At 31.2% G+C, this 64,030-nt stretch overlaps 3 protein-coding genes across 20 annotated transcripts; 1 reads left to right on the top strand and 2 right to left on the bottom strand.

Annotated features, from left to right (window-relative positions):
• Window positions 1–20,375: 20,375 nt before the first annotated feature.
• Window positions 20,376–42,380, top strand: LOC145319551 (troponin T-like). Of its 13 annotated transcripts, none has more exons than XM_080161751.1 (19): window positions 20,376–20,533; window positions 21,511–21,591; window positions 23,604–23,669; window positions 25,412–25,441; window positions 25,777–25,915; window positions 26,491–26,595; window positions 27,045–27,107; window positions 27,589–27,648; window positions 27,949–28,057; window positions 28,527–28,639; window positions 30,429–30,499; window positions 35,190–35,211; window positions 35,737–35,817; window positions 36,566–36,644; window positions 38,901–38,999; window positions 39,328–39,363; window positions 40,239–40,277; window positions 41,320–41,414; window positions 41,783–42,380. In XM_080161751.1, exons 2-18 carry the CDS (start codon window positions 21,557–21,559, stop codon window positions 41,370–41,372), a joined length of 1,200 nt encoding a protein of 399 aa, XP_080017877.1. In that variant the 5' UTR covers window positions 20,376–20,533; window positions 21,511–21,556; the 3' UTR covers window positions 41,373–41,414; window positions 41,783–42,380. The 13 variants fall into 13 exon arrangements, with proteins under 13 accessions (XP_080017877.1, XP_080017874.1, XP_080017876.1 ...); XM_080161748.1 differs by lacking the exon at window positions 30,429–30,499 and adding an exon at window positions 30,773–30,843 and having other exon boundaries at window positions 27,045–27,108; window positions 27,584–27,648; XM_080161750.1 differs by lacking the exons at window positions 30,429–30,499; window positions 36,566–36,644 and adding exons at window positions 30,773–30,843; window positions 36,120–36,198 and having other exon boundaries at window positions 27,045–27,108; window positions 27,584–27,648.
• A 783-nt stretch (window positions 42,381–43,163) lies between these two features.
• On the bottom strand, window positions 43,164–58,537 carry LOC145319546 (F-box only protein 4-like). Of its 6 annotated transcripts, none has more exons than XM_080161740.1 (17): window positions 58,414–58,537; window positions 58,175–58,295; window positions 57,868–57,941; window positions 57,479–57,592; window positions 57,088–57,164; window positions 56,785–56,849; window positions 56,151–56,229; window positions 55,805–55,883; window positions 55,272–55,374; window positions 54,292–54,361; window positions 54,000–54,069; window positions 53,455–53,514; window positions 51,446–51,537; window positions 50,868–50,939; window positions 50,109–50,161; window positions 47,650–47,758; window positions 43,164–44,386 (listed from the first exon to the last, which is right to left on the bottom strand). In XM_080161740.1, the coding sequence occupies exons 1-16, from the start codon at window positions 58,522–58,524 to the stop codon at window positions 47,682–47,684; spliced, it is 1,317 nt and encodes a 438-aa protein (XP_080017866.1). In that variant the 5' UTR covers window positions 58,525–58,537; the 3' UTR covers window positions 43,164–44,386; window positions 47,650–47,681. The 6 variants fall into 6 exon arrangements, 5 of the variants coding, with proteins under 5 accessions (XP_080017866.1, XP_080017865.1, XP_080017864.1 ...); XR_013879935.1 differs by lacking the exon at window positions 43,164–44,386 and adding an exon at window positions 47,307–47,462 and having other exon boundaries at window positions 47,624–47,758; XM_080161739.1 differs by lacking the exon at window positions 43,164–44,386 and adding an exon at window positions 47,307–47,462 and having other exon boundaries at window positions 47,646–47,758.
• Window positions 58,493–59,144, bottom strand: Rpp25 (ribonuclease P protein subunit Rpp25). The gene has a single exon (XM_080161767.1). The coding sequence runs from the start codon at window positions 59,142–59,144 to the stop codon at window positions 58,590–58,592; it is 555 nt and encodes a 184-aa protein (XP_080017893.1). The 3' UTR covers window positions 58,493–58,589.
• Between the last annotated feature and the right edge of the window lie 4,886 nt (window positions 59,145–64,030).

Raw genomic sequence — 64,030 nt, 5'->3', positions numbered from 1 at the left:
ATCGTTTTGATGGTGCGCTGAATCGGGGCGATTCAGAGGTGAACCGGAGGTGCGCCGATGGTGCGCCACTTCCACTGCTATAAAACATGGATATTTAAAAGATTTTTGGCCCGGTGTTGCTAGATCGCTTGCGCACTCAATTAAATAGCTATCTTTAAATACTTTATTTTGGTCTCCACCAAAAAGCCAAAATCTCAAAATAATGATAAATAAAAAATATCATGTAGGTATAATTTTTTGATTTAATTAATTTTAAAAGAAATCCCCAAAAATAAGTCTCAAAAATAACACATCTTAATGATATTTATAGCTTTAATGTTTAAATTTCCTAAAATTGCCACCTATGTTTTGCCGGAAACATATCCATACGAGCAGGGACAACTTTATTACTTAAGCCGGGTCAGTACGGTATTTTATATAAAACAAAATATAATTTATTTTAAAAATAACTATAAAAATAAAATATAAAGCTAATTGAAAAAAAAATATTTATTTATTAAATACAGTTCACCCTGGTTTAACACGGCAATGGTACTCGAAGAGTACCATTGCCACGCAGATACCGCGCAACTGGCCGCGCTGATTCGCCTATGCCATTTAGATTTAAAGATTGTCATTAATAATTTGATGGTGCGCTGAACTGAATCGCCCCAATTCAGCGCACCTCTAAACGATTTAAAGATCCAGCTCTGCTCTTAACTATGGTTTTCTAAACAATGTCGACCTGTCAGTGAAGATGTCAAGGTTTACAATTTTAGTTAAAAGTTATAAAGTAAAAAAAAGTCTTTTGTCTGCGTGTATGATTTTTCTTATGCTCACTGTGGAAGGAAGATTTACCTCTTTTCCTTTTCCCTCATGTAATAATTGGATAGAAATATAAATATGAGCATCCTCTTATCATCTTTTCTCATACTATACTAGCATACAGAAATAAACATAATCAAGTATATCTGGTAATGATTATCTATATTCACAACTATTAATATTATTAGAAGATATTCACTCATTTTAATCTAGTAAAATCAGGTAAGGTTTGTGTCAAATGTTGATCTGCATCACTAATGATGATACACAAAATTACCTATTCTGTAGGTTGCAATTAGTGGTTAAAACGTTTTGACACTAAACTTAATGAAATAAATTTCAATGAAAGTCTCAAAATTTGTTCAGCATACGTTTTATTTAAAAGTTTTGGGACTAGTGTAATAATCAGCTCAATGTCCTCTCTCTCCCTTGTCCTAGCCTTTAGTTATTTAGTATGAGAAACTCGTGACTGTGGCATAACCGTCCGCTAGTTGTCAAAATGGTGATAGGTTTAGATAAATAAATCTAAAATTGCATCACAACTTATGAAAATTAAAATATTTCCGTCTGATAATGGGTGACTTAGAGTAAGGGAATGTATTGTCTCTAAACAGGCACAACTCATAACAATACACAGACAAAGGTAGTGCAATCAAAGGTTTTGTTGTATGTTTACCGTTTACCCTTATACGTATTCAAACAAAAATATAAGTAAATTTTTTTTTCAGCTAAAATATTACTCGTATGCAATGATTATAATATTATTGAATATGAATAAATCGTTTGGCTAGTTTTTTCTACTGCTATTGCTGTTTTTTATTCCTATAAATAAATTTTGTATTCATTAATTTGTCAAAAAAATATATATATTTAATTTGATTCTTTAATGTAAAAACATAAGTCACGGTTAAGGATAAAAACTAAACTACAAAACTTTTGTGTCACTTTTGATGAAGACGATTCCCTTTTCTCCCATCTCTTTTGAAGAGATTTTCTTCCCCCTTCCCTTTTTCTTTTCCCTTTATATGACGTCATATGAATCGTCTTCCTCAAAAGTGACACAAAAGTTATGTAATTTAGTCTTTCTCACGGTTAAGGCATTAAGATAGAAATTAGAAATACATCAAATGCTTTGCTAATGTTAAACTGAATAAAATGATATAATAATGGTATAAGCATCTTCCAAATTGGTTACAAACCTTCTTAGAAGCTTCAATGTAAAAGGAGAACCATATCGGTCCAGCGGTTAGCGAGATCTTACACAATACAGAAACATCATGTCACTTTTATTTATACTAGCGGCTATTTTTTTTGGGGGGGGGGGTATTTTTCATTTTTTGGGGGGGTTGGGGGTGTGTCTCACCCCCCAAGAAAATAGTTATAAACCTTTCCGGGACCTATGAAAAGCTAACCTGTTAAGAAGAACCCGATCGGTTCAGCGGTTAGCAAGATCTTTCGGTACAAACAAACACATAAACACACAGACACACAAACACACAGACACACAAACAGAAAAACAGACATCGTTCTACCTTGTATTATAGATAAAGATACAGTTTTAGTCAAGTGTGAAGTGAATTATAATAATTTCTTTAATAAGAAAAAAAATTTCAAGAATCTATATTTTCACAAGCATTAAAGCACAACGGAAAATTATCATACAAATAAATTATATACATACATTAGTTAAAAGCAATCAGAAAAACTTCTCTATAAATAAGTTTACTTGGTTAAGACACACCGAGAATGTCTAAAGGACATTTCAGTTATGAAAAAATACTATTTCATTTCTGATTAGACATAATATGGAAGAATTTTTCTCGTATTCATTCGAATCCGGTGGATAAGAACCGATTTTCATCCATACGAAAAAACTATGTCTAGCATCGTATTATGTCCAGCTTTCTACGAATATAAAAATGTACAATCATATGATAATTGTACATTCTATATCCGCGGAAAGCCGTTTGTAATACGATGCGAGAAATAACTATTATTATACATGTGGTTAAACTGTAACTACTTTATAACTTTTTAACAAATTATAATATGATCATGTTTAATTAATCTAATTTGGACATTAAAGGTTAAAATTTATTATCATATTTTTTTCTTAATATTAAGTCATGTACTATTATCTTCATAATTTAAAGTAGGAAGGTTTTTGTTTGTTCGTTAAGATCACATAGCTTCCAGGATGGTTTTAGACTATTTTTCTTACCCCAACACCCTGCCCACGTATCCCTTTATTTCATAGCTCCAGATGCTATGGCGAAGCCAATAGTAAAAATGAGAGCGTCTCCTTGGATGTCATCACCCTTGTTATTGTGACCATGGCTTTTATTTAGAGGATTAATTATCAAAAGTACAATTAGAAAATTTGAGAGAAAAAAAAATATTTTTATTTTTCTTGATAATTCAAAACTACACACTTAACCTAACTAAAAATCTGAAAGATAATATGTTTACGATGTTTGCTATAAAATTTTTATTAAAAATTATTATTTTGTTTTAAATTTTTACCAAAGCACTCATAGAGAGCTTGTTTTGGACCATGCTTTTAAAATTAGTTTCCCAACGAGATTTTTCAATTCATAACTAGATATATTATAAAGTTTTTTCACTATTTTTCATATAATATTTTTAACTATAACTATAGGATAATTATAACCAACAGTAGATTAAGTCACTTAATAAATACTTAATCAATTATAAATCAATAGGAGATGATAATGAGAGTAAATTAAATTCCATAAAGTTTGTGTGTATGAGTGTGTGTGTGTGTATGAGCGTGTGTTTTGGTGTCACTGGTTGAGGTAGAGGCCGCGTAATATCTTGGCATGCGAGCATCTCCACCAGCGCCTCATATCTCACCCTCCCCCTCTGTCCCATCCACAGTGATTTTATTGCGGATTTTTTTTAATGTAATTGTATTTTTGGCAAAATGTGGAAACTTGTATCTTTTTACATAAAAAGTCAAGCGTATATTTGACAAAAAAAACTGTGTTTATGACCAGCCAACAATAAAAAATAATATTTGAGGAGCAGATAAAAAAGGTTGGTGATCCCAAAAATCACAAAAAAATTAGCTGAAATTAACAACAACAAAAAATGAGTTAATCTAGTTCTTGGTTATAGTTGTTTTATAACAGTAGATAGGTATAATTTTGTCAAATTCACAGTTTTAGAAACATATTGCCAAAAACACGGTGACTATACTTTTGTTTGTTGTAAAAAAGCCATGTTTCTTTTGGCAAGTTGCCATTATTGACATATACGTCACGCCGGGCTACAATTGAATCAAGATAAAAGTAAGTGCCGAGCTCTTGTACCTAATTATGGTAAAATTAGACATAAAACCATGATGATTCCAGGTAAAACCAAAATATTTCAGCGTGATCTTTTTGAGAAAATTAGATCTGAAAATTTCAAGTTCAATTTTCATCCCCTAGGAGTTACCGCATAATTATGACAAGAAAAGCAAAGATTATTTATTTAAAATTTTAAACAAGTTTGCTTTTATAAAGTTCTTTATAAAACCACTCTTGAAGGGAGTTAATAAATGGCCATTCCCATATAAACAACCCCTTAAATAGTGGATGTAAATATTCATTTATTTCCCTGGTATCTCATTTATATCCCTAGTATGATTTTAGAAGATTTTTAATTTTTTTTGGAAGATTTTAGAATTTTTATTAATTACTAAAAGAAAGAAAAATTATACCAGGGAAATAAATGAAATTTAAAAACCAAAATTAAACCACATTTTACTAGCATAAAAATGAGTTTTTGTTTAAATGAGAATGATATTCCTGTCCAGTTTTTTGTTTAGGAATGAATATTTCTTACCCGAGGGAATAAATGATGGACCGATAGGTCATCATTTATTCATGAATACCCCATTCTTATCAGTTGCTTAGCTAAGGTCACAGAAATTTAGCCCTAAATAAATCATGTATAGAGAGGTTTTATGAAAGACTTCAAAAAAGCAAAGTTGTTCAAAATTTTAAATAAATAATATTTGCTTTTCATGTAATGATTATGCGGTAACTCCTAAGGTCCCACTGAAATATTTTGGTTTTACCTGGAATAATTCTGAAAATGACCACTACATATATGTTGTAAAAGAAAATCTTGAAAATCTATAACATAGTTACTCAATAACTAGTTTTAATATGTTCTTTGGCCCATAAGTCATTCTGTCATAATGGAAATATACTTATACTTACAAGGCTTCTTGATGTTTCAGTATTTTGATTTACACTTTATCTAATTTTTATTATTTTTTTTTATCATGATTTACACTTTATCTAATTTTTATTATTTTTTTTATCATGATTTACACCTAATCTAATTTTATTATTTTTTTTATCATAATTTACACTTTATCTGATTTTTATTATTTTTTTATCATGATTTACACTTTATCTAATTTTTATTATTTTTTTTTATCATGATATACACTTAATCTAATTTTTATTATTTTTTTTATCATGATTTACACCTAATCTAATTTTATTATTTTTTTTTATCATAATTTACACTTTATCTGATTTTTATTATTTTTTTATCATGATTTACACTTTATCTAATTTTTATTATTTTTTTTATCATGATTTACACTTTATCTAATTTTTATTATTTTTTTTATCATGATTTACACCTAATCTAATTTTATTATTTTTTTTTATCATAATTTACACTTTATCTGATTTTTATTATTTTTTTATCATGATTTACACTTTATCTAATTTTTATTATTTTTTTTTATCATGATTTACACTTTATCTAATTTTTATTATTTTTTTTTATCATGATTTACACTTTATCTAATTTTTATTATTTTTTTTTATCATGATTTACACTTTATCTAATTTTTATTATTTTTTTATCATGATTTACACTTTATCTAATTTTTATTATTTTTTTTTATCATGATTTACACTTTATCTGATTTTTATTATTTTTTTATCATGATTTACACTTTATCTAATTTTTATTATTTTTTTTTATCATGATTTACACTTTATCTAATTTTTATTATTTTTTTTTATCATGATTTACACTTTATCTGATTTTTAATTATTTTTTTATCATGATTTACACTTTATCTAATTTTTATTATTTTTTTATCATGATTTACACTTTATCTAATTTTTATTATTTTTTTATCATGATTTACACTTAATCTAATTTTTATTATTTTTTTTATCATGATTTACACTTGTATACAATAAACATAGAAAAGTACTTAAATTTAGTTTTATTATTAAATTCTTATTGCATATATTTTGAACCTTGTTGAATAATAAAAGTTTCCCCAATATTCCACTGTGTTTCCTCCCCCCAAACCATAAGATCCTCGCCCTACCCGCTACAGCCTCTGTCAAACCATTTCTCTCTCTCTCTTTCTCTCTCTCTCTCTCTCTCTCTCTCTCTCTCTCTCTCTCTCTCTCTCTCTCTCTCTCTCTGTATCCATACTTGTTGTTTTCATTTCCTCTCTTGTATTGTATGTCTGATCTCTGTTTATCTCTCTCTCTCTTTCTCCCCCTTTTTTTTCATATTCTATAACTCTTTTATAATAAAATATCTATTTTTCTCCTTCCATTTCCCAATTTTACCTATATGAAAGGCATCATTTATTTGCATAAAATGATTACAAAAAAAAATATTTTTTTCATAATTTTTTATTAATTTTTGCAGTCTGTCCTTTTTTCTCTGTCTGTTTTTCTCCTCCTTAATTCAATTTTTGAGCCTAATTCTAATGAGACCTATGGCTAAAAAATGTCCCCCACCCTCCCTTCCCTCCTTGCTATGTGTGTCTCCGTGTGGGTATTATAGTATCAACAACCAACCCAACAGATATAATGTTTCAGACGGGCGGACTCAACAACCAACCCAACAGATATAATGTTTCAGACGGGCGGACTCAACAACCAACCCAAAAGATCTAATGTTTCAGACGGGCGGACTCAACAACCAACCCAACAGATCTAATGTTTCAGACGGGCGGACTCAACAACCAACCCAACAGATCTAAAGTTTCAGACGGGCGGACTCAACAACCAACCCAAAAGATCTCATGTTTCAGACGGGCGGACTCAACAACCAACCCAACAGATCTAATGTTTCAGACGGGCGGACTCAACAACCAACCCAACAGATCTAAAGTTTCAGACGGGCGGACTCAACAACCAACCCAAAAGATCTCATGTTTCAGACGGGCGGACTCAACAACCAACCCAACAGATCTAATGTTTCAGACAGGCGGACTCAACAACCAACCCAACAGATATAATGATACAGATGGGCGGACTCAACAACCAACCCAACAGATCTAATGTTTCAGACGATCGGACTCAACAACCAACCCAACAGATCTAATGTTTCAGACGGGCGGACTCAATAACCAACCCACATGATATAATGTTTCAGACGGGCGGACTCAACAACCAACCCAACAGATATAATGATACAGATGGGCGGACTCAACAACCAACCCAACAGATCTAATGTTTCAGACGTGCGGACTCAACAACCAACCCACATGATATAATGTTTCAGACGGGCGGACTCAACAACCAACCCAACAGATATAATTATACAGACGGGCGGACTCAACAACCAACCCAACAGATCTAATGTTTCAGACGGGCGGACTCAACAACCAACCCAAAAGATCTAATGTTTCAGACGGGCGGACTCAACAACCAACCCAACAGATATAATTATACAGACGGGCGGACTCAACAACCAACCCAACAGATCTAATGTTTCAGACGGGCGGACTCAACAACCAACCCAAAAGATCTAATGTTTCAGACGGGCGGACTCAACAACCAACCCACATGATCTAATGTTTCAGACGGGCGGACTCAACAACCAACCCAAAAGATCTAATGTTTCAGATGGGCGGACGCGCAAGGCTTTAGATAGCCTAATTAAAGTGAACCTGTAAACAGAGAATGAGTCTATCTGAGTCCGCCCAAATTAATCTGTGTTCTCTCTGAGTTACTTACTCACATGTACACACTCACACCAAGTCCGCCCATCTAAATTATTCTCTGTTCTCTCTGAGTTACTTACTTAAATGTATATACTCACACCAAGTCCACCCATCTAAATTATTCTCTGTTCTCTCTGAGTTACTTACTCACATGTACACACTCACACCAAGTCCGCCCAAATTAATCTGTGTTCTCTCTGAGTTACTTACTCACATGTACACACTCACACCAAGTCCGCCCATTTAAATTATTCTCTGTTCTCTCTGAGTTAATTATTCACATGTGCACACTCATAATAAGTCCGCCTATCTAAATTATTCTCTGTTCTCCCTGAGTTACTTACTCACATGTACACACTCACACCAAGTCCGCCCATCTAAATTATTCTCTGTTAATTCTGAGTTACTCACATGTACACACTCGTCACTCACACCAAGTCCACCCATCTAAATTATTCTCTGTTCTCTCTGAGTTAATTACTCACATGTACACACTCACACCAAGTCCGCCCAAATTAATCTGTGTTCTCTCTGAGTTACTTACTCACATGTACACACTCACACCAAGTCCGCCCATTTAAATTATTCTCTGTTCTCTCTGAGTTAATTACTCACATGTATATACTAACACCAAGTCTACCAATCTAAATTATTCTCTGTTCTCTCTGAGTTACTTACTCACAAGTACACACTCACACCAAGTCCGCCCATCTAAATTATTTTCTGTTCTCTCTGAGTTACTTACTCACATGTACACACTCACACCAAGCCCGCCCATCTAAATTATTCTCTGTTCTCTCTGAGTTGCTCACTCACACCAAGTTACCTTCCCATTATTATGAAACAAATATAAATCTATAAAACACTCCTTTTTAATCAGGGATTTTAAGGGATAAGACAATGGATGACAAATTAATGCCATTCCTTTCTGTAGATTATTTTTAATCGTTGAAAAGTTTGGGCACAGCTAGTTTGAATCAGATAATAAAAATCTCCAAAGTATCAAGCCAACGAATAAGAGATCATGCTTTCATAATTTAGGTACAAGTATGAATTAAAGTCTAACGTCTCCTCCTTCCCTGAAAACACTCCTTTTCTATACAATTATACTTTGCCCCTCGACTACCCCTTACAACATCTCTCCTCATTTAATTTATCAAATAAACTGCAACCTAAAAGATTAATTCAAATTGAAAATAAAAGACTTAAAGTCTGAAAAGGGTTAATATGATAAAATAGCATATATGTACAAATAAGGTTCTGTCATTTCTACAACTAGCAAAACGCAAAAGTTTATAAAATAACACATTTTATCAAAATGTATGCAGTATAATTGACAGCAAAACTGTATATACGACAGTTCAATAAATGATTTTTTGGTCTTAAAAATTCAGGTCTTTATTTGAAAACAAAACTGTCTTTAGGCATTAAACTTTTAAAAATCATGATTTACATGATTAAATTACCCCCCCCCCCCCAAAGCAATTTTTACCCCCGGGGTAAAAATTTGGAGTTTGTGAAATTTCGGCCATTTTACTCCCCTAAATAGAAATTACCCCCCTCCCCAAATAAAATAGCTAGGACGTCCTCAGATGAAAAGGCGAACATTTTTAAGTATAGATTAGCTACTGATAAATAGATAGATAGATAAATGTTGATAATACTGTATTACATACATTGTACATTTACTTTCTAGTTTTTTCGCATCCGGACATTTCAGAGATAATAAGATAAGTTAACGAGTTAATTCTGTATAGTAACGAAAGTTCAAGCAACCATAGATAACTAAAAGTAGCAATGTCCCCCAAATATTTAAAAGACAATGGGCTGTTTATTACACTACTCCCCAAAGTTTTATATTAACATTTTCTTATTCTTTGGCCTAAGAACTTTTTTGATTGGTTTGTTTATTAATTTAAATGTTCGAACGTTTCCACCACTAATTTTAATCCTCAGAAGGGGTAATTTAGTGTGTCATCATTGGGGATGTACATCAATTTATCCCTTTATACCCTTGAATGCCCGTCCTACTCCTACTATTGATGTCAAAATATAATTTCTAACTCCTCTATTATCCGACATCTTAGCAGTTGTTCTCTATCAAAAGTTACCAAAGGAATAAAGTAAATTTACTTGGTTCTTTATCTCAAACCTATTTTTGAACTACAAAACCCTCACTTTACCCCTTTTATTTTTACTTTTGATAGCAACCTAAATCTAGCAACTGCATGGGCACTGACCCCGCTAAGCACTATCTCTTACGGGGCTCTTTAAATCTTTACTCAACTTTTTTGGGGAAAAGGGTTTAGAAGATTTAAATATTAAATTTTACAGTTAAAAATTTGAATATATATCAAAACCTTTAACCCTGTATCTGTAAGTAATAAAACTTTATGAAGCTCACTTCCCCTTTCGTATTCTTCAGTTCTCACAATAGATGTATGATACTAGATATACACTTTTCCCTTCTTTAATAATTCTTCAGTTCTCACAATAGATGTATAATACTAGATATGCACTTTTCCATTCTTTAATATTTCTTTAGTTCTCATAATATATGTATAAGATTAGATGTACACTTCCCCTTTCTTTAATATTTCTTCAGTTCTCACAATAGATGTATACTATTTGAAATTTTTTGTAAAGGTTTTCTTGATTTTTCTCAATTATTAAGTTTACATAAAGTTTTTTAAAATCATATTTTTAATATGTAATTATATTTCAATTTTGATTTTGTCCCTCTTTTCTGTAGTTCTTTATTTTATCATAAAACTTTTTTATACCAGAAATATTTTACAAAAGATAATAAAAAGCTTTGTAAAACTAGACGCTTTTTGTGTGTGGCAGTCTAGCGGCTGCGGATTGTTGAATGCCAGCTGTACAAAGAGCGAACGGCTAAATTGGTTTGTTGAGACTAAAAATGACTGGCCTTAAAGTGGTTACTAGCTTGTAGCGAATAGTTATTCATGGCATCTGTTAACCCCGAGATGCCAAAGGCACGGTTTAACAAAACTGTTTTTAATATCATTATCGTATATTTTCTGTAGAAAACTGAGGTGAATTCTTGAAAAACTTTTTGGTTCACTACGTTACTAAAATAGTGAGGCAAAATATTCCCCTTTAAATTTTTAGCGAACCTCGCTAATTTTAGTGAGGCAGTGAGCCTAAACGTTTTTTTAAGAATTCACCTTTGGATAAGATACGATACGATGTATGATTTTTCAGTATGGCTTAGAACCAGTTCTAATCCAGCGTATATTAATCGTTTTCAAAGACATACTGAAAAAATAATTCTGAATGTTATACTAAAATGGCTTGGCTTTCAGCAACAATTTGAAAACGGCTGCAAATTTTCCAGAACATAGTTTATCAGCTTACAATTCATTAAGAATATTGGATCATGGAGAAAAAAACGAAGTAGCGGGTTTCGTCGTATTTTCACAGTAGCTTTTCTCCTATTACTAGCCACTGCTACTTTGTTTTCTTTTCATGATCCAGAAGATTTTATAAAAAAAACATCCTGAATCTTAATACTATAAATAAGATGCTATGTAGCCGAGCCATTAGTGCCAGATAAATTTAGATTTAGGCATCTATACCAATCATAGAAAAAGGATAGTACAATAAAAGATAAATCAATCTTCTCCTTGATTCATAGTTATAGTAATAATCTGTCATTTTTAGGTTGAATCATAAGATAGAAATTTGGAATTTATTGGTTTTATATCTGCCATTGCTCTTTCCTCCCTGATATGATAGCAATGCACTTTCCTCGTTTCTTACTTTCATTTAGATACACTTTATTACTGTCCAGTCAAAGAAAATTACTATAGATAGGCAGCATTGCATGTAGCGCAGCTACTTTATAACTAGAATAGCTAATACTCCTCCTCAGAGGGGTTGTGAGAAGTTTTTTAAAAATCAAGATGCAATTTTTGCATGAAGATTGGATGTAATCACCCCTAAAATGATCAAAGACAATCCCGTGGCCTTTATAAGTTTAGCCATAAGGGTTCAGTGCTTAGCAAGATCTAATGGTAAAAACACACATACAGAACACTACACACATTCTGTTGATTTTTAAAGGCGAAGCTTTTCTATAATTAGAGTCTGTCCGTACGTTCTTATGTAACGAATAGCTGTTTTCTTTAATTTAGGCATGGTAAAATTGTCCTATCGATTTCAAACTTTGCATGTTAATTCCTATAGGGGCTAGGTACGAGTTGGAAAGCGAAGCAACTCTATAATCATTACCAGAAAGTCCGTACGTCCATTTTAAACATGTTGCTTTTTAACTTTTTTAACATCAAATTTTTATGTGATAAATTATCTGATTGGTCTGATTTTTTTAATACTGATTCCTAGGACAACAAAGTACATTGTTATAAGCGAAGCATCTCTCTAATCAAGTCCTAAAAATGTAAGTATGTCCTTAAACAATATCCTGTATTTAAGCAGTTTCTTAGCAGATCTACTGACAATTTTGCTTGGACTCTTATACAGTTCTGACAATATACAAGTTTTTAATGTTCGTTTGTCTACCGTTTCAGAGCTTCGCTTTTATGGATGTTGTCATCCTTGTCTTTGAGGATTTAGCTTGTATTTAAGCAGTTTCTTAGCAGATCTACTGACAATTTTGCTTGGACTCTTATACAGTTCTGACAATATACAAGTTTTAATGTTCGTTTGTCTACCGTTTCAGAGCTTCGCTTTTATGGATGTTGTCATCCTTGTCTTTGAGGATTTAACCTTCATTTTTTGCACATTAAGCGAAGAGTAAAAGATACTAAGCTTTCATACAATAATTGGCTTTTTCTCCAAATTGACTTTATTGACTTTGCTACAGTTACTTTAGTACAATATACCCAAAAGATTTTCTATCATTTATTTTCCATGTTGAAGCTATATTTTCTTTTTTACTGTTGTTGATCTAGCATTACATATGTAATTTACAGGGAGGGAAGGGACAGTAGCCTGCAAATTATACTAGTCCCCATAGTTTTCTAAAGAAAAAAAAAACATTTTTTTATTGGATGGCTTGCATTTTTTTGATATTTATCAAATCTTAATTGACTGGTATTAACTAGAAGTGTCCAAACTTTTCCACCAATAATACTGATTTACAGAGGGATAATTATGTTTATCATAAATGAGGTCTAACATCAATTTATCATCCATTGTCTTATCCATTAGCACATAAACCTTTACCAAAAATACAACCAAAAGATTTTTATTGCAAAAAAGTTAATAACTAGCGCGGTGGTGCAAACAAACAAGTTAACTATAGATAAAGTAATTTAGTCCACATTTAGGAAATCTAATGCTTAATTAACAAATAACAAACTTCCAAGAATCTCTGTAGGAGCTTTTGTGTGTTTGCTTGAGTCAGTTTGCACTGTATTCTATTGAATAAGGATACACTGAGGTTTTAATAACGGATAAGACAATGGCCGTTAAATTGACGTGCTGTCCCAATGATGATACACAAAATTACTTCATCTGTAGCTTAATATTATAGGTTGAAACTTTCGAACACTCAACTTTATTAACCAAACAAGATTTACCGAAGTCTCCAAAGTTGTTAAGCTAACGAATAAGAAAACGTAATCATAAAACTTAGGGGACTGGTGTAATAAACAGCCCATTGTCCCCTCTCTCTCTTAATACATGCAAAACCTACAAAGTCATTGTATTTGAAATCCTGCATTTTAATTTAAATTTTGTTTGTGTATTAAGCACTATATTCAAAACTAGTGGTTTCACCTCTAGCCTCTAGGGGCTTTTTATTATTGAATTATGCTTGAATTAAGGGATGAAATGTTTTTTAATTGCGATCTTCTCGACAGGAAAAAAAATATCTCAAGTGCCCACTATGAAGCCTCACTGAAAAGGAGAGAAATATCGGTCCAGTGGTTAGCAAAATCTTTGATTACAAGCACACATACACACATACCGTTACTTTTATATATGGAAGATTATACCCGTTGTATAATATTGTGATAACTCCCTTCTGTTAAAAGTGCATTACCAGATTCTACCAAGGATGGAAAAGACAATGGCGAATAAATTATCTTTTATATCTTTTTCTGTTTACAATATTTAATAGATGCCAATTGCAGATTTTTACACATGAGGTTGGTGGTTTCCCTCAAAGTGTCTAGTCGAGCACAGAAAATTCTCCAATTCAAACAAAATTTAAAAGAAAGGGATTGTTTTACTTTTTGTGCATTTGGGTTAGCTTAGATTAGAATGGGTACTGAATAGCCCCGCAGTGTTAGGGCACCGAGGGTATACCCCCACAAGCAGCGTTTTGGAGCCGGAGCCAGGAGCAGCAATATTTTTGGTTGAGCCGGAGCCGTATTTTTCGTTAAAAACGGCTCCGGCTCCAGATTAGCTAAATATGATTTTTTAAGTAATATTATAATTTGGCAACGGTCTATTTCCATAAAATAAACTGAAAAACTATTGTTACTTAACAAATAGACATCCTTTTACTTTTATATAGCTTTAATCAAATAAAAGCAAAATATTTTATATTATTTATTTTATTTTATCAAATTCAATAATGAAAAAAAATTTATATATTAATTTTAAGGTAGAAGCCGGAGCCGGAGCCACATCAAAATTAAACGGCTCCGAAACGCTGCCCACAAGGGTTAGGGCCACCACTAGTCAAAACTTCCTTATTGATTTTTTGTTTATTTGAAAATAAGATAGGCGGGTTTTCTGTGCTCCCTTGCCCTTTATGGGAAAGCACCCAAAATCGACTAGATTATCATCCTATCCCTATATCCATGGAATTTTGCGCAAGATAACATTCAGTAAATGAAAACCAAATATTTCTCCAGTTTAACCAATTTAGATTCTAAGTACCACATCAAGACGTCCAAGATTTTGAAGTCTGAATTTTTACCCCCCCCCCCCCCCACCTCCCCCAGAAAAAAAGGCTTGGACGTCTTTGCCTATATGATATTAAAGATTACCCCCCCCCCCAAATGAAAAAGCTTTTACGCCCTTTAACCATGTTCCTATAAAGGGAGAGAGGACATTGGACTGGTACCCAAAGATTTATTAATACAATATCTTATTCGTTGGCTTAAAAACATTGGTGAATTTATTAAACCTTGATTGGTTTGTACAATTCTTAAGTGTAAAAATATTATTTTAATGATTTTTTTCTAAAAAAGAGAACATTTTTAATTGTCCATTACTTCTTCTCTTAAGTTTTTGCTCAAAAATATTATGAATTACATAGTTTCTTTAATAGATTTATTACACTAGATAGTCAATGAGGTAAAAAAACGTCTAACTTAAAAAGGAATATCTAATTAAGATTTTTGGTTATAATTAGTCACATATTACAAACCATATAAAAACATTTGGGGCTACGAGTGAAGCTACCATTAATCTAAACCTTTATGAAATTCTTCTGATTTATTGGAATACTGATTCATAGGATAATAAAGTACAATTTTATAAGCGAAGCACATCTATAATCAAGTCATGAAAATGTAAATATGTCCTTATAAATATACAGTATCCTGTATCTAAGCAGTTTTGAATCAAATTTACTTTCAATCTTGTTTAGACTTAAATATATATACAATAAATATAAATACTTAAAAAACAAAAGTTATACAGTACAAAACTTTCATTCTTTTGAACTTTGATTCTTTTAAACTCCCATTCCTTCCACCCCTTCCCTTTACACCAAAACCAGCGGTTAAATTGCTCAGTTTCAAACAAACCTTTGTACAGTAAAGAATAATAGAAGGGATAACCATATTCATTATAATACATTTAACTTTTTCTTCGTATTTTCGAGCACTTTTTCATTATTTTGTTGTTTCTTTACTTTAAATAACCTAATTTTTTTCAAAATATATATCTGATTTTACTATAAATATATGAAATATGGTTAATTTTGTGCAGGTTGACAAGGATTAGATGTGATTTAATCGAAATATATTCCTACAAATTGAGCTGTTTGTTTTTCCTTGGATAGTCTCTTTTCAACATCGCTGCCGTGTATTATTCCACTTAAGTTAATGTTTGTTTGTCCTATCGTTTCAGAGATTCGCTTTTGTCTATAAAAACATTTTAATATAGATTGGATTTTCCGTTTTTCTGTATGTACATTATTGTTCTTGTTCTTTTTTGTATGTACATTGTACATTATTGTTCTTGTTCTTTTGTTTCCGATAAAGTAAAGTAATGTTTTGTCTTTGAAAAGCAACCTACTTTTACTTTTTAAAGTTCAAATTTTCTGTAGCTTTTTACTTTTTACATGTAAAAGGCACATAGATTTATATAGAAGTAGACTAAGGTAGTTTTTAAAAGCGAAGCTTTTCTATAATTAGGGTCGGTCCATCCGTACGTCCGTACTCCGACCGTAACGGATAGCTTTTTTTGTTAATTTAGGCCTGTTAGAATTGATATATCGATTTAAAACTTTGCATGGTGATTCCTTTAGTAATAAGGTACGGTTTAGAAAGCGTAGCAACTCTATAATCATTACCAGAATGTCCATACGTCCATTTGAAACATGTTGATTTTTTTACTTTTTTAACAACTAATTTTTATGTGAACTAATTATCCTATTGATCTGATTTTTGGTATACTTATTCCTGGGACAACAAAGTACAATATTATAAGCAATATAATCAAGTCCTAAAAATGTAAGTATGTCCATAAACATTTTTCAGTTTTCCAACAAATTTACTTATAAATTTGCTTCGACTCTTATTCATTTATATTCTGATTATTCAGTTCTTACACTATTCAAGTGTTAATGTTTATTTGTCCCACCGTTTCAGTGTCTCGCTTTTATGGATGTTGTCATCCTTGTTTATTTACTTTTATATTCATTTAATTTGTTTACAAATTAGCCCATACTATGTATGTATGTCCGCTTAGATCTTGTAAACGGTTGGAACGATCATTCAACAATATTTAGGGAAGTTTTACTTTGATCCTGTTTAGGTTTAAATCTGTTAAAAGAAATCAATGCTATCAATCCAGGAAAAAAATATTTTCTTAAATAACAAAAAAATGATAATAAGCTGGGCCTGGCATTCCAACTACACTAACTAATAATGTCTCACATCTGACATAGCAGCAGTCTTAACGTCCTAAATTGTGCCGCGGTTTTATTTTCTAATTACTATTCTATGGGACAAGAAATATTGTAGTAAAATCTTTGTTATCATCCTTGGAACCAATTATACCCCATCACTCTTTATGTATTTGCTTAACAGGGAACTCTGATCCTGCAGGCCACTAGCCTCAAAAGCTCTTCATGTCCTAACCTTTTTAAAACATTTAAAGCTTATTTAAGTTGCAAAGCTTCTCTATAATATATAAATAGTGTACGTTACTACGTTCGTACGTCAAAACATTACACTGTCCTCCGTGGTTAGGAAAAAAATACATTATGATATCTTTTTTGTTTTCAAAATAAAAATAATCAAGACTAAAATCAATTATTAAATTGCAAACCATTCATATTCTAATTATTGGACGAAGACCAAACTGCATAACTGCACCACTTTTGACGTCATATTCTCCATCTCTTTTTTTAGGGGTTTTCTTTCCCACTTCATTATATGACGTCACAGGAATCAAAAGTTATTCAATTTGGTCTTCGTCTAATTATTGCTGCGCTGCTGTTGGGTATAATTGTGTCCAAAATTTTTTGAAACGGGGAGGTGCGGGGTCATGGTGCTCTACTCTCCAAAAAAGTAATTATTTGCTCACATTAAACATGTAAATTTTTTTCCTTGATTTTACCGGTCTAAAACATTTCTAAAAGTCAATCATATCTTAACATTCTTTCAAAATTGTCTCTCTTTCTCTCTCTCTCTCTCTCTCTCTCTCTCTCTCTCTCTCTCTCTCTCTCTCTCTCTCTCTCTCTCTCTCTCTCTCTCTCTCTCTCTCTCTCTCTCTCTCTCTCTCTCTCTCTCTCTCTCTCTCTCTCTCTCTCTCTCTCTCTCTCTCTCTCTCTCTCTCTCTCTCTCTCCCTCTGTCTCTCTCTCGCTCTTCTTATCTATCTATTTATTTATTTATCTATTTCCACTATTTAACTTAAATGATTGTTTTATTTTTATCGCGAACTTCGAAGCTACTCAATCCCTTACTATTTCTGTAAGTTTTCATTTGTATATTTAGTTAAAGCTGGGTTTTGTGTGGTTGATTCCCCCTGTATAAAATAAATTTTTGAATGGATAGAAAATAAATCCTTAACTCATATTTTTGTTAATACATGATTTCCTAAGAAAAGAAAAAAAACAAGTATACGCCAGTAAAAGATCTAGTCTAGAATTTGATAATGATAATTTTTACCATTTACATGCAAATGCATGCTTTTTCTTTTCATGTGGTTACTCATAATATCTTGGCCGATACTAGGGATGCTCTATACATACATAATTAAAGCTTTTCTATAATTAGGGGAACGGATAGCTTTTTTCGTTAATTTTTGCAAGTTAGAATTGTCCTATCGATTTCAAAGTTTACATGATGATTCCTATAGTAATTAGGTACGATTTAGAAAGCGTAGAAACTCTATATTCGTTACTAGAATGTCCGTACGTCCATTTTAAACATGTCGATTCTTAACTTTTTGACAACTACTTTTTATGTGATATAATTATCAGATTGATCTTATTTTTGGAATACTGATTCCTAGAACAACAAAGTAAATGTTATAAGCGAAGCATCTCTTTAATAATAATCAAGTCCTAAACATGTAAGTATGTCCTTAAACATTATCCTGTATTTAAGTAATTTTTCAACAAATTTACTTACAATTTCTTTCGACTTTTATACATTTATATTCTGATTTTTCAGTTCTGACACTCTACAAGTGTTAATGTTCGTTTGTTCTACTGTTTCAAAGCTTCGTTTTTATGGATGTTGTCACCCTTGTTTATCAAAGAAGGGAATTTTTTTCTATATAATAAACAATTACATCAGTTACTTGAAGCAAAGCTTAAAGCCAAAACATTCTCTACTCTTTCCATCAAAGTGCATTGTCGAGCACAATCCCCCCTTCCCTTGTTTTATAAAAATTTAAATCAGGAGGGTAGTTTTTAAAGTATTCTTCTTTTGGTCTAGTTAGGTTAGATTATATTTTTACAGGGTAGACCCGCAGGTTTAGGACACCGCAGACGGAGGCTCCGCAGGGGTAAAGCACATAAAAAGTTGAAGAAGAAATAAAATTCAATTTCACCATCCATGTAATAATTATCGGAGAGACTGGGGACAATGGGCTGTTTATTAAAGAAGTGCCTAAAGTTTTATAATAACGTTTTCTAAATCGTTGACAATTTTGGAGAATTTAGTGAATTTTGATTGGGTAATTTTATCTATAATAATACTGTATGAAAATTAATTTATCGGCCTGAATATTATCCCTGAATAATTATTGTATGTTTTTAGTAAGTTTAAAAAATAGAAGAAAACTTGAAATAAGTGCTCTAATAGTGTTTTTGTCCTGTCCTTATGCTATTTCTAATAGCACAGCTACTATATAACTAGAATACGTTAGAACATTTATCAGAAAATATAAATGTTATAAATAAATTTGAGATTTTGGACAATCTTATGTACAATATAATTTTTTTTATAATTTCATCCTAAATAACACAGACTTTCGAGTATGATAATAATGTAACTGGACAAAGTGTTTTAAAAATCAGCCATGTGACGTCATTTTAGGGGTTTTCTTTTCCACTTCTCCTCTCATCTCCCTCATTTTTATGATGTCACATAGCTAATTTTTTTAGATACTTTGTCCAGTTACATAATAATTTGTATAAAGAATGCTGACTATTTTTCGTCTGCCGCTTATGTACAACATTATCCTTGGTATAAACTAAACATCTCCTTCTTACTACCCTCCCTCCTAGCTTTCCCCACTCCCCTGTGTGTGGCAGGTAGCTGTAACTCGCTACTAGCTGAGCCGGGCAGCTTTCTACAGGCACATAAACCTCTCAAGGGGACTTTTATGCTGGCTCAGCAATTTAGGGATTCTCAACAGCATGCTATACACACACACACACACACACTCACATAGATAGATAGATATACAGCACCTGGAGGGCTGAAAAAGTGGAAGGTTTGTTATCAGAATGAAAGTTGTAGAAAATGTTTATACTTAAACTGAAAATAGGGTGCCTTTAAAAAGTAAGTAATTTATAATTTTAAAAAATTATTCTCTTCAGCTGAATATAATTAGTAAATCATTAGATTAATGAATAAAGTTTGAGAAAAAAAATGTTTAAAATTTTTAGGCTATTTGTCCTCAAATGTTTACCTTGAGATAAGAAGGTGGAATTTTATAGTAAAGTGAAAAGGGGAAACAAAAATTGGGGGCAATAAAAAAGGACATGAGGATTTAAGCTAGGCAGTGGGAATATTTAAACAGAGCTTCATTCAAAGTTGTTGTTGGGGGGGAGGGGGGGGGGGATAATATCATTTGGACATATTGAGGAGTGACTTAATAAATTTGAAATTGGAAAAATGAGAAGGAGAAAGGGGGAGGCAGGGGATGAGATATCTAAGGACAAGAAGAGCCTTTCTACTTTTCTGGGCAGCTGGAGGCTGCAGTGGACTATTCCTGGAAGGAGGATCAATACCTTGATGTTGTATCCCTGGCCTGTTTGACCGCTAGTGGCCAGGAGAAGCTCAGCTTTGTAACACATCTCTCACAAGCTCTAGCCAGTAAGTGTTATATAAGATTTATTTTAATTAAAGCATAAGTTATAATTAAATATGATTAGTGGAAAAACGCAAAAGTTAGGTACATCTATCTAGTTTTAGATAGGGTATTTTAGCTTCAAATATAAATAAAGTTAAAGTTGCTAATATATCAGAATTAATACAAATGAATAAGATATCTAATCCAATTTTTCAAAAATAAATAATTATAATATTAAATTTTTGTAAAGATTTAGATTTAGCTTTTTTGAATGAAAGTCCGTACATCATTCATTTACAAAGTCAAACACATTTGCTCTATAAATTTCCATAGTTCACTGGTCAAATATTATGAAAGCTTTTTGTTGCGCTTCTTATAGACGTAATTATTATTATTTATCTAAAGAAATGATTCCTTCAATTTGATGAAATGATCCAGAGTGATTGGAATTTGCGCAATCAGCATATTTTCTACTTTGGGTACAGCTTTCAGCCTTCAGCCATGCTGTTTTAATCCTGTGTCCTTTACTTTCTTTTTTAGAAAATATTAACCCAAATCATCTTGAGAGTAAGGACAGAAGTTATTCATTTGAATTTTTCTATTATTTGCCCCTGCAATAATATGAAAGTTTTAGTTACCAAATCAAATGATAGGAAAAAGCATATGAAGTAGATGTTTATAGTGCCTAGTAGAAATTACGTCATATAATACAAATGACCACTGATAGCCCAGTATACATTTTACAATAGGTCTATTGCAATATGTTTTGGCATATCATTGGTCATTTGTATTGTATGACGTCAATTTTTTATTAGGCAATAAATATTTCATGCATCTTGTGGTTATATAGCATGCAGTTGTTGTTATCAATACTTCATTTATATATTAAAATCAACTTTTATTATTGACTGATGACCAAACATTTCAAGTGCCATATCTTTAGTTCAAATTTAGATGTTTGTTTATTGTAATATTTGTCCTAAAATTTTAATTATTTCAGCTCATATTGAGTATAGTCCAGGGAGTGCTAATCCAAAACCTTCACAATGTCTGACGAAGAATACTATGAGGAGGAGGAAGTGTAAGTTTTTAAAATATTTAGTAGCACAATTATTTCATCAATTAATGAATACTCAATCCTTTTATATAAAGTAGTAACCTTTTTTGTCTGTAGCGAAGGATCTTGCTAACCACTGAACCAATATAGTTCTTGTTGAAAATGTAGCTTTTCATAGGTTCTGGGGGAGAATACCATCCTCAACCAAACAAAAATCGCCCCTAAAAAAAAAATACCCAAAAAAAAACTTTATCTCTTAAAAACTAAAATTGAAAAAGGGTGGAGACAATTTCCTCCCTCCCCCCACCCTTCTTACCTCCCCTCCTCTAGAGCCATTAGACGCCTCTAAGGGCACAGCCACTGGTTTAATTATAAACTTTAAAGTTATTAATTTACAGTATTAATATTGTCAAAGTCTATAAGTTCTTTCTCAATACCATTACTAAAATTTATAAGTTCTTTTTAAAACATTACTTAAGCTACAGAATTGGTTCAGTATGAGATTTATATTCTTTAATACTCAATTCATAATTTTTTTCATTTAATAGAACTCCTCATGGGAATATTTTGTATTAATTTTACTATTTTTTCATGATTTGTGTTACAGCTCCAAGTATGTATTATTCTTTAGAGATTTTAGAAATTGATTCTTTATTTCTTTTTATAAAAAAAGGATATCTAGAAACCTTAGAGTTTATCATAATAAATTATTTTATAAACATGTCTATAGCACAAAATTATTTTTTATGAATTAATCAGGTAGGAAGGGAAGATCTAACTGTAAATTTTACCGCCCCTAAAAAGTTCAGAAATAACTTTGGGGATAATATTAAATTATTATTTGGTTATAAAAAAATAAAAATCTTTTCAATCAATAATTCTAATCTACATAAGGGGTAGTTTTGTTTTCAAAAAATGTAGATTACACTAGTTTATTGTCCCATTCCATAAGTTTCCTAGGTTTCATCAAATAATTTAAATATTTTACCTAATTTTTTATTTGTTTCATGTGTTCCCAACAGCTCCAAGTATGTATATTTCAAATAAAATTTTGCCTAAACAAATTGTCCTACAAATTTGCTTAAATAGTTATAAAAAAATAGTATGTTTTTGTGAAAAAAAAATATAAGTTTTTCTTGATAATATTTGCAACTATGAATGGAATGAGTTGCTCTTTTGATCAAGGACAAAACTAATATCAATATCTTAACTTTCTATTTCTGACTTATGACCTAATAAATAGAAAGATTAATCTAGAATGTTGTAAGAGTAAATATGAAGCAAACATTAAGAAATGTTTGTTTATATTTAAATTGTAAACTATCCCTGGATTACAACATATTCTAGGAATAGTATCCTCACTTTTCATTCTCACAACAGAGCACAATCCAAAATAAACAGAAAAATTTAAATGCCAATTTTTCTGTTGGATCTAATGTAATTTAAAGGGCCTTAGTTTGCTCTATTTTACCTTTAGGAAATGATAAATGATCACAGGGGGCACAACTTTCTTTTTTTTAAGTTCAGGGGAATTTTTTGGTGAACTTTAAGTCTTTTGTAAAAGCTACAATTGCTTTCAAAACATTTTACTAATTTCATATAATAAATTGAAGAAGTAAAAAAATGCTCTGTGTAGTTTTATTTTAGATTAGATTAAAAACTAAACAAAATTAGTTTCAAATTTAGTCACTGGAGTGTGTTATGTAGTTTGGAAAAGCTGTCAAAGCTTGTTTTGCATCATTAAAAAAATTTAAAATATAGTTTTATGAGTTGAATTGAATAATAGTTCATAATATGATCTGCTGGGAAAAACTAAACAAAATTAGTTCCAATTTCAGCCACTAGAGTGTGTTTTAATCTTAGTTACTGAGGAGTATGATGGAGAAAACTTAACAAAATTAGTTCCATTTCAGCCACTAGAGTGTGTTTTTATGTTTGTTAGTGTGGATCAATAGTTCAAAAAATAGGCTGCTGAGGAAAACTAAACAAAATTGGTTTCTTTTTAAGCCACTAGAGAGTGTTTTTATGTTTGTTAGTGAGGAGTATGAAGAAGAGGAGGAGGAGGAGGAAGAGGAATATGAGGAGAAGACAAATCCTGATGAGTAAGTATTCTAAATAGCTTCTAAAATAAAATTTCCCAGATTTTTAATTTAAAATCCTCGATTTTGTTAATTATATATAAATTTTACTTTTAAAGCTTTTATATAAAAATAAGTTGTAAGTCTAATTCTTAGTTTGTTCTAAATAAAGTTTGTAAACCTTCATATCCGTAAAATTGCCATGTTCTAATTAATGCATTAAATATACAGAGCATGTTTTCTAACATGGGAGAAATATTTTCCTTCTATATCCCAAACTTTGGTATAATTAAGTTAAATGTAAAGCACCTCAAAGTTTTAATGGCTTTTGTTCATAGTTTCTTTTGTAATAAGAACAAGAAAATTGTAACTTATTTTCATTATAATGTTTCATTTATTTAAACATAATTTAGTAAATATTATGGTGTTATCCCTCATTATCAGAATAAAAAAATACTTTTAGAAAAGCATGAAGCTGACTGAGGCTTTACTAATCTGGCAATTAGGGATAACCTTACCAAAAAAAAACCTATCATATGTTATCATCTAATGTAATACCTATAAACCCATGAGAAGCTGACCTCTACCTCGCCTACCTACCCTTTTGCTCCTCATATAGTAAGATTTGGTGATTTTTATTTTATTTTAATCTGTTTTATTTCTATCTTTTTATTTCTACCTTTTTATGCAGTTGATTATTTATTGCAAATGATCACTTTTAGACTAACTGCATAAAAAGGATTCATTTCTTTAGTTTTTTTTAGTTGTTTTTTTATTATTTATTTATAAAAAGAATGGTTATTTAATGCACAACCCTTTAAACATCAAGGCATTAATAATCAACCCCTATATTTAAAAAAACAAGGATGACAACATCCATAAAAGCGAAGCACTGAAACGGTAGGACAAACGGACATTAATACTTGTATAGTGTCTGAACTGAATAATCAGAATATAAAAGTATAAGATTCGAAGCAAAATTGTAAGTAAATTTGTTGAAAAACTGCTTGATACAGGATAATGTTTATGGACATACTTACATCTTTAGGGCTTGATTATAGAGTTTCTTCGCTTAAAATATTGTTCTTTGTTGTCCCAGGAATCAATATACCAAATATCAGATCAAACGGATAATTAGATCATATAAAAATTTGTTGTTAAAAAAGTAGAAAAATCAACATGCTTAAAATGGACGTACGGACATTCTGGTAATGATTATAGAGTTGCTACGCTTTCTAAATCGTACCTAACTACTACAGAAATCACCATGCAAAGTTTGAAATCGATAGGACAATTCTAACATGCCTAAATTAACGAATAAAAGCTATCTATCTCGGACGGACGTACGGACGGACGGACGGACGGACGGACGGACGTACGGACGGACGGACGGACCGACCCTAATTATAGAAAAGCTTCGCTTTTAAAAACCTCTTGCACTTTTATTTTAAAGCTTTATAAAGTATAGTAAATATTCTACAGAAAGGACTTAATTATGTTATCATATTTGAAAATAATTATTTATATGAACCAAAAAGGTCCTAATTTGGTTTTAAGTAGATTTATTAAGAAAAAAAACATTCTTTATAATCATACTAATTTTCTTATTTTTTCATGTGCTGTGCAGTACCTCGAAGAAGTAAGTTTTTTTTACTTTTATTTTATTTTCTCTCTTCTCCTTTATTTTTATTTTTTCGCCACCAAGCAGTTATGATGGAGTAAAAAGGGAGGAGGGGCTGTGAGTTGAGGTTGGTAATTATTTTTAGGAGAAAATCTGTTAGATCTGCCATGTCAGAGTAAGTTTTATTCAGAAAAAAATTTGGAAAATTTTTAATATTACATACAATATTTTTAATTTAAAATATGAATGAGATTATGTAAGGTTATTTTAGTAGAAAAAGTTAAAATGTGGATATAAAATATTAGTTTTAATGTTTAATATGAATAAGATAATACTATACTATTAGTGAAATTATATGATACTAGAAAAGTTTTGAGAAAAAAAAATAAAATAGTGTCCACAGTAGGTGTTAAGAGTAAGTAAGGGAATATGATAGGTTTAGAGATGCAACTATTTAAAAAAAAGTTAAAAATGAGAAATATTAACTATCCCTGCTTGCTTGCTCCTCAGGGGGGATGGAAACTTCTTGAAGGCCAGACAGGAGGCCAAGAAGGGAGAGTTGGACGAGCAGCTGCGCGAGTACATCAATGAATGGCGCAAACAGAGGTCAAAGGAGGAGGAGGAGCTCAAGAGGCTCAAGGAGAAACAGGTACAGAAATGATTCTTCCCTCAAAATTCCATTGTTACTTTGTTACAGTTTAAAAGTTATAGAAAGGGTTTTAGATTTATTTAATCACCAATAGTAATCTGTTTAGCCTGTCCTAGGAGTCTATAAAAAATGAAATTTCTTGGCTGCTATAATAGAAAGATGTCTAAAATTTCTCCGTACCAATGAACATTTACATCCTAAACTGTTTTAGTTATTTTACAAATAAAAATAGCATCAACGATTAATACGTATATTGACATTAATTGCATTGAAATACCATGAAGTCGACTTAAACAATAGAGTTTTTATTCCAACACAAATCTAGTAGTTTAACTGGGTTACATTGTGTATTTAGGCAATGGATTTATTATTACTTGGATATTACACCATATTTTAATGTTCTCTTATAAATTGAGACTTGTAGCTGGCCAAAATAACAATAGCCCATTCCATTCCCTTTACCTCCTAGTGGATGAACGGCCCGACCGATAAATGACAGGGGAAATAGCAACCTAAATTGACGACAATTTTTTCCCTGTCACAATATTCACGTATATTGTACGTCCATTATTTAGGCCAAGAGGAAGGAGATTCGCGCCGAACAGGAGAAGAAGTTGGCCCAACAGAAGAAAGAGGAAGAAGAAAGATTAAGGAAGGAAGAGGCTGAAAAGAAGGCAAAGGTGAGTTATCAAGCTTATTATGGTGACGTCATACTGGCCTACCATTGGTCAATCAAAATGTATACTGGCCTGCTATTGTTAAATTAAAATGTATACTGACCTGCCATTGGTCAATTAAAATGTATACTGGCCTGCCATTGGTCATCATACATTGAGTATATACATACCAGCTGTCATATACTCTTAATTCAGTTAGGACTTACAGACAAATGTTGTGCAATTAGAGGTTTGGTTGTCTATAGTATTTGGCTTAAAATTATGCAATTAATTAGCAAGATTTGGTTCAGGGAAACCCCTTTAGTTGTGTATACCGTCCTCTGCATCCTATCCTTATCCTACTACATCTCGCTAAATAGAGACTTAAATCAAATATATTCGAGGTTTTTTTACATATATTGATAGCCTTTTTTGCTTGATTGTTAAAGCACTAATTTATTCTTGTTATTTAGGAGGCCGAAGAGAAGCGAAAGAGGCTTGAGGAGGCTGAAAAGAAGAGACAAGCTATGATGCAGGAGTGACATGACAACCCGACCAATATAATAAACAGTATTTCGCTTCCTTTTTCTGTATTCGTCCTTGTAATACTGACAGTCAGAATTTTTGGGTTTCATCTTTAAGTATTAGACACATTCAACCTTGGGATCTTTAGAGATAAGACAAAAGACGATAAATTTATGTACAATATACATACCCAATGATAATAACCCCTGTAGATTAAAGCATTGGTTAAATAGGAAGGACACTACTTTTTATAAAAATATCCAAATTTTTTGTGAAAACAAAGAATGCAATGGTATTATATAACGTTGGGTTCCAGTGTAATTTATGGCCCAATGCTTCCTCTCTCCCTGTTCAACCTTAAATTACAACAACAAAAAATAAAACTTCTTAAAATTTCTATTTAATAACTATTTATAAAAGATTACAGTTTTTTGGCGCTAAAAAGCGCAAAATTTATGTCGGTACTGTCTAAACAAGAACACATAGGCACAGAAGGATAAGCAGTCAAGTGGGGGAGCTGGAAAAGGCGGTCAGAAGAAGGGAGATGGCGGTGTAAGTATATTATAGAATAGCTTTGCTGCTCTAGATTGTATGTATATTCGTCTGCTAATCATAACAATAAAATTATAAAATTAATGATTAAAATAAGACACCTTACATAATTGGGTTAGGTTAGATTCGGTTGATAAATTTTCAAACAGCAAAATGCTAAGCTCATACAAAAAAATCTCTATCATCCTAGAGTTATAAAGTTCTCTCTTTTTATAACTAATTTTGGACTATAAAATATACAGAAGTTGTTATTTCATAAAATTCTTTAAAACCTCTTAGTACTATTTTTTTTATTTCTAGATGGCAAATGTTCAAGACGCCCGCAGAGAGATGACCAAGACAAAGGAACAATTGGAAGAGGAGAAAAAGATTTCTCTTAGCATTAGAATCAGACCTCTGGAGCTGGATGGTGAGTGTGAACATTGCTATCTATAATATAAAGTAGTGAGGATTTTGTCTGAATCTAAAGATCTGAGAAAATTATGGTCCAAATTGGCTGTTATGTAAAGGGAAGCTTTAAAAATATCTTAGGGTGACTTTAGGCTATTTACCTGATCTACCTTGCTATCCTTTAGATGCTAGGGGCGCAGCCGCTAGTAGTTTATATATATACAGTAGTAAGGTTAAAGGTCTGTAGCTTAAGATTTCGATAGCTACTAAACCATTTACCAAATAAAATACATCTATGGTGTTCTTGGCATTAACACAGGCTTTCAACAATTCTTTTTTTTAAATATAAAAAATAATTGATGTCTTTTAAATCTTTCATTGAACAAAAAAGATACGGTCATATTTGCCAATGGTCCTACGGGGGTATATGTACCATAGTTATTAAAAGAGTACCGTTTAGTTATTTAATTAACTCCAATTTTCTACAGATATGGACACAGACAGCCTGAAGTCGAAGGCCAGCGAACTCTGGGACACAATTGTCAGGCTGGAAACAGAGAAGTACGACCTGGAAGAGAGACAGAGAAGACAAGATTATGACGTAAGTTATTTTCTCTTCAAATCAGCTGATTATCAAAAATGGCGGCGAACTCGTGTTCATGAAATTTATTTTACATAATAAGAACCAAATATATTGATAGGTAGGGTTAAAAAAAACCGATAGGAATATAGGATTAGGCAGCTGCTTGACATCCGCGTGTAAGCCTCAGTGAAACCGTCATAATATAAACTTAAAATTCAGCTGGATGTCTAAACCTTTTCCTAAACAGAAAATCCATCTTTTCATAATTTTATTTTTAAGATTAAAAGTTAAAATCTAAGGCTTATGCGCGGCTAAGGCGCGGCTGCCGAGCCCTGATGAATTGATTGTGAGTTACCTTGCAATTGACTATAAGATTTTTAGAATAATGAATAAAGTATAACTTAAATTTAATCATTGAAATTAAAAATTTGAAACACATTCAATCTAAAAAATGTTTTATAAAATGAACTCGAGAAAAAATGCTTGAAAATTAAAAAGAATATTTTCAATTTGAGTTGATGTACGTCATTTCCTTCGATTTTCTTCGAAAATTTTCAGGGTCACATGGATAGGTCATTGATGAAAATTTTATTTTACATCCAGTACAAAAATTAAATTTTAGTCTTTGCATAAAACAATACCAATGCTTTCTCCTTATTAAGAATATTAAGTTTTTTTCAATGAATAAGGAAATACTAATATAAAATATCCTCCTTTTCCCTACCACCTTATCCCTGACATACTCACACACTTATATACTCCCCCCTCCTCCCTCCGCCTGCAAGAATCAGATTTCCTTGAATTACAAATTCCAGCTTATTCATTATTTTTATATAAACATGAAAATATAAATATGTCAAACTCAAAACATATCTAGAATCTTTTTTACAGTAATAACTCGTTAATATTTGTAAGCTTGTTGTCGGGTTGGTGAAGGGTTCGAATCTTTGCCTAAACTAATTCATAACTAAAAACGTCAATTATTGACCAACAGATGCAATATCAGAAGCGCAACTTTATAAGTGAGAGTAGGGCGCATGCCTTGGCCAAAAACAGGCGCAACTGAATAAAACTTCATAATAAAAGTCATGCAACTAATAGTTGGTTGTCTGTAATAGTTGGTTATATCTACTTTCCAGAACTTTACAATTACATTAAGAAACGTTTCTTAATAAAATCAGATTTTCTGTGAAGTTTAAAATAAATAAATTTGTAGTTGAAAGAATTGAAAGAAAGGCAGAGACAACAAAATAAACAAAAAGCAATTAAGCTTGGCTTGGACCCTGAGTAAGTTATAAATAACACAAATACAAGACATTTTGTTATTTGGAATTAATGATTTTATATTTTTCTTAGATTTAGCTCATTTTTTAGGAATATAGTATTATTAGTAGTATATTATTAGATGTTATTTATTTATATGCTAGTAAGAATTGGGGGAAAACTTGTGGTTTTAGTCGACTTCTATTTCTTTCTATTTTATTAATTTTTCCACTAGATTTTATTTGTTAAAGTTTTATTTTGATAATTACGCACTTTAATTGAAAAATATTCAAATAAAATCGCTTAATTTATGTTCCTATTTGATTTACTATATATTTTTAGAATATACTTATTAATTTGTTATTAAAAGTACATTTCTGTATATTTTAGTTTTTACTATAGATTTAGTCTTATATCATAGCAGTTTCTAGCAGAAGGAGAAGTTATTCTTTTATTTTGTGCCATTTAAAGTCACTTTGACAAAAACAAAGCATTTGACGACTCCTTATTAATCCATAGTTTAAATAGTATAATGATTATTTAGTTAGTAGAACTGAAAGAAAGACAAAAACAGCAGCTGAGACAAAAGGCCATGAAGAAGGGGCTAGATCCTGAGTAAGCCCCTATGAAAACATCCTTTTTCTTTCCCCTTTTTGTAGTGTTTCAATAACTGTTCCTTTTTGTGGAGATTTTTTCATCCTTTGGACGAATGCCCCGATTTTTAGAGTGATTTTATATATTAAATTTGTAGATATCCATCTTAACCATTAAACCCTTAAAAATAATCATAATAAATTTTTCAATATTTTGTGGATTTTTAAAGGTTTATTGGAAGATTTTTTACCTAAACTTAGAAGAAAAAAATAATCCAAACTAACATATTTTTAGCTAAAAGAGCTGTCTGAAAGACAAACCCAACGTCTTCGTTTAAAGGCCGTAAGAATGGGCTTACACGCCGAGTAAGTAAATTATATGTGTACGTGCTGTACATGAAAAGCATTAAAATAATAAAAAAAGAGGTCTGGATGCTTTTGTATATAGCTTATTTGTGTTGCTATATTTATATTACAAATCATATCCTTCCATTTGAGAAAAAAATTTATTTTAATTTTTTTATTAAAGCAAGAATTCAGCTCAAATTAGAATTTAGTTTAATTTGCATGAATTGTTATGTGTGTTTTTTTTGTAAAATTATATAATATAATCTCATATAAGTAACTAATAATAATAAGCATGTTTTATTTATGTTGTAGATATTTTATATTCATACATGTACCGTACCAAAATATACCATTGGGAAAAGAAATAAGATTCACATTTATGTACAAAATTTTCCTCGTGGAAATTATTAATTTCTATTTCAAAATATAAATTTTATGTATATTAGCTTTAAGAATGGGAAACATTTTGAATTGTACTTTACATTAGAATTGAAAGTTTAGTTTTAAAGCCCTCTTAAAATTCTGAATTACATTTTAAGCCATAAGCTTCATTTTGATTGACTTAAATACTTCAAAAGTACTTTTAGTCAATTTAAACACTACTTTGTCTCGATATTCATGAAAGAAGCAGAGCATTTCAGTATTTATAGCTCTAAAATTGAAAACATGACATTTGGAATATTAGGAAAATATCAACAAAACACATTTTTCTCCCAATAGATTTATTATCCTAGATGGCGAGTAATACAATATTAGAAGATTTTTGTTTATATTTAGATGGTTGACTATTTATGTAGCCAATTCGAATAGGAAAGTAAGAAAAAATATACTGTTCTTTCAACACTTTCTACTGAATAATATATTCGGATTGCTCCTATATTGTTTTCCCTTTGGCCCAAGTAACGAATTGGGGATCTAGACCTTCTATGTTTATTTTTCTCCCCATTTTAATTCCCTATGTTATATTGAAGGCGTGACAAAAAAATAACAAATTTGAAATCTCTTAGTTTTATTACAAAATTATTAATTTGATATAGCTTAAAAATAATTAAGCAAAACTAAAGAAATTATTATTGATATTTCTTATTTTCTTATTTTTCTCCCAAACATTTTTCGTAATAATTTTTCACTTAATTTACACTCAAATTTAAGTTTAAATCTAATTTGATTGCCTTTTTGATTTAAACTACATTATGTATTTAATTTTACCATTATTTAAGTAAAGTTTTGCCATAATTTAGCAAATTTGTGTAAACTTCCTAGCCACAGAACACGTTTATTTCCCCCTCCCATATTTAAACAAGAGGCTTTTAAACTTTCATAAATTCAGAGGGACTGTAACAAATATTCAAGAAAATAAAGATATTGTCAATAAATCACTGAATACGATGATATTTTTATTAGGATTTGATTCAAAATTAATGAATATGAAAAAATTCCGATTTAAATAATTAGTAAAAATCATAAAATATACCTATAATTTTTTTTCATATTGGAATATAAACGATTTATTTTTATTTCATATTTTCATTTTTTGCTGAAAACTTTTACCAGTCCTTGCAAATATCTTAAACAGCAATATTCACCAAGATTTACCCACAAACACTCAATACAATTACACACATACACAAAACACACACACACAAAACACACAAACACACACGCACACACATGTAAACAGAAATATGAAATGTAGGTCACCCTCAATTAAGCAAAGAAAAACAACATTTCAACATTTTTTTTGCAAATCTAAAAACAACACAAATTTAGAAATATCATTCCATTGCTTTCCAAAATAATGGTTTCTTAATCTTTCCAGCATGGCTTCGAAACAGATTAATAACCGCTGGATTAGAACCGGTTCTCATCCATACTGAAAAATTATCTATAATGCGCATCATATTACAGACAATTTTCCACGATTATTAAAATAAAAATCCTAGAATTTGATACCAGTTTTGTTAGCCTGGCCATTGACTCCCCGGGACTAACAAAACTCGTTTCAATTCCATAAGTTTTCATTTTACTATTCGTGGAAACCTGTCTATAAAACGATGCGATAAACAACTTTTACTTAAGCTTTTTATTTTCTATCCCTCACTTGCATTTGTTTTTACTTCATGAATAAAATTTATCTTATTTATAAAAGTATCACAATAACGCGTCATGCATACTTTATTTTACAAGAGGCGCATCTTTTATAGAATAAATACATGTTTTTCAGTATGTAACAACTTTGTTTAATGGCGGATTTTTATATCTGTCAAAAATTGCATTCAGTTTCATAAACATCCTCTTACAGTCACAATTGGGCTAAAGGATTTTTTAATTTTAAAAGTATCTTTATAATCAACAAATATATTTTTTGAATAAAAAAGTCCTTGTTTCTTTTAAACTAAACAAATACCAAAAATTCAAGTTGAATTTCACAATTTTTTGCATTTTTGGTGCAACCATAGAAAAATATAGAATGTTCTAGTATATAATAATATTTTAGGGGGGAGAGTTTAGAAAACCCTAACTATAATCTTTTAAAATCCACTATCCTCTAGTGAAAAATTCCAGGTTCAGGGGTAGGTTTTTATTTGCCATCCCCACCTAGCCTAAATTGTATGCATACTCTAAATTCAATTTCACTCAAAGTTTTGCTTAATTTTTTAACTGAGCACTAATTGGGCTAAATTGGCAACTATTTTTCCCTGTCATAATATCCACGTATATTCTACATCCATTCCAAGAACTTGAAGAAGAAAAAATAAGCTACCAATCCCATGATCTATATTATTCTCTGGTTGCAATCCAATCTTTGTCAATCTTTATATTGGCCAACTTTTAACAATTTTCCCAACATAAAACTTTCAAACATTGAATATTTGAATATTTTTTCGGCATAAAATTTTCATATTTTATATGTAGAATGTAGAATTAGATGTAAGAAAATATATTTACTCTATTGTTTTTATATAAAGTTAACTGAGAGGCCAAATGAATTTTGTGTATGTTTTTTCTATGCAGGCTTAGCAATTATGTTATTTGTGTAAGTTAAAATTAAGACTGTTTTTAAATATTAAAAAAACGAAATCTAAATTTATAGAAGATTAAAATTATTCATATAGAAATTGAAATGTACATATTTTACCCAATTCTGTATCTAAGAGAATGTAAGTTTTTAATCCGCTACTTAAATTTACTTAAATACTTAAATTAAATTAAAGAAAGTTTATATAAATTTACAAATGATTAAAATATTTATGATTTGTATATAAATGTACATAAAACATAGAAATTGCATGAATTTATACTTTTCAAATATATGATTTTGTTTTTTTGTGTGATTTTTAGGTGTGTACTTTAAGTTAGAAATAGTAAAATATAAATTGGAATCATAATTTTCATTGCAAAAATTAGCAAAAATTTATCCCTGTTAAACTGCTAAATTAAATCGACAACCAATCTCAAACATTTATTTAGTTAATATTATCGACATGTTATAAAATTGAAAATTGTTATTTTGAATTATGGAAAGAAACGAAGTAGCGGGTTTCTTTGTATTTTCAAAGTAGCTTTTGATAGGTTATTTCAGGTTAGGTAAATGTTAATGATTGCCCCGCAGATTTAGGAAATTGGTCCCGCAGGGTTAGACTCCTCTACAGGAACTAGAAATAGGAGAAAAGTTACCGTGAAAATCCTCTACTAATTTCTATCCATGATCCGTAATTTGAAACCTATATTAACTGACAATCAAACATCACAATATCATGTTGATATATTAACAGTATAAATCTTAACAGAGATAGATTCATTTTTATGAATTCTGGTTGAAAATTATGGTAATAAATTCACATAAATTTTCATAATTTCACAACGAGTATTCTATTTTATAAAGCATAAGGTTCCAGGACAAACGCAGGAGTCCCAAACGTCGGAGTGGAAAACGCAGGAGTGTTACAATACTAATCTAATTAAGTATTTCTATACATATTAGGTCAGATTAGTTAGGTTAAGATATGAATGTACAAATAAGCCCTCTGCAGGAATTAGGAATCTTTAAAACCTATAAAATGGTCTAAAATAGGTTAGGTTAAGTGTCCACTCCTCCGTTTGTTCAATCCGACGTTTGGGACTCCTGTGGGTTTCATCCCAAAAAGACCGTTCACAAAAATGTCCAAATTAGTTATTGTCAGATTATTCATTGCTTAATCATACATTCTACTGAATATGATTTGTTGAGAAAAAATCCTTTACTGAAGTTAATTCTTACAAAACTTTATGTTTTGGATATTGCTGCGCTGCGTATGGATGACATATATAATTGTCCTTGTCTTTCTTTTATAAATTTTATTAATGTGATTTTTTTATTTTAGGGCTCTCACTGGCAAATATCCTGTAAGTATTCTTTCATTAGAAATATATCATTTTTATGTTCTTTTTATGAACCTAATTAAATTTATAATAACAAGGATGTAATGTTTAATAAAAGTGGAGCTTTTTGAAAAGACAAACATAATGATTAAGAACTGTTTTTATGAAGTATTCGCATATATGTAGAACTTTTTAATGATTATGATAATAATTAAATACCTTTCTTATGGTTGTATTTTATTTTGAAATAAGTTGGAAAAGGGGGGGGGGCTCGTTTGTTTCTTTACTACATTAGGTCAGAATAGGTTAGGATATATGGGTACTGGGTTGCTCCGAAGGGTTAGGGCAACGCACTTATAAATCATGCAGGGTTATTGCCTGCAGTAGTAGTTAGAAATAGGAAAAAAACTACCCTCCCCCTTATTTCAATTTTTTCAAAAAAATAAGGGGGTTGAGCTTTTCATTGCTCTCATACAAATAATAATTTATCATCTTTGTTAAACTAAAGGAATTTAATCTTAATGAATCATTTATTTTTAAACTTTTTAGCCTAAAATCCGCATGTACTCTAAATATGAGCGTAGAACAGATACCAGAACATACGAGGACAGAAGGAAGCTCTACGAAGGGGTAAGTCTAAATTATCAGTAGTAGTGCAGCTACTCTATAATTAGTGTATGTTCGTACGTCAGTCTGTGCCAATGTATCAAAGCTACTTGTTAATAAAAAGGGATCCAGAGAAAACTTATTATTTGCTTTCACTATGACTTAAGTAAAGTGTTTGATAGTTACACTATTATCTAAAAGAAATAATTTTCTTTAAATAATGAGCTTTTAAGAATATTTTATGTTTTTTTATGAATTTTTACAGTTTAAGGTTTTTTAAGGCAAACAGATATGCATTATATATATATAATTAATAAATTTCCAAGGGTTGGGATGTATTGTACGCCGAACTATTGGAAAAAACCTGGAAAGAAAAAATGGATGAATGGAGCAAAAGACCCAAGGGTGAGGGGGGTTTGAAAGTGTATAGTTTAGAGATTCATATTTGATAAACTTTCTAAATGACAGAAAGTAAATATTGAAAGATTTTTAGTCATAGATTTAGAATAAAAATAAAAATATAACCAATAATCAGAAAAATAATTCAGAAAATTGTTTGGGGGTCAGATTGTTAAACAAAACAAAAATCATAAAAAGGCTGATTTTCAATTCATTATGCTTTCTAACACCAAAACAATTTTCTAATTATTTCTCCTATTGGTCTTAACTACCAAAACACACATTGATAACTCGGCTTGTGGAATGAGCATCACTGTGGTCCAAGATTTAAACAAATTCTGTTTTCATACTAACACTGTGGGACCATACCTAGGGCTGGGAGATTCTTTACCTGGAGGTCCTGGAGAAAGACTGGAAGGAGAAGTTTGAGGATTGGAACAAGAAAACCAAAGGTAACCCCCGCCACAAGACATTGGGGAGTTACTTTGTTTATTAATATACCGCAAATATTACAAAAACGTTCTTAATGTTGGATGCTCTTTATAATGCCAATAAAAAAATATGTCATACAATACAAATGACCAATGATAGGTGGATAACAAAGACTAAATTACCAATTGCAGGCCAGTATACACAATAATTGACCAGGCCAGTATGACAATATTTTTTAAGGCACCATTAAGTGCTTCTTAATGTTGTTATTTGGGTAATCTGTTTGATTCTCAGCATAATCAGCGTTATATTAAAGATGTTAAAAATTTTAACTGCTGCTAAAACTTTGATAATAAAAATTGTGGGGAATGTCATTACATTTAAACAGGAATTATCATGAAGAAGAATCACATGTATTTTTTTTCTTATCTACCATTTCGTTTGATATCATGAATTACAAAATATTTTATCTTAGAGTCAACTTGTAGTTTTCATTTGAAGTAGTTTGATATAGTTTACTTTTTCCATTAATATTTAATGTTTAGCAACATTAGATAACATTACAACTAGGGTTGGGCCGGATATCTGGACAACGTTCGATATCCGGCAAATTACCGGATATCCGACATTACAAATCAGCCGAATATCCGAAATCCGGATTGTTTCAATATCCGGTATACGGCCGGATATCCGGCCCAACCCTAATTACAACATAAACAACACAATACAATACAATTCTCTGCCCACATAATTCTAGAAGCGCAGCAACTCTATGATTATTCAGGTTGCCTGTATACCTTTTCTGCTTTATGACATCTAAAAGTATAAATTGCTTAATGTGCAATGATCCATAAAAGAAATATGTAATATTCAGTGGTTTATGACAGCGTCTTCAAAAATGTAATTTTTATTTTCAAGTCATGCTTTTATAATCTTCGTCCTAACATATTACGTACATAATTTCTTTTTCCTCTAAAACTTTTTTATTTTTTTTAACTTACCTTACCTCGTAAGGGCAGGATTCTCCTTCGATTTTTTAGTGATTATTTAGAGAATGCAGAGCATCATCCGCTTATAATGGGATGAGATAGTCTAACATCCAAGGATATTTGGTTAAGTAACATCCAACAGACAACCAACCTAAACATTTTATTAGCTAGAAATTCAAGTTATGGACATTATTAACCTAGTTTCCATTAAAACTGAGACATAAAACATTGCACCAACAAAATAAGTTTGAAGCAAAAAAATAAAGATTTAGAATTTTCGGATCTAGTGCAGTTTACAGTTAAATTTTCTTTTAATAATAATGATCTCCACAATAAAAATAGATTTTTAAAGCATCTAGCTGCAAACGACTGAACGTACATGTTATGCCCGTAGAATTAAAAGGCCTTTAAATAATCTATATTAAGGAAGATCCGATAATATACATGGAGGGCCTGGCTAAAAAAAACCGCGTAAAACATGTCTATTTTGCGCATTGAAGTCCGCTGCGAGCCTTTTGACCATTGGCAATTCCAGATTTTTAATAGGCCTTTTTTGTCGGCTACATTAATGCGCAAACTTAATGTGTTTGCTTAAACGCATGGCTGTAGAGTGTAGAAGTGTTTTTTGTTTAAAATAATCGATAACAGCAAAATTTTACCGAGAACTGCACTCGATCCGAATTTTCTTTTTAGAAGCTAATTTAGAATTTACTTGTGGTAAATCCAACAGGATTACAAACTAAATCCAATTTATTCCACATTTAAGATAGAAAACTTTATTCAAGTTAATTTTTCATTTTCTTGTGTTTTATCATTAATCATTTCTGGCATTTAAAATGCTAAAGTTTTAATCTTAACTTGTAAAACAATTTTTAGGGAAGATATAGGACATTGTAAAGAAATTTTTTTAAAGAAAAGGAGGGTTTGGGATTGGAATATATTCAGTCAAAAAGTTGCATTTATTTATTAGTATTGAATATATTTTGATAGTGTATTGGAATCGAAGTAAGTCATATAAAATTTAAACATTCTGTTCTGAAAAAAAAATTTCTTAGAATAATTATTATGATTGATTTTCAAAAAGGAACACTTTTTCTTGAGACTTCTATTTGACCTACTTTACTTTTGTCTTTTTTTTCTTTCCTAATTAAAAGAATATAACTAAACTAGAATTGAAACTATAATCTAATGAAAATAATTCATCTTTTATAATTTGATTCATTTCATGATATTCTACTTTACATGACTACACATTTAAAACATGAAATAATTATGTTTAAAATTTAGCCAAGCTGCCCAAGTGGTTCGGAGAGAGGCCCGGCAAAAAGCCTGGTGACCCCGAGTCTCCTGATGACGAGGAGGATGGACCTGCTGAAGCACCTCCAGGTAATTAAACTGATGACCCTGGGAGGGAGGAGACATTGACCTATTTATTGCTCTAGTCCCCAACTTCTTATAATAACTTTTTATTATTCGTTTTTGTTGGTGTGTTTATTTTACTTTAGGTCATATTAGGTTAGGTTATATTGGGTACTGGGCAACCCGCAAGGGTTAAGCATTGGAGAAAAACTACCCATATATATTTTTAAAAATAAGGCGGGTGGAGGGGAGTATTAGTGCTCAGCCGGAACTATGTGGGAAAGTAACTGCAAATGATGATAATATGAATCAATTACAATTAAGACAGTAATTGACAATGATGACTTAATTGCAGGTGTTGAGGAGGAGGAACCAGAGGAGCCAGAAGCTGGTAAATAACAATTAATGCATGATTTTTTATTTAAGGATTAATCTAAATTTTTTTCAGTTTCAGATTATTTTGTTATTTTCTTTTATTTGGTTCAGCTACTAATTGATTACTATTCTTTTATTCTAGTTTTACCTATGTGTCTTTTCTTTTCATTTAATTATTTTTTTTATTTGTAATGATTTAACAATTTCTTTATTTAATTTCAATTTTTATTTGAATATTCTTTTTATTAATTACCTTTGTATGATTAAACACTTGCTGCCCTGCTTTTAATCCATACACGTATTGTTAATGCATATTAGGTTAAAGTTCTGATAAGTTATTAATGTTTTAAAGCTTTAAATTCATACCCTCATGTGCTTATGCATGAATTTTAAATTATACTTCATATTATTGATGATTTAACAAAGCAGGTTCAATTAGAACAGAATCAACAGATCAAATACTTAAGCTAGAAAAATTTGTTGATTAAATCTTACTTTGACAGTAAATCAAATGAACTGTCATAATTGAGCCAATTTATATCAATATCTTTAAAAGCAGAGAGAGAGGGAACAATGGACTGTTTATTACACTAGTCCCTAAAGTTTATAATAACGTTTTCTTATTCGTTGACTTAACTACTTTCATTTGCATGGGGACTTTTAATAGATTTTTATTGTTCTGTTTATTAACTTTAGAGTCCAAACGTTTCAACCACTACTTTTAATTTACAAAAGGGGTAATTTAGTGTATTAACATTGATGATGTAATCAAACTTTTGGCCATTGTCTCATTCCTTTAGATCCCTGCTTTAAATGATTGTTTAAATACTTTAAAATCTGCTTTGGATGATTGCAATGAAGATCTGGAGGAGCTAACTGATATAATTGTAGGAGATGAGGAGGAGCTTGAAGAAGAGGCTGAAGAAGAGGGTACTGTTAGCAAAAATTAAATTTGATTGCAAATTTGGATCTGTCATGTTTGAACAATAATCATATGAAAAGAAAAATTAACATTAAGGGGCTGTTAAGCAATTTGACATTTCCATAATATTTAAAGAAATAATTTAAATAATAATTTAAAGAAATACATCAAAGGTGACAGATCTAAATTCTCGATCATAAGCATGTTTGGTTGATTGTAAATTATCAAAGCTTTATAACGTTTTTTATATATTCCATTGCAAACTTTAAAATACAATTCTCGGCAGCCAAGAGTCAGCCACCTGTAAGCCTCAGGGAAATCTATGTTAAAATCAGCTGGAAATTTAAACCTGACCCAAATATGGCTGTCCCTCCCTTTTAAAACATTTTCTAAGCTTCCAAACGGGCTTGAATTTGAGGCTTAGTCGCAGCTGTCGAGCTCCACTTACATATTTAAAGCTTTGATAAGTTGATTTGTAAAATTAGCTGTTTTTCTCATTAATATGACCTTTTTAAGGTTCTTGTCTCAGTAGCAATGTGAATGAGGAATGAAGATTTTGTAGATAATTAAATTTTCAGATGTTTAGTAGATATTTTGGTTGCATCATGGAATGTTCAATGTTATTATTGTCAATAGGTTTCTACCTCAACTATTTGCATGAAGGGTCATGTAGTCTGGAGTTGTTACTGCATGATTTTACTTTCGAATTGTAATAGTTGACAAACTGGAGTCAAATTCTTTTTCAATGTAGATAATTTTATGTATTCTTGTTGCAATTCATTTGTTTATATTTATGCATGTTAGGGGTCAATTATAACCTATTTTGATTGGTCAGGAATATTTGATCATTGATTTCAAATTGATTTTCACCTTTGTAATATTCAATAATAAAAAAATAGTCTTTTATCTTATGGGACATAGATTTATGTTATTTATGTTTATTGGTTATAAGAATTACAAATCCTTTATTCTCATTGGTCAGAAATTTAAATCCTTGATCCTGATTGGTCATTATTTTTAAATCCTTGATTCTGATTGGATAATATTCAGGTGAGGAAGAAGAGGAGGAGGAGGAAGAAGAAGAGGAGGAAGAGGAGGAGTAACTTGATCAATCAATCAATCAATACAGAAAATAATTTTTATAGGTAATATTCATTTTAGCCATCAAATAACTGCAAACGATCATAAATGCTTAATTGAGTCCACTGGATTGAGTAATCTACACAAAAAAGAACAGTAATCTTCCTTTTATATGAGCTGAGTATTTTATATTTTTATCTTATTTAATACAAAATATGGATAAAAAGTAGACGGACATCATAGTTATAGAGTAGGTACTACTACTATTATATGAATTAAAACTAGAGAGGTTTTTTTTAAAGTCAAGATCTTTACCATTCCAGAAATAATAAAAAAATGACAGGCCACTACTAACAATCAATATTTTTGCCAAATAAATTAATTCTTTGGATACAACCTTATTCTAAAATCTACTAATTTTTTTATATTTTAGTTTTCTGTGCATTCCTCTGACCTTGACTCTACTAACCCTGACATCCGCTGCTGGGCAAATTCAGCATTCTCCTTATTCTCTGGCATATCCTGACAGTCATCAGCAGCCGCCAGCCAGCCATCATGATCATGTAATAACCTGGCTGGCACATGTTTTTCTACTGCGTAAAATGGCTTTCTTTGAAACAAATCAAGCTGCTGCCAGACTGGCCACTCAACTCCTTTTACCATCAACAAATTGTATACCTGTAACTAAATGTTAAGTCTCCTGTTCCCGGCCACTCCACTCAGCTGCATGAGTGTGCTTGTGCTAGCTAGAGTATTGACATACACAGCTCACTCTACCACTACCAGAAGCTGATGTATACAACAACAACAACAATATCACCATCAACAACCCAAACAGCATCTAACCTACAGTGCTTTTGCCCAAGTTTAAGTCTAACCTACTTTGTTATATAAAAAAACTATCATGTGATACACAGACCCACAAACCTTTCTCTTGTTGTTTCCTATTGTTCATTGTGTGATTGGCGAGATAGATGTTAAAGCAAAATTCATTTTTAATCATGGCGTCCAAATAAAGATGAGAAATTACATTAATTTTGTGCTAATCTTTGTGTACATTTTTTTGTTTTTTAAATTAATTCTTGTTAGACAATTCTGTCAGGTCTTTTTGTCGCCCAGCCCCTTTTTTTAAAGGATGAAAAAATCTTTTAGAATTGTGAACTAATGGAATAAATGTTACTTTTTCTAGTACAAGCATCTGATTTTATGTAACATTTAATAATTTGCATGGTTATGGTTAATATTAAAAAGTAAAAATCAAGGGCTTGGCAGCCGTTAGCGTAATCCACGGCCCTTTTCAAAACTACGTTGGCTGACGGCAATTTATCAGCTACCAAATAAACAAAAATTCGTTAATCATAAATGGCGACTGTCTAAAATTGCACCGTGGTCGTACCTATCTTTTAAGAGGCGAAGCTTTTCTATAATTAGGATATGTCCGTCCGTACGTCCGAAACGGTTAGCTCTTTTCGTTAATTTGAACCTGTTAGAATTGTCCTAATAGTTTCATACTTTTCATAGTGATTACTTTAAAACCTAGGTACGATTTTAGAAGCGTAGCAACTCTAATCGTTACAAGAAAGAGATTTTTTAGACTTACAAATTGATGTTTAGCTTTTTAAGTTCTGAAACTCTACAAGTGTTAATGTTCGTTTGTTTTACAAATTCACAGCTTCGCTTTTAAGGATCTTCGTAGCAGTAAAACCCATTTTAACGTTTTTATTAAAGATGCGGTGTTAAGCCGTGATTCGAACCTATCACCTCTCCGACGATGCGCTACGTTTTGAGTGACGTTTGCGGGTTTTAACTAAACATTTTAGGATGATTACTTTATTTATCTAAATCACAGATGAAATATTAATATTTTCTACAATAGCAATAATAATAATAATAATAATAGAAACAAAATAACAAATAAAAACAATAATATAATTGCAAAAAACAAGGAAGAAAATAAGTTTGATTTTCATAATAGCGCAAAATATGATTGCAAATAATGACTAAACAAGGACGACAACATCCATAAGTAGCGAAGCACAAAACTATTATGAAATAGACAAAAGGACAACGTGAGCTTTAGCGCAGATGATCTGTAATCATAACAAAAAGAGAGAGAGAGAGAGGGAGAAAATGCAAAAATTTAAATAACGAAATCTTTAAAAAATGTTTAAGTCTTTGAAAGTTGTACAAAGAGAAGCAGCTAAAAAGCTGTTTAAAGTAGCCAGACTATCATAGATTTTTAATACCTAGTTATGGTGCATAATGAAGGGATTGTTGACAAGAAGTTTCAGCCGTTTATCATTTGTAGGAGCAGAGAAAATCTGTTGTAAAAAGTAGAAGCGAGTAAAAAGCAGTCCAACCGCTATGGATGTTTAATACTTAATTGTGCTCCATATTGATGAGAATGTTGCCAAGAAGTTTTAGCCTTCTATCATGTACAGGAGCCGAGATAATCAGGTTTAAAAAATAAAGGCAGCTAAAAAGCTGCTTAAAAGAAGTCCGACCGCTACTGACGTTTTATAGTTAATTAAGCTCCTTATTGATGGGAATGTTGATAGACGGACATTTAAAATTATAGAGTAGCTTCGCTACTAAAAAGTTAAAGTACAAAATGTAAGTAAAGTTGCGTAACTTCTCTTTCATTAACTTTTACGTGCTGGGAGAGCTCCCAGGAATCTGAAGGGATAAGACAATGAATGAAAAATTTATGTAAATCCCCAATGATGATAATTTACCCATTTTGTAGATTACAATTAGTGGTTGAAACGTTTAGACACTCAAATTAATGAACTAACCAATCAAAATTCAATTAAAGTCTCCAAAGTTTATAATCCAACGGATAAGAAACGTTTTTATAAAACTTTTGGAACTTGTGTAGTAAACAGCCCAAAGTCCCCTCCCTCCCTGGAGAGCTCCGCATGGGTAGTACTTCGTAAGGATATGGTTAGATCACCCCCCCCCCCCCCCCCGTAAATAGATACATGTTATTTTAAGTTCGGTGGTTCATTAATAGATTTGAGTGAAACTACCAGAAAAACTGATAAAATAAGAACCATCGATCAAACAGTATGAGTGTATACACTAAAACGTGTGATGATGTATTTAACAACTTCATTTTCGTTGATTATTTCAAAAGTTTAATTTAATTCACAAGCTATTTGTTCTAAGTTTGTATTAATTGAATACATTTCAATTGATCAAACTTGAAAGGTTTCAATACCTAGTAAATAAAAGATACACAAATAAAATTAAGAGCGCAGTAAGTTCTTCCGAATTTAAAAAAAAACATGAATTATAAAAAAAAATATATAGAATAATATAATCGCAGCAATCATGAATCAAAGAGTTTACGTTTTAGCAACTTTTTTGCGGTAATCGATAAAAAGAAAGAAAAATGATTGTAATCTTGATTTTGTCAAGAAATTAAATATTTTACAAAAAGAAAATTGGTGGTGTCACACAAACGCTTTACTTAGGTCTAAAACGCATTAATTATAATTTTATGTTTGGTTTGACTGTACATAGTATTAAACTGTTCAGCTCTCTTAATAAATTTTCGGATAGTCCCTTTCGTGGCAACGCCTCTTAAGGGGCCTTGCGTCGTATTTTCAAAGTAGCTTTTGTTGGTTATTTTAGGTTAGTTTAGGTGATTGCCCCGCATGGTTAGGCAATTGGCCCCGCAGGGGCAAGAAATGGGGGAAAAGCTACTGTGAAAATACGAAGAAACACCCCTAAAGAGACGTTGCCACGAAAGGGACTATACCCAAATTTTCTAATCATGAAATATTTAAAGCAAACAACAATACCTAGTACTAATTTCAATGAATCTAACTACGCATTTTTTTTGTAAAGAAGGTGTATCAACTATTTTTTTTATAGCTAGCCGGTTCTTTTAGTAAGTAGTAGATGTAAAATTTTTCATAGAATTCAGATATGCAATCGGTTTTTTTGTAGACCTCTTATTTTTTAAGTAATTTAAGTTTTAAAAAAAAAAAATTAAGTCGATTTTAAGGTACTAAAATGCAACAAAAAAAAGAAAGAAAATGGTCATTATGAACAAAAATAGTAAGATCTTTAATTTGACACCTTACTTTTTCAATTCTGTCAGGTAATTATTGAAAAAATCGATTTTTTTAAACCCACGAGAATAAAAACTTTGAACTTAATTTTATTATTTCACAAATAAAAAAATATGGGTTCATATATACCATTAGAATCAGAAAAATATTACGAATCCATTGTAAGCAAAATTGAAAAAAAAAGTTTACAATATAGTATATAAACTACAATAAAAGGAATTATATGAAAATATCATATTATGTTGTACAGGCAACGTCTTAATTCTTCAATTGAGTATAAAAATGGGAAGGGGGTAAAGAGGGGGTAAAGAGGGGGTAAAAAAGGAGAGACAATAGTGTTGTCTGAACAAAAAAAATAATTGGCCATTTCTGTAATTTTTTAATTTTTTAATTTTTTTCAATTTTGCTTACAATGGATTCGTAATATTTTTCTGATTCTAATGGTATATATGAACCCATGTTTTTTATATCTGTTTGAGAAAATATTTAGGTCTAAAGTTTTTATTATACCGAGGTTAAAAAAATAGATTTTTTCAATAATTACTCAACAAAATTTTAAAAGTAAGGTGTCAAATTAAAGATCTTACTATTTTTGTTCTTACTGACCATTTTCTTCTTTTATTTTGTTGCGTTTTAGTACCTTAAAACCGACTTAATTATTTTTTTTAAAAACTTAAATTACTTAAAAAATAAGAGGTCTACAAAAAAACCGATTGCATATTTGAATTCTATGAAAAATTTTACATCTACTACTTACTAAAAGAACCGGCTAGCTATAAAAAAAAAAGTTGATACAACTTCTTTAAAACTCTTTTGTCTTGCTTGCTAATTAAAAGTGAAATGCGAAAAAAGTGTTTTCATAATATAAAAGAGATCAAACAAAAGAATCATTAAAAGAAATTTTTCAAAACAAAAGCAAAAAAAAATAGAAAAAATCTTAAAAATATTTAAATTTTTGGATCATGGAAAGAAAACGCTGTAGCGGTTTTTGTCATATTTTCACAGTAGTTTTTGGTAGGTTATTTTAGGTTGGGTTAGGCAAATTTTAATCATTGTCCCGCAGGGTTAGAACCTCCGCTACTTCATTTTCTCTCCATCATCTAAATTTTTTAATTTCAAATATCTAAGTAGGTATACTATACAGACAAAGATTTAAATAAAATTCGTCTTAATGTTGATGTTATTAACAGGTAATGATAGGTAGGTATTTTGATTTTTTAAAATAATTTCTGTACTGTATGATACACAAATCTTGTATGGTTATTGTAGAGTTGGCAATCAGAATTCGGAATCCGTCCAATTTTTGGACAATTTTGGAATACAGAATCCGAATCCGGAATCCGTTGTTTTAATAGCGGATTCGGATTCTTAATTGTTAGGCCAAAATTAGCGTCTTTAGTTTTTTTGGTCCGAATATTTCACAGTAGCCTTTCATTCTTATTTTGGATTAGGTTAAGTTGAGTAAGGGTTAGAAAATTGCCGCTGTAGGGTCTAGAAATAGGAGAAAAGCTACTGTGAAAATATAAAAAAAAAACGCAGCTTTAGATTCTTCCCGGTACCCGGTAAAACTTAATCCCTTAAATTATTTTAAAAAGGCCTTTTAAAATATTGCTAGAATCCGGAGTCAAAAAAAAAAGAATCCGGAATCCACGGATTAATCCGGTTTTTTGCGGATTTTTGTAAGAATCCAAATCCGGTCTAAAAATTGGACGGACTGTTAACCCTAGGTTGTTGTGTTTCCTAGGTTTTAAAAAATGGATTCAAAATATGTAGAACAATTGAATTGATTGCATTGCATTGTTGGAAAAGGATTGCAATAGTTAATTTTATTGCATCGTTTTAAAGACAGCTTTCCGCGGATAGCCCGGGCTAACAAAATTTTATTCGTAGAAATATAGTCCAGAATTTGTTAGGTATAATCTAGCGGATATTAATCGGTTTTGATGTCAGGCTGGGAAAAAATTAACACTATTCTTATGACTTTCAACCTGAATAATAAAAGAAAAATACTGATAAAGGGGGAGGAAGGTTGTTCTAAAATTCCGTAAAAGTATGAGTTTTAAGGCTTAAAAACAGTAGTAGAAAATATTCACTATATATGTGTGTTCCTTATTGAAAAGAACTAGACAAAAAAAAATTTAAATTAACAAAGTTTTTTTCGTTCTACTACTGTTTTTAAGCCTTAAAACTCACACCTTTACGGAATTTTAGCATAACCTACCTCCCCCTTTGGTGGCTGGTGCACTGTGACGGTCAGTTTTGTCCTTGTATGTGATGATAGTTCCAATCTTTTCTTTTCTTCCTCAGGTGATGCAGAATCCAGTCAAAGCCTAAAACATACACAATCAGGGGTCTAAAGGGATAGGACAATGACCGATAAATAAATGTACATCGTTAACGATGATACACAAATAAACACATCCACTGTAAATTTGCTTGATGTGTAAATGGCAGTCCCCCAACCCTTTCTGTAGATAAAATTCAGTGGTTGAAACGTTTGAAATCTCAAGTTAATGAACCAACCAATCAAAATTCACTAGGTCCCCAAAGTTGTTAAGCCAATGAATGAGAAAGTCATTAAAAAACTTTGGGGACTAGTGTAATAAACAGCTCAGTGTCCTCTCTCTCCCTCTGATGTTCATAAGTAGAACAGTAATAACTAACTACCAATTTCTTATCAGATGTAAATTAAAATATTAAGGTTTCAAAGTATTACCATTATTATTAGCATAGCCTAAAAGCGAGGACACTTTTTGAAACTAAAAATAAACGTCAAAGGAACTCAACTAAATAAAGAGTTACAGCTCTGAGATTTGGCATGGTTGTTGCTATAAAGAGGAGCAATATGGAACTGTGAAGAAACGGCGGCGGAACCGCCGCTCTCGCCGAAAACCACCGTTTCTTAAATTTGCAATTGACAATTTTTCTTTAATATTGACATGTTTGAAATAAAAAGTGTCTAGTGAAAATATAAGAGAAAGGGGGGGGGGGGAATGTGGTGACTCGTGCCACGACATACCAGCAATTTTATTTTGGGTGCTACTCCCTTAGTTTTAGAGATAATTGGATGAAATCTTTTGGGCTGGGTCAGTAATTACCCCAACTATTGGTATCTTTCAAAAAAAATTTTTTTGCATTTCTCGCCGAATTAGGCAATTTGGAATCATTTGAGACCATGTTATTTTTTTTCAAATTCTCGTATATCAAGGTATATCTTAAATACAGTACTTCTCCTGTGATTTTGAAGATATTGAAACAAAATCTTTTTAGGTTGGTAAGTAAAAAATATTTGAATTAAGAAAACGGCGGCGGGACCGCCGCTCCCGCCGTCCGCCGCCGTTTTCCGCCGCCAACAAAAAAATTTTATTTGCATTTCTCGCCGAATTAGGCAATTTGGAGTCATTTGAGACCGTTATTTTTTTCAAAAAGGGGGGGGGGGAAATGTGGTGACTCGTCACACGACATACCAGCAATTTTATTTTGGGTGCTACTCCCTTAGTTTTAGAGATAATTGGATGAAATCTTTTGGGCTGGGTCACTAATTACCCCAACTATTGGTATCTTTAAAAAAACGGCGGCGAGACCACCGCTACCGCCGCCCGCCGCCGTTTTCCGCCGCCACCAAAAAAAAATTTTTTATTGCATTTCTCGCCGAATTAGGCAATTTGGAATCATTTGAGACCATGTTTTTTTTTTCAAAAATTTTTCCCCTTACAAGCAACCCTGCGGGGGGAAAAATTTTTGAAAAAAATAACATGGTCTCAAATGATTCCAAATTGCCTAATTCGGCGAGAAATGCAAAAAAAAATTTTTTGTTGGCGGCGGAAAACGGCGGCGGACGGCGGGAGCGGCGGTCCCGCCGCCGTTTTCTTAATTCAAATATTTTTTACTTACCAACCTAAAAAGATTTTGTTTCAATATCTTCAAAATCACTGGAGAAATACTGTATTTTGGCAGAAATGCCAAAAAAAAATTTTTTTGGTGGCGGCGGAAAACGGCGGCAGGCGGCGGGAGCGGCGGTCCTGCCGCCGTTTTTTTTGAAAGATACCAACAGTTGGGGTAATTACTGACCCAGCCCAAAAGATTTCATCCAATTATCTCTAAAACTAAGGGAGTAGCACCCAAAATAAAATTGCTGGTATGTCGTGGCACGAGTCACCACATTTCCCCCCCCCCCTTTTATAGAAAAAAAGTTTATCTCAGATGATTGAAAATTGTCCAATTTAGCGAGAAAAGGCCAAAAAAAATTTTTGCGGGAAATCGCGGTTATCGGCGGGAGAGACGGTTCCGCCGCCGTTTCTTCACAGTTCCATATTGCACCTCTTTAAAAAGAAACTGTCATGCCAAATCTTAGAGCTGTAACTTTTTATTTAGTTGAGTTCCTGTGACTTTTAGTTTTGGTTTCAAGAAGTGTCACTTCCGCCTCCCCCCTTTAAAGAAATATCAAGAGGACAGCACAATAAGATTACAAAATAACTTTTCGAGTGAAAAAAAGGCTTTGAAAGTTTTACCAAAAAGTTTAAAATACTGCTTTAAGTAGCTTGGATGGATAAAGGGTTGTAGATTAATCTCAAGCTCACGAACCCTTCATTGTTAAGACATACCTATTCGAGAAATATCTATACAAGTTGTTGGTTGACAGACAAATATTCTAAAAATCATGAAAAAAGTTTGCCTAACCTTTTTCAGCCCCTCTCATGTTCTCAACCTCTACCTGCCAGACTCCCCAGGCACTAAAAATAAATAATGATTAATATGTAAGTGGTGCTCTCTCTCAAAGTGACTATCCAGCAATGGTGAACTTCCATGTGGGGCTACCCAGTACCAAATATAAGGGGGGGAGGGGTAATGCAACCATCTCGTAATCAGTGAGCAAATGGCACTTAGAATTTAAATTTCGATCTGAAATTTTGGCATGAGTAATCCTTGGTAGGTCTATTTTCCCTAAATCGAACAAAAAGTTGAAAAAGTAAGTTTTTTTTGACTATTTTTATAGTAAATCTGCCAAAAATTATGTAGGAATCAACTTTTTGAAACATATTTTTGCTTTAAATAATGTGAAATGATACAAAAAAAACTTTTTGATTTCTAGAAACAGCAACTAGCGGCTAGAACCGTTTGAAAACGTTTTGGAGCAGCAAAGAGTAATATGTGAAGATGGTTTCGTGATGATTTGCCTTGAAAATAGTTTTTAAAAATGGCTAAACGGCCATTTGCTCACTGATTACGAGATGATTGCAGTAACCCCCCCCCCCCCTTTAATTATACTAAAGTAATAAACAAACAAACGGAAAGCTACCCCTTCCCCCCTTCCTCGCCGTTTGTTTCAATTTGTTTCAAAGTAAGGTAGAAAGAATGGCTGGTGCCCCAAAAATAAATTAAAGTAAACGGTAAGGCGTATGAAAATAATTTGCGCCAAACCAAAATTAACACGCTTACCTTGCATATTCGTTGAGTTTGAGTCCCGTAATAATATCTTTGACAGGAATTCTCTCTTGCAAAATCTTATCCCTGTTTTAAAAAAGATTCAAAAATTCAATTATTTATTATTTAAAGGTTTCTACTTTAGGGGGCTATATCCAAATATCCTTAATGAGAGGATTTTTTTTGTAAAAAATGTAATCAGTTACTGGCATTCTTACTTTGTGCCAAAAATAAGCTTATAATTTTGCTTTTAGCTGGTGTAATTTAACATTTAAATTTCTACTTTGTATGTATGTACATGATTAATAGGTACCTCTTGAGCCAATTTATAACAGTATAAGAACTTAGCAGTTTCCAAGGCACTAACATCTCCCATTATGGCAGACAAACACCCTTTGATTGTACAACCTTTGTCTGGAAGTCCTCACAGTGCATGGTAATGAGCTGCCCCTGTTTAGGGACATAACAGCATAAGGTACAACAATTATCTCTATAGTTATGACGCAGTTTGGCCCGAGATTCGAACCAACCATCTGCCAAACGACGAACAGATGCACTAAGTGTTGTTGTAATAAAGTTTTGTTTATAAATACCTATTTCTACTCAGTGTGTGATCTTGATGTGTTTGTTCTTGTGTACATGCCAGCACAACCAGTGGTAGAGAGATCTTAAACGTCTCTAGTCCCTGAAATAATAAAAAAATACTAGTAACAGGATATTTACCCAGAACCACTTCATTATGCAATCTACATTTTCCTGGATATTTTGTCTACGGTAGTCCATAAGTGTACAGCTTTACAGTACATTGTTTCTAATTGTTAAAGCAACACGTATTATAAAAGAAAAAGATTCTTTTTAAAGTAAAATGCTTATATTTCAATCAAAATCTATATTTTTGTATTTTTTACCGATCCACTTCATTATGCAAATCAAAAGAAAATCAATTCGAAAACGTTTGTTTTGTCCTTTTCTCCACTTTTAAAAATTAATTCTGATAAAATAACATTTTTTTAAGAAATTTATGCATTAATTATAATGAAAAACAGTTTAAGGTAGATTTTAATGATTTTTCTAAATAAGAAATAATTGAAAAAAATAAATTCTATCCCTATCACTTTAGAAAACAGCTGCCGACCCCCAATCTTATGGATGAAGCTAAATACATGTTAAAAATAAAAATTAGCCTGAAAAGTATACAAAAATGATTTTTGATGTGTTAAAAAATCCATTTTAAAATCTTGATTTTGAGGATGATGGCCTTTGAGATGCTCTTACTGGTGGTGATGGTGAGCTAAATGTTATCAAAGTGCACGCCCTTGAAGAAAACTTATATATTGAACTATGGTCCAATTTTTGTAGTCATAGCAGCCTCCAGCCAAGCAATATTAAAAAAGAAAAAAATTGCAATTTTAATTACTAAAATTCATAAAGTAAATAATGTAGTTTTTAGATAATGGTTATATTTCATGTCGAGAGGCTCCACTGGAGGCTGCTATGACTACAAAAAATGGTACATAGGTTAATAGACAAGTTGTTGTAATGGCCATGTACTTAGATAACATTTAGCTCACCTTCACCACCAGTAAGAGCATCTTAAAGGCCATCATCCTCAAAATCAAGATTTTAAAATGGATTTTTTTAACACATCAAAAAACATTTTTGTATACTTTTCAGGGTGATTTTTTTCTTTAACATGTATTTAGCTTCATCCATAAGACTGGGGGTCAGCAGCTGTCCTCTAAAGTGATAGGGATAGAATTTCTTTTTTCAATTATTTCTTATTTAGAAAAATCATTAAAATCTACCTTAAACTGTTTTTCATTATAATTAATGCATAAATCCCCTAAAAGATTGTTATTTTATCAGAATCATTTTTTAAGAGTGGAGAAAAGTGCAAAACAAACGTTTTCCCATTGATTTTCTATTGATTTGCATAATGAAGTGGATCGGTAAAAAATACAAAAATATAGATTTTGATTGAAATATAAGCATTTTACTTTAAAAAGAATCTTTTTCTTTTATCATACGTGTTGCTTTAACAAATAGAAACAATGTACTGTAAAGCTGTACACTTATGGACTACCGTAGACAAAATATCCAGGAAAATGTAGATTGCATAATGAAGTGGTTCTGGGTTTATATGTGTGTCTGTCTGTGGGTCAATGTGTGGGTTGTGAAGGATCTCGTTAACCACTCAACCGATATGGTTCTCCTTTGAGTAAATTCCGTTTGGAAGTGCATGAGGGTCTATCAATGAATATAGATTCGTAGAAAATACGGGGATATAATGACAGGGGAAAAATGGTCGTTAATTTAGGTTGCTATTTCCCTCATCAATTATTGGTCAATTCGTTTATCCAGCAGGAGGGGAGGGTATGGGTAAAGGGGGGATGTGGGAGATCACTATTATAGCTTGCTACAGTAATCACTTTATTACAATACATGGTAATTTGGTGTAATATCCAAGTAATAATAAATCCATTGGTCTATTCGGTGCTGCATTATTCATTAGGGGTCACATCCTACGGTTTTATTTCAACCCCATACATGGGATAACACTATAATCAAGACAACAATAATAAGAATTTGTTTTAATTGTTACCCGTAATAAGATATCCAGTTCCTTTCTCATTATAGCTAAACTCTCCATGTAATTTTCTTCCTGGAAATAGATTTCTATGATTTAGAATGTTAAAATAAAATCTCTCTAAAGTTATGAAATAAAGTCATTCATATAAAAAAACTAAAATTATTTTTCATTTCACTTTTAACCTATTGTGGAAGTACTTTAATTCTTGAAAACAAAAAAAAATATTTTGAGGGATTTAGAACTTTAGGTAGGTATTCATAGGACTAATGAAATATAACGTAAAACTTGCCCAGAACAAATACAAAGCTTCAATAAAAATTGTGAAATAATCATTTTTTGGATACCAAGCAAAAAATTATCACAAAAAAGACGTAAAACTTGTTATTATAGCATATTACTAAAGTGTGCGCCTTTAGCATCTAGGGACTCTGTATTCGAAGGGGCAGAAAAATCTTTTACAAATTTGCCATCCAATGACAAAATTAAGAAACCAATCCGTTCATCGGTTTGCGAGATCCTTTGCTACAAACAAAAAATGATTTAAGAAAAACTGAAACCTGTGATATGGTTGCATCTATAGCAAAGACTAGAGCATGTAGTGTGGGTAATAACTTGATTATTTCTGGTCTGAAATATTTGTAACATATTATATCTTAATGTTATTGTAACTGAAGAGTAGTATTACGAAACACAGTGTATTATTATAACTTTTATCTACTTAGATATCTTATGTCAAGCTTGAAATAGATAGGACAATTCTATCATGCCTAAATTATCGATGAGAGCTATATAACACGTTAGGACCGACCCTAATTATAGAAGAGCTTCGCTTTTAAAATTTAGATTTACCTTAAAGAAATGTTACCGCTCTGATCTTGAATGACAGTTATGTTATTTCTTGGATTTAACCGAGCTTCACCTTAAACATTGAAATTCAGAGAAAATTCAAATTATATAAGCGAAGAATTGTGAATTCATTTATATTTTAAACACTGGTGGCTTAAGCCCTAACCTCTAGTTATCTTTTTTAAAAAGCCAAATTATAAACATTATTTTTTCTGTTTTGGGAGGGGAATTATTGTTAACTATACATATTTTAAATGGGGAAGAGAGGGGGGGTGCGCTACCCCTCCCCTATGAAACAGATTCAACTAAGATTCGTTAAACTTTTGTTACGTAAAACGTTTATTTAAAGATTTGATGAAATTAGCTATGTAAAACTAGAAACAGCTAAGGTAACATTAAGTCATAAATTGTGTGTAAATGGCCATTTTTTGCCAGAATGTGTTTTCTTATGTATTTTGGACTTCAGAAAAGTGTTTGGTGCCTAGCATCTTTACGTAATATAAGAAGTATGAAAAAGATGACATGATATAACGTAAAATAATCCTGCAATTCGATTTCAAGTTATATTTGAAAGAAAAAAGATTGATATCTAAAGCAAATTAAAAAGCTTTAAATAGTGACAGTAACTTTTTCAAATTCATTTTAACTTATCTTTTAGTGCAATAAAATATATGAAGATTACAATTATATAATAATAGTTATTTCTTTCATCGTATTAAAAACCCCTTTCCGCGGATATAGAATGTACTATTATAAGATTAAAACCAGTTTTTTAGCCGAGGTGCCGGATGCACGGGCTAAAAAAAACTGGTTTTAATCTAATGATTGTACATTTTTATATTCGTAGAAAGCTGGATATAATACGATGCTAGACATAGTTTTTTCGTATGGATGAGAACCGGTTCCTGTCCACCGAATTCGAATGAATACGAGAAAATAATATAAATATAAGTGTCCAGTGTTTATTCTTATTAAATAATTACCTTTATTAAGTAACCGTTGGTTTTGTCTGTTTGTGTACAGACACATGAGATCAAAATTGTACATATGTTTGTAGTTTATCCGTACTCCACTTCCTACGCCTCCCTGCAAATATACTAAGGTGGATTCTTTAAAAAAATTAGGCTCGCTACTCGCTGATGAGGCAAAATTGTTATTGTAAAATAAATCCTCCAAAATCATATTAAAAATCTACAAAAATTAAACAAACTTTTATGTTAATAACCCTTTAATGATTTTATTTCATTTTTGTCCATTTTTTTTTCTTTTTTATTTTAAATCTAAAATACAAAAAATAGGTTTGATCAAACCTCTTGGGGCAAAGCCCCTAGAGGCTAGGGGCGAAGCCGCTAGTATCATCACAAAGTACAATGTTATATTGTTATAAAGCATTTCTATAATCAAGTTAAAAAAAGTAAGTATGTCCTTAAGCAGTAAGTATGTTGTCATTCTTGTTAGTATACACATGACTATAAAACCAAAAATTAAAATTCCTTATATCATAGCCATTTTTTACCTGAAGTCCTCGGATAAACTCTATGGCATCAAAAGTGCTGCTTCGCGCGTTCACAATTTTTTGGACTAGGTCGTGTGTTCTGAAGAAAATAAACAATTATTTTTTTAAAACCCTAACAAGCTCTAAGAGCAAAAAAACTGTAGATCAGTAAAAACATAGATAATCTTATGATATTTTCCATAAAATTGTAGAAAATCTTGTGATATTTCCAGTAAATGTAATATTACAACGATTATTAGTCTAATTCTTTCAAAAAATCGAACCGCTTCTTATCAATTGTCGTAAGGAGTGTGTGTCAGTGAGAGAATGCGTAGTGACTGTAGTTAACAATAATAATGTAAATTACCTATCAGATTCAATACCAGGACCAAATAGGACTAATCTGGCTGAACATTGTTCCTCTTGCGGTAGAGACACATAAAAAGCTAAAAATAAATTTATATGTAATTAAGCACCAGCACTGTCTAGGTAATTTATCAAAGGGGTAGTTGCACTAAATGTATTTAATTGTATTTAGTGTACTACATATTTTTTCTTGTTCATTGGTTTAAACTACATTTATAGAGCATAGGTATATTTGAAAGAGTTTCAACTTTCTACCTCGTAGTTTTAAAAATATCAAGACTTAAATATCATTTTCTTATGATTTATGCACCTTATATGTCTGTTTTATTTTCACAAAAACAGCATGTCAACTTTTTAGTAGTTCCTAATTGTTTAATATTTATTGTAATACAATATTACATAGGAATGTTAGACTTATTTTTAACTTATGCTTGCAATCATATTTCTGAAATTCACTTTATGCAACTATCCCTGCTAAAGTTCTATGTAAAGTGTAAAAAAAAATTTTAACACCAAAAAATAGGTGGCAACAAGAAAAGTACAAGATAAAGGAATTATTAGACAAAATTTTGTTGGTATTTATGAAAATTATTGTTGTTTTTTAATTTAAAATTATTTATAATAAAAATGTGTACCTAATAATCTAGGAATCATGTCTTTAACACTGTTTGTCTCAAGCATCGTTCGGAATGGGTCTTTTCTAAAAAAAAAACAGAAATATAGTTTTGTTAATATATCTTATACAAAAATAGCCGGGTGTTTGTAAAAGTTCAAGCAATTTGGCTAATTTTCCCAAACGGAGGCGTGCAAGAGATGGAAGGACTAGGTAAGTGTCTTAATTATGAATTTAAACAGGCAATGGCCTCTTAGGACTAAATCATTTAGAAAATGTTATACACATGAAAATTCGTAATTTTATATAAGTAGGTATAAAGTACCTTTTCTTTTTTGCACTTTTGTCTCTTGTCAATCTTCTAAATTCTGCGGAGTAAATTATAAAAAGTTCTCGATTTCCCTAAAACATAGATCGTGTTGACATTTTGTTCTGGACATAATTTGATTTAAATTACAATTAATTTCAATCTATTTCCCACAGCAAACCACTAGGTATCATTGCAGGATATTTATACTACACATGGGTAAGATTTATCAAAGTTCGTTTGTTTATTCTTTTCATTCTCCCTTTTAAGCCTTAAAAAGTTTACATTTGTAAAGGTTTTCAAGACTGAAAGCACTAAAACTTTATCTTAAGGAATTCTATATATTATTCTACGTTCTAAATAATGTAGAATATCAAAGGAACCTAAAAAATTAAAGGCTAAAACTTACTAATAAGTGGGGATCACACAGGATGCCATTAATGTTGAGTCTAGTGCTTTCTGGCCATGCGGTTTCCACTTCAGAACCATCCGCAACGTAAAGTATCTTCCACTCTTTACGGATCTAAAAAATTTTACAACTTGATTATTTTTTCTAAGAAAAGCTTTTAATATTTAGGGTGTGTCCATACGTCAAAGACTTTGATAAAATTATGCACGTAAAAATTGCGATTAAAAAGAGGATTTCTGTCACAAGTAAGAATAGTCTGGAAAGCAGCGTAGCAATCCTATCACAGTTACCACAAATACTGTACGTCCAAGTCCATCTATAAGAAGTTGGTTTAATTTTTTCTTCTATATATAATCTATATTCTATCATAATAAAGCCTTGGTTCTTGCCTGAAATGCCCAGAATTTTTCGTTGTGAGTAAGAAAATAAGCATATCTGCAATTGGCGCCAAACTGACAAATATCTAGAAATAAAATTATTGTTAACAGATACATACATTGAGAATTAATTAATGATATTGAGTTTGTTTGAATTAAATTTGCATTATGGACTTGTGTTTTAATCAAATCAATATTTAATCAGAAACTCTTCGAGCTTCCCAATTAAGATTTAAATAGGTACTCCAGTAGTTGTTATATATTCTATAGTTTTTATAATATTAAACAAATATAATTTTGTGCGAAACTAAATATTTACCCTGAAGAGATAAATAAGAAACGATGTGATGAAAAATTTCTTCTGGTAGGTCAAAGATTCCAGGTTTCAACTGATCCTCTTGTGTGGGAGGCCCAGGACCTGCCCCTGTTCCGTCAGAATCCTAAAGAAAAATTTAAAAACTTTATTTGTATTCCCCAGTTCTGTTATTTTTTCAAATTAGAATGTGATACATAGTTTTAGTATAAATCAATTTGGATTAAAACTGGTAATTTTCTCACCTTCCGTTTTTTAAAACTCCCCGCCATCTGTCTCCTAAACCGAGATTTCTTGTCAAACTTAATTTTGTTTGGTGGATTATCTGAAACAATAAAGATATAGGTTGTAATCATTATCAGGATTCCAAATAAAAAACATAAGAAATCTATAACAAAATATCACATAAAATTTGCATAAATCATTGATTCTGTTGATTTGGTTTTGCGGCGTTTTCCTTCGCACTGCCTCTAGGTTTCTGCCGTTCACTATTAGCCCTTGGGCGATTGTCTCGCCGTCTTCCATCACCACCTCTTTGGTTTCGCCTTTCCTTGTTGTTATTGTTACTGGGTAGTACGTCTGACTCTGTGGTGTCAATTTGATTAGTAGACAACAAAATATGCCGTGTTGGTATATGTCTTGTAGCAACCAATGAATCTAATCCTTCTTGATTGGGCTCCCAATATTCATGGATCTGTCGCACTCCGCTTTTGTAAATTTCGTACATTTTATTATTCCGCATTTCTCTCTTAACAGAGCTAGCCAATTCTGATACTTTTGACGTTGAAAAGCCAGAACCTGCAATTGCTAAACACTGATCAGATTTTAGAGATTGAATTGCAGGGCTGACAAGTTTTGCCACTTTGCTTTGATCGCTGAGTAGAATCCATCCATATTCTGGTGGTAGTGCTCGGATTGGAATATTAGCTGCGGTTAGTCCCTCTTCTTCCACTCTTCCTTTTTCATATCTGTCCATTTTTATTTTTATGATAAATACATCTGAAAGTAAAATGAAATTAGAAACAAATAGGTATATTTTTTAATAAAAGATATTTTACGTTTTTAAAAGCTCAAAATAAGTAGTTTTAAATTAAGAGTTTTTTTTAAAGATTAATGTGCTTTAAACCGTGGCTGATTATGCCATAATATTTATATACTAGCGGCTACGCCCCTAGAAGCCTTTAGGGGCACTCAAGTTAGGAGAGGGGAAAGTCGACCTCATCCCATATTAAATTTGAGTTTCAAAATAATAAAAAAATATTTTTTTTGGGGGAGGGGGGTTGAGACAACCTTCCAAAAAATTATATAGTTTAAAACCTTCCCAAGACCTATAAGAAGCTTCACTGTAAAGAAGAACAATATCGGTTCAGCGGTTAGCGAGATCCTTCGGGACAGACAAAAAACGCATACTGCGCGCTTAATATAATAGGATGATTCAAATATTTCATGGTATACAGAGTGAGTCAAATAAAACTGAGTTTTCCGATTTTCAGAAACAACCAGAAGGAGTACAGAAAAAATAATTTTATGTCCTTGTTCTCTGTACAAAGGCACATCAAACTTGTAAAAGGTGTTTTTCATTATCTCTAAAAATGCGGCCTCTATGATAGGTGTATGGTGTCAAAAAATGCCCTGTGTGAAAAATGTTGATCAAGAAAAATTAAAATAACTCATCTATTTTGTATAAAAAAATCTTAAAATTTCAATATTTATTTAGAAAAAGGTCAAAGAAAAGTACTTTAATGAGTTTTAAAGGTGAAATGCTTTTTGGCTCCTTACAAAAGCATTTTTAGAAAACTGCAATTTGTCATTTTTTCATATTTCTTGACTGTGATGCATGTGGTTTAAAAGAATCTTCTATAATAACGTAGCTTATAGTAAAAAGAAAAAAAAACCTTTTTATTTGACAAAAAAATCTCTTAAGATAAAAAAGTTATAAAGGTTTGAATTTTTAAGATAAAAATGCCTTTTGGAAGCCCTACCCTATTTAAATGAAGTTATTATGATGAATTATAACACACAAGTATAATTTTTCAAAAGGGGGCGGAGATTTTGGAGATTAAATCCGGTCATAGTCCAAATATAGAGGAAATTTGGGGGGAGGGGGGAGAAATTTAGGTAACAAGATGAAATATTTCCGGTCATGAGCTGGTTTTCGGTCATGGGGTGGTTAAATCTTAACAATAGATTTTCATTTACCTTAGTTTTAATTATACCTTAAAGCTATCAAGTCATTACAATGGTTCGTGCACAGTTTTCTCCTGAACAAAGGACTAAACTTATGCTTGACTATTCTAATTTAAGTGTGTTAAAAAAAAACTTTTGGCCAGAGCTTAACCAGCGGTATATGGAAGCATTTCCTATGTCTCGTCTGCCTACAAAGAACACAGTGAGAAATCTTATGAAAAAACAATTGTCAAAGTTTACAATGCACAATTGTAACAGTAAAGATTCTCCAGGCAACACTCATAGTGGCCGTACACGCACGGTTGTGACAGAGAGAAATAAGCACAGGGTTAAAAGGATTATGGATAGAGATTCTGCAAAGAATTTAGGCCGTATTGGACGAGACCAATCACCAATCAACTCAGGCCGACGAAATAAACTTGGTATTAGTCAGACCAGCTGGCGTAGAATATCTGCCGAGTTGAAATATCATCCGTACAAGGCTGTCAGGCGCCAGAGACTATTGGATACAGATCTTCCCAGGCGAATCAACTTTTGTAACTGGGTTTCTAGACAAAGAGTGCGTGAAATGAAGAATATCCTATTTTCGGACGAGGCCTGTTTTGATTTGAAAGGTCATGTTAACTCACAGAATGTGCGAATGTATGCTGAAGTAGGGAAGGGGCGACCAGAAAACCTTGCACATGAAAATTTTGTGTCGGAGAAGCTGCTTGTTTTTTGTGGAATCAAACCATCTGGCTTATTTGGTCTCAAATTTTACCGCAATGAGACAATGAATGCAGCTAAATATAAGTCACTTCTCCAATACCATGTGTTGCCTGAAGTCAGGGCAAATAATGGTGGCAACCTAGACAACCTTACCTGGACACAGGACGGGGCTCCATGCCACACAGAAAGAAGAAACATTGCTTATCTTCACCGCCAGTTTGATGGCCGACTGATAAGCAAGGGAGCTGAAAGAGAATGGCCACCAAGATCACCAGATTTAAATCCCTGTGACTTCTTTCTGTGGGGTTATTTAAAATCTCGGGTTTATTATCCTAAACCTAACAATCTGGATGAACTGCAGGCAGCTATTCAATGTGAGGTTAGGCAGATGGATCCTGACATGTGTCGTAGAGCAGTTTTAGATATCAGAAAACGTGCAGATCTATGCTTAAATAATGATGGAAAGTGCTTTGAAACATAGTCTTTGATTACAACAAAACGTTTGATTTATAATGTGATAATTTAATTTAAATAAATTGTATTTTTAAGATGTTAAATATTTACAATCTATTGAATAAAAATTTTAATGATCAAAAAATATGTTTGTTTATCTTTTTAGAATGGTAGACATTTTTTATTATAAATAAATCTACCTAAAAAGTACAAAATAATGGCCGAAAAAGTCATCACACACACTTTTTGAAATCTTTATGCTCTAAAAAGCGCGGTTGTTTTCAGAGATATTCAAAAACACCTTTTCTATGTTTAATGTATATTTTTATAGAGAACAAGAACCTATAATTGTTTTTTCCATATTCCTATTGGTTGTATCAGAAAATTGTAAAACTCAGTTTTTTCTGACTCACCCTGTATTTGTTTTACTTGGCATAAAAGTAAAAAAATTAATGACTGCTTCATTGCTAAAACTAAGAATTAGGTTAATTTAAATTAAATATGTTATCTCATGATAAAAAAAACAAATAATTTGGACTCTACATGCAAAACGCGTAATGATTTTCAAAGGTGACTAGTATATATTTATGGTATGAATTAAAAAATTAATAAACATACACGACAGCTAAAATTTCATAATATTACAAAGCACATTTTCATTTGAACAATATTTTTAGTGTTTAAAATTATCAATTCATATTATATGAACCTTTAATTATATAAACCCTTTTAAGTTAAAACCTTTCAATATAATATTCAAGATTTAATATATATGTTTACCAATGACCCGAACAAATCATTTTGTCAATCACATGACTTCCTTTTAATAACATATACCATTAAATATTTCTTTATTCAAACAATAAAATTTTCAACTCATTTGCGTCATTAATTATTAATAAGATAAATTCACTAAGTGAAAAAGTCTTTTAACTTCCCAGCTATTTATTGAAATATATTTCGGTGGACATTGCACCCTCATCAGTCTAAATGACATAAATCATATTAATTTAATTTACATATTAAAAGATAGGTAAAAATAAAGAAATTTGTAGAACTATAAAGGCAGAAATTGTTGCTAAAAAAAGAAAAAAGAAGAAAATAATATGATCAACCTTGAGTTTAGTTGGATGTTAAAAGTAAACTGGAAGAGATTTTTTTTAGCAAGAGACAATATCAGCAGGGGGGGGGGGTGTTTAAAATATATTGATATACATAAATTTTAATATTTAACATTTTTATATGAAAAAAACTATTTTCTTTTTTTATTAAATTATCATTCAAAATTAAAGCTTACTTTTATAGATGAAGTATTTAGAATTAGGTTATGCTGCATAGATACTGTAGAATAAAATTAGTATTTAGAAGTCAAGCTTTTATACATTTTAGGTTATTTTGAAAAAACTTTTTTATATATGGGAGTAAGCTATCATTTACTATATCTATTATAGTACTCCAAAGATTTTTAAAGAAGTAAATGTTTATACATAATTATGATAATAAAAATTTTTCTTATAAGTTTAGGTCTTGTAAAATAAAAAAATTTTCAATTGCTATTAGCTATCATTTACTATATCCATTATATTGACAAAAGATTTGTATTTAAGAGTTAAACTGTTTATATATTATTATTGATAATCAAAAAAAAAAAACATTTAAAAAAAAGTTATTGTGGAAAAGGTTCTTTAATATTGGAGTTAGTTATCATTTACTATATCTATTATATTTCCAAAAATATTTTTTTAAAAAAGAGATAACTCTAGGTATATACATAAATATGATAATAAAATTTAAGTAAAATTTTTTAGGTCTTGAAAAATAAAAAAAAAATTTTTTTATTTTGCTATTAGCTATTATTTACTATATCCGTTATATATTAATAACTTCCAAGTCACAAAAATTTACGTCAGAACAAACAACAAAATATTTCAATAATATGGCGAAATATGCAATAATTATTAGTTATTTCATTTGTAGGTAATAAATTTTTAACATTTCATATATTTTACGTAAAAATCATATGATTAAGTTCATTTGAAGCTGTATGTTTAGTTACTTTTTTATAAAAAAAAAAAATAATAAATATTTTGATGCGCAGACAATAACAAATAATGCCGCGTTCTTTTTTTATATTTGATACAAAGACGACATTCTAAAAATATTATTGGATAGGAGGCAAATTCTTCCTGCCAATTTTTCCCCAGTTAAGATATGGTACAGTTAGAGATCTTAATCTTCAAGAGATAAGACAGAGAATTATCCTTATAATAAAGTAACAGGATGTGTGTTTGTCTGTCTGTTTGTTTGTACCGAAGGATCTCGCTTAACGCTGAACCGAACGGGTTCTCCATAACAGGGAAGCTTTTCATAGGTCCCGGGAAGGTTTATAACTATTTTAAGGGAGGGGGTTTTGGGATTCAACTCCCCGCTCCTCAAGTGGTCCTAGAGACTTCTAGGGCCGTAGCCGCTAGTTAATTAATATATTATGACAAAAAATGACCTGTTTTAGGTAAT

The sequence above is a fragment of the Acartia tonsa genome, chromosome 5 (assembly GCF_053477335.1).
Source record: "Acartia tonsa isolate MP-2025a chromosome 5, ASM5347733v1, whole genome shotgun sequence".
Lineage (NCBI taxonomy): Eukaryota > Metazoa > Arthropoda > Copepoda > Calanoida > Acartiidae > Acartia > Acartia tonsa.
This window is presented reverse-complemented; position numbering and strand designations above follow the sequence as displayed.

Bases quoted from the DNA above. Each gene is read 5' to 3' on its own strand.
- Rpp25 (XM_080161767.1), bottom strand. From the start codon at position 59,144: ATGGACAGATATGAAAAAGGAAGAGTGGAAGAAGAGGGACTAACCGCA.
- LOC145319551 (XM_080161748.1), top strand. From the start codon at position 21,557: ATGTCTGACGAAGAATACTATGAGGAGGAGGAAGT. The intron at 27,649-27,948 runs GTAAGTATATTA...TTTTATTTCTAG, and splicing joins AGAAGAAGGGAGATGGCGGT to ATGGCAAATGTTCAAGACGC. The intron at 28,058-28,526 runs GTGAGTGTGAAC...AATTTTCTACAG, and splicing joins CAGACCTCTGGAGCTGGATG to ATATGGACACAGACAGCCTG.
- LOC145319546 (XM_080161740.1), bottom strand. From the start codon at position 58,524: ATGATTACAACCTATATCTTTATTGTTTCAGATAATCCACCAAACAAA. The intron at 58,296-58,413 runs GTGAGAAAATTA...ATTTTTCTTTAG, and splicing joins GGAGTTTTAAAAAACGGAAG to GATTCTGACGGAACAGGGGC. The intron at 56,230-56,784 runs GTACACATTTTT...ATTTATTTTTAG, and splicing joins CATGATTCCTAGATTATTAG to CTTTTTATGTGTCTCTACCG.